The sequence below is a fragment of the Equus asinus genome, chromosome 9 (genome assembly GCF_041296235.1).
Source record: "Equus asinus isolate D_3611 breed Donkey chromosome 9, EquAss-T2T_v2, whole genome shotgun sequence".
NCBI classification, from domain to species: domain Eukaryota; kingdom Metazoa; phylum Chordata; class Mammalia; order Perissodactyla; family Equidae; genus Equus; species Equus asinus.
The window spans coordinates 28,239,361-28,311,449 of record NC_091798.1 but is presented as its reverse complement, the minus strand read 5'-3'; positions in this window follow the sequence as shown (position 1 = coordinate 28,311,449).

Below are 72,089 nucleotides of genomic sequence, written 5' to 3'. Positions count from 1 at the left end.
TCTCCAAAGATGGTTAAGACTGAGCATCTGTGAAGATCATAAAGTGAGCATCAGGTACTTGCGTGCATTTCCTCATCTCCAGGTACACCAGTCATCAGTGACAGGAGCCGTATCTCATTCCTCTTTTCAGTGCTCACTGAATAAAGCACAGGCCTTGGGGATAGTGTGAGCTGATGGCATTTTAGTCAAATTACTTTGATTAGGGGTGCTTGTTTTTGGCAAGATTTCTTAGTTTCTTAAGGACAAATTGGTAGTGATTTATGTTCTAACTTCTTACTTAAAAACTCCTTAAGTACCTCTCCTAGAATCTCAAGAATCAAATTACAATTCTGACAGTTAGAACACTACAAGGATTTGAGAGACATTTTGTCAAGTGCTGTGTTTAACCCAGAGCAAAATGTGGAGAAATGTCACCAACAAAGTAAAAAATAAAGGTCAAGTTTAGACACTTACATTATATCTGTGTTATATTAGGCCGAGGACTTTCATGTAGAGGGCATCCAAATACATGGAGAGAATGAGAAACATCCACAGAACAGAATGGTTCAATTCATTCATCCATCCATTTTGCAAACATTTATTGAGTGCCTACTATGTGTCATGCTCTGCTATAGGCAATAGGGATACAACAGTAAACAGAACAAAGGCATGGTGTTTGGGTATATTACTACAAAATATCTGGATATTTTTCTCTTACTCCTTCTCCCACACCCCTACCTCACAAAGGCTCTTTGTGAATAACACTTAAGGCCCCTATGCAATTAGCTTTTTTGAGAGTAAGAATCATGATTCTTTTTATCTGATTATCCCATCGTGCCTAGCACAGAGTATTTCTTAGTGTGTGTCTGTGTGTATGTGAGTGTGTGAGTAAGGTAGGGCCAGTGGGGAAGAAGTATGGGGCTGTAAAAAGAAAATAGGCTCTGGAGTCAGACTGAAAAGAATACTAGATCCAAACCTTCATTTAATGACGTTCACTTGACAAACTTTTATTGAGTGGCTACTGTGCTAGGTACAGAAGTCACACTGGTGACTTCTACAAGACAGACTTGGCCCTTCTCTCACCCAGCTCGTACTCCATGGAGCAGAGACAGAGAATTAGATGAATATATTAGTTCTGGTCCTCTGAAATAGGCATCAAGAGGTGCATTGGAGAACATACCTGGAAAGCAAGATGGAAAGGGAGCAAAATGGAGGCTGGGAGAGCGTGGTAGAGCCATCAGAACACAATGCATGTCTGACTTCTGTGGAGGAGAGAAGGAAATAAGGAACACCTGTAGGAAAAATCTACTGTGCTACTCTCATAAAGTTTTGGCCAAGCTAATGAGGGTCTCCAGCCAAGTCAGCTATCAGGAGTCACAGGTTCTAAGTGTGGACCTGCCTTAGTATTCCTCTGGGCTCAGTCATGGGCGGGGAGCAGCTGGTGGGTTGTGTGGCTTCAGTGCTGGGATCATCAAATTATGCATCACTCAGTCAGAGTTCTGAGAGGTGCATTTTCATGGCCACCACCACAAAATGTGTTGAGCATCATGATAGGGAAAGTACAGGGAGCTATGGGGATATAAGGCATGAGGGACCACAGGCTTCCCTGAGGAAGTGACATCTTGGGGTAATAAATCAAACTCATCCAGGAAAGAGGAAAGGACAAAGAGGGGAAAGCATTTCAGGCAGAGAGAATGACATGAGAGGGAGAGAACAGGAAATTGCTGAAAGCAATAAAATGAATTCATTCTGACTTGAACACAAGGTACAAAGGCAGTGGAGGTGAGCGAAAGTAGGGAGAGCTTGGGGGAAATGAAGCTGGAAAGGTAGTCAGAGTTCTAATCTTAGCATTGGGAGACATATGAGCAGTTTAAGTTTATATCAAGGGCAAAGGGAAGTTGTCGAAGTGTTTTAAGCATGGAGAGGGGTTAGGGAGGCAGAGGGACAACTGAGTAACATGATCATATTTGCGCTTTCAAAATATCCCTCTAGTGGCTATGTGAAGTAGTGGATCGGTTGAGAGCAATACTGGAAGCCTGAAGATTAGTTAAGAGGCTCCTAGAGTAATCCAGGTGAAACATGACAGTGGCTGAGACTAGGGCACCATTTATAGTCATTTGGGCCGTAATTAGGGATACTAATGGCAGATGGCTAATTTAGTGAATGTGGTAGATAAAGTAGAGAGAGGAAACTAGGACACTCAGATTTCAGTCTTATTAGCCATGGGATAGAGAAGAATTGCTTACACTCTTTGGACTTTGGTTTCCTGGTCTGAAAAATGAAGGCAATAACATGTACTTCATAGGGCTGTTTTGACTTTAATTTAGATCACGTAAATAAAGTATCTAACAGGACTTAGCTTATAAATGGTAATTTCCTCCTGACTTCCCCTTATGCAGCAACTATTTAAGGTACATTCCTACTGGAGAATCAAGTTAACTGTAGAGAAAATTTTCTCTGTCTCTGTGATTCATCTTTTCTGTTTACCTGCTCCCCTCTCTTTCAGATTATTACATTGTGTGCAAATAAACACAAATTTAACTCAAGGATCTTCATTCAGTAAATCAATTCACTAATCCCCCTGATAGGGAATTTCTCCACCCATAGAATGAAAAATTCCAAATGACTTATGACCAGTCTATAACCAATACCTAACTAGGCAAATCATTTTCTCCGGTGTGTGTGTGTGTGTGTGTGTGTGTGTGTGTATCCCTCTCTCTCTTTTTGAGTTTTAAGCCAACTGACCTAAGGAGAGAAGAAAGACTGGGAGTTTATTCACTCTAGGAGAATCTTCCTTCCGGTTCCTTGATACATGGATCTCCTGGAGCTGCCTTTCCATTTCTCTCTTGAGCCTCGTTCTGCAAAGAACCTCCGCAAAGTCCTCCTTTCCCCTGAGGACAACCCATATCTGCTCAGGTAGCCAGAGTCAGTTTCTTTTCTCTGCACTCAGAACCCTGAGGTGCCCCCCTCCTTGGCTTTCTCTTCAATCATCTCAAGATACAGAGCCTTTCCTTAGGGCAGAGAGTCAAACACACTTATCACGGCTGGTGCAGTGTCTTTTATCATCACTGTGGACCCTGTTTAGGATGATGTTCCCAGAGAATTCCAAGCTGATCTCAGAATGTCTGAAACCCAGAGTCCTGGACCTGAGGTTACTAAAATAAGACCAAGTTATATCACGTTTTATTGTGCATAAGAAACACCTTAGAAGCTTGTTAAAATATAGATGCCTGAGCCCAAGCCCAGGTATTTTGATTCAGCATCTCATGGGGTTGGTCTAAGGAGTCTACATTTTAAGAAAAAGAGTCCAATCTAGATTGTTTCTTCTCAAGTATGGTCCTCAGACCAGCAACATCAGCATCTCCTGGAAGCTGTTAAAAATGCAGAATCTTAGGCCTCACCCCAGACCTCCTGAATCAATCTGAATTTTAACAATATCCCCAAATGATTTGTTACACATGAAGAGGTTTAAAAGCACTGTTCTAGGGGCCGGCCTGGTGGTACAGTGGTTAAGTTCGCACGTTCCACTTCTCGGCGGCCTGGGGTTCGCCGGTTCGGATCCCGGGTGCAGACATGGCACTGCTTGGCAATAAGCCATGCTGTGGTAAGCGTCCCACATATAAAGTAGAGGAAGATGGGCACGAATGTTAGCTCAGGGCCGGTCTTCCTCAGGAAAAACGAGGAGGATAGGCAGAGGTTAGCTCAGGGCTAATCTTCCTCGAAAAAAAAAAAAAAACACTGTTCTAGATGAATGGTTTCCAAATGGGGGAGATTTTCCCCACACACACCTAGGGCAATATCTGGAGATGTTTTGAGTTTCATAGCTGGCAAGGTGTTACTGGCATCTAAGTAGGTAGGGATGCTGCTAAATATCCTGCAATGCACAGGAGAGCCCCTCCCCCACAACAAAGAACAATCAGACTCAAGATGTCAATAGTACCAATATTGAGAAACCCTGGGCCTGATGGCTGTAATGAAGGTTGTAGACTAGTCTGGGGAGCCAACCATCTTCAAAGGCTTAGAAGCAGCAGTTACTAGTTTAGGAGTGAATCTCAGGGCTCTGAGCAGGCTCTACATTCTCAAACTAGAGTTCAGACGGTGTGCTCGTAATGCCTAGGTTTGAATCCCACTTCTGCTCCTCAGATGCTGTGTAATCTTAAGCAACTGCGGAAACCAACAAAGACCAACCAAATGAGAACAAGCAAAGACTGTTTATTCTGAACCTGCTATAGTAGGGGGGTGAGCCACCATCACTTGTGTTTTCACAGAGAAAGTCAGGTAGAGGAGGGGGAAAGCTTTGTAGTGGGAAAAGGAAAGACTTCAGGTGTGTCCCGATTGGAGGCTGTTGGCTGATTAGAAGTGGGACATCTATGTGATTGGTTAGGGGAGCATATTTGGCTTTCTCTGGTTGGTCCTAATTTGGAAGTGGAGACTATATTTAGGGAAACTGTCACTCAAGTCCTGGCCATTTGGGATCCATTGTTATAGAAGTTATTGTTTAGCTACCTGGATGGTTACTAAAGATAGCAACTAGGCTTCTTAGAATCTGACTCAAAGAAGGCTGGCTTCCTGGACTGTTTCTCAGAGATAAAAAGGGTGGGTTTCCTGAGAAGGTTGCTGCAGGTTGTGCTTCTGTTTTTACATATGGTCCTGCCCTTGTCCATTTGTATAATCAGTCTCTCACAACTTTTAAATTTCTTTGGACCTTAGTGTTTCCTAATCTACGTAGTGATAATAATATTAGGGTTGTAGTCAAGATGAAATACATTAACTCATGTAGAGCTCTTAGACTCTCCCTAACGAGGAATGAGGGCTGAGTAAATATTTACCACCATCATCCTCCACTGCTGTCTCCAGTAGTGTGATCTCACGCAGCTACACCAAAGGGTCTGCACATCTCTAAGAGCACAGATAAGCACAGAGTTTAGGGGAAGTGGCTGGCAGCATTGGGCGGTCATGACATGTTTCAGTATTGTCAGTGCCTCAGAGGGACATTACTAGGATATGAGAGTTATTGTTAACAGAGATCAAGAACTTGAGTCGGGTCAATAAGAGTCCGCCCTAGTTTTAATTATTTACAGCTGTGTGACCTCAGGCACATAACAGCCAATCTAGGCCTCTTTTATAAAGTGGAGACGATATTAGCAAGTATTGGTGAAGACTAAATAATGCATGTGGAGCACCCCACACAGTACCTGGCAGAGAACAAGTACCCTGTAAAAGTTAACTTTATTATTGCTATTATCATTGACTCAGCCAGGAGCCAAAGCTTCTCTTTCCCTGGGAACAGAACCTTCCAATAAAGTAGAAAGGTCTGTCCTTTGGGGTTGGTTGTCGCTCTAGACCCGCTTCTTTGGTGCTGGCAATTCCTACGCAGTAGGCATACCTGGGGTGTTTATCGTTGAACAGAATCTTTGTGACTGAAGCCTAGAAATATGCATTTTAACTGTTCCTGGGGGATTCTTATACACACTAGGGTTTTGAAAACCAGCCCTACGATCTCCTATTCTTCCCCTCTGGGTACCTGGTGTTTCTCTGAAGCAATCCCCAGTCCTCCCCACACCTGCTGTAAGTTTCCAGGAAACTCACAGCACCTTTCTCTCTTTATAGTCAGGATGTGGCAGCTGGGAGATCCCAACCAATTACTTCTGAGCTGGAGACCTTCCAGTTTGGGGATAAGTAATTGTCCATCCTGTTCTGGGGTCTCTAATACAGAGGTCTTGCGAAGATAGGCCACCCAGCTGTGGGCAGGCGGCTGAAGGAAACATCGAAGGTCTCTGGAAGCAGACTGAATCTTCAGTGAGTGAGCCTTGTTAACAGAATTTCAGAAATTTTTATGTCTACATGTCCTTCAGATTTGGAGAGTGAGTCAGTTCTAGAGTAGATCGACTGCTACCAAGAGGACAGAGGTGACTGCAGCCAGTGGCCTGCCTTGGACTTCACTGGGAGAGTGAGGTATTCAGGGATATGTCTGAGTCTGATCTCCCTGGACTCGGGAGAAATATGTCAGCTTTGCTTCAGGGGCACAGGCAGCATGGTGAATCTGGACCCAAGGGCGCAGGTATCTAGAATATCGCAAAAGCTTGGGCCTGTTTCTCTTGGTTTCTTGCACTCAAGGGTCTTAATAGAGTCTGCTGAGTCTTCCATTCCTGTTTGAATAGCCAGGAGTCTTGGGGGAGTTGGAATTGTCTTGCCTTGTGCTGGCCCATGCTGAAGTTTTGATGATTAGGGACATCTGGTGTCAGTCTGGGGGGAACTTGGGAAGAGAGAGGCAGTCTTGGATGATTGAAGGGCTTAACTTTCTATTTTTGATAGCACCCTCCTTCCCATGACATGGATGTCTGAAAACTTGTTAACTGAGTATTGAAAACCCAGTTGTATCTCTAGGTCATTCAGGCAGAACATGGTATGTTGCCCCCAGGTCCCACTGGCTGGAGGATCATGCCTTCCATGGGAGCTTGGACTCAGGCTAAGGCTTACAGTCTACAGAGGACTGAGGAAGAGGGAGGGATTAACTGGGGGCCTCACAGATGCGGTAAGTTCAGATGGTTGCTTTTCAATTGTGAGTAGCAGCTGATGGGAAACAGAAAACAAGAACAAGACTTGCAGAGTATCCAACACTGACTGTTCAGATTTCTCCCTAATGGAGATGATCCCTACCTAATTCCCCTATGTATTGTGAGCCATTGATTTTATAAGATGCTTGTTTATTTGGACTGTGATAGAGGGAAAGAATTGCCAAGGAGCTTGGTCTGGGATCTCTGGGTGAAAAGGTGTCCTGTGTTCAGAGTCAGAGGAGAAGGACTCATCCAGCTATGGATTATGTGAAGGAAATTAGGTTCTGCTATCTCCATGGGAAATTAGTTTCATTTTTGAACAAATAGTTAAACGAAAGGGCCACTCTTCTGTATTGGCAGCAGGTCTGGCCATCTCTGTGACATGGCCTGAGGGGGTTGGGGACCAAAGCTTCAGAGAATGTTCAAGGGAGGCCTGGGCAAGAGGAACGGAGAGAGGGGTGTAGCCCTGGAGCCAGAAGTTGCTAAATGACAAAGAAGCTGAGGGGGATGAAAAAGAAATAGGCAAGGGAGACAAACAGTGTCTGAGAAGGAAGGACACGACAGGAGTGGGAACGTTCCAAGGACAGATACTCAGGAGGTAACAGTGCATGCACTCACAGAGAAGATTATTCAGAAAACTGTAAGGTGAGGTGACAGAAGGGGAAAGACTGTGACCTGAATGCACGATGAAACGTGAATTGGAAATGTTCTCAGAAGCCGGGATGATCCTTTGAGTATATGAGAGTTGCAGAGACAATACTGTTGTGTCCAAGGACTGTGCTATGGCCAGCCAATGGGCACAAGTGACTGATGGAAAGAAATGTTATCTGTGGCTCACTCTCCAGTCTCTGTTCTTGTGAAGGAAAGGGGAAAAGCAGAAGGTACTTCTCTTTAGTTATAGGAAAGAGAAGAAGGGTCTTGCTCTTTTGCGTGTGTGTGTGAGAAAGCATAACTGCTAATGAATAAATAAAAAGGTGAACTTGTCGTAAACTTCACTACCTGCAAGCCACCCCCCTGAGGAGGTGAACGCATGATGGGCTGTTCAGCAGAAGCTGTTTGCAAAAGGGGCAAAGAGGGACAGGTTAGTGGTTACAGTGCTGGGGGAGAAATTGTAGAAGCAAGTTTACTGGATATTGTCCAGACTGCGTTTCCAAAAAGGCTTTTTTTCTGTGGGGAACGCATCCTTATTAGCACTCGGGCTTCCTCAAGGAAACTTTACTCACATATTCCCGGAGTTCCCTAACCTTGACTTGATGGAGTACATTAAAATACCTGTTCTTTCTAGCTTCTGATGAGTGGGCAAGGGATGGCTTTGCTTGGGGAATTAATCTCTGAAGCCATCGCTGCCCCTGGGGAGTGGGAATCCATAGTGGGGAGGAATTAAGCCGATTTTGTTGTACTTAATGGTACTGTTTGACTTTTAGGCTCTGACCCTGTATTATCAGATAAAATAATATTTTATAAGTGCAAAAAGATAAAGCCCCCTAAGAACCTAGATGCAGGTTTGGGGAAGATAACTGTGGACATGTTTGTCCTGAGCCCTGAAAAAAATTTAACTAAATAAATTCTCCTTCAGTGACAAAGTTAAAGACATGTGAAGAGCTGCCCTTCATTAATAAGTACTAAAGTAAGCCAGGGAAAAGTGAACTGATGGGGAGGTCACCCCTTACTCAAGTTGCTTCCTTTTTTTTCTATTCCTTCAGGAAAAGAGTAACTAGCATAATAAGATAAATATTATTTACTAAGATCGAGATAAGAGAAGCTTTTATTTGCAACTAAACTCGCTTTATAAATGTGCTGGGTAGAGCAAACGAACCATTTAGCTTACTGCTTCACAGGGGAAGATGACAGCAAAGGCTATGACCTTTTCTGTCCTTATGATGTGCTAGAAACAAGCAAGCAGTTTGCCTCTCAGAAACTGGGCCCAGAAATAAATCTAGAGCTGGAGTTTATACAGTATGCAAGACTGCAGCTTCTAGAGTTAAAATTAGGGTGGTTCTATCTAGCCTAGGAAATAAATTTAAGGGTTAAGCGGAGATTGAATGAAGTTGGAAGACTGGTGTGAACTTTGACTTTTTTGTTTTTTGAAATTTGCTGCAAGTAGCAATTTCTGTCATGCTTAAAACCTGTACATGAGAATTTGACTAAAATGTCTTAAAATAACATACACACATTTTAATCAAAATTCTTATAGAAAGCCCCAACTAGGTAACTTTTCAGCTATTTTTCCTGTATCTATGCATGAAGAGGTATACCATGCAGAGGCTGGACATTCATTGACTTATAATGAGAGCTTGTCCAAATTTTAACTGCAGGATCTATGAGGAACAAACCAGCCTGGCAAGGGCATGACTTATAAAATGATCTTTAAGTGAAGACAAAGAGTGGTTATTTATCTTATTTTGGAATTGCTGTCATCTAAGCAGGGTGTAAGACTTACAATCAACATTTAAGGCTACTTTCAGTTTAGTGAAACGTTTCTGTTCTAAGGATTTCATGACATTATAAATAAAGAAAATGGTGGAGACAGTATGGAGAGAAACAGCATAGAAGTTAGAACCTCTGGGTCTGGAATCCAGATTTGCAGTTTACTTACTGTTGTCCATGGGAAAAACAGTTCACTTTTAGTTAGTTCTATAGGGCTTAGGCTTTATGCTTACATCATTGTTTTCATGCTGTTATAGGAGAGGAAGAGAATTCCTCTATCCTCTAGGTCCTTCTGGTTGGTCTGCAAATTAAATGGACATGAAACAGAATATCAGGAGAGAACCAAACAAAGCTTTCTAACATGTATACATGGGAGAAACCCAGGAAAGCTGAGCAACTCACCAGAAAGGCTGAAGCTGTCACCCTAAATATCATCTTTAGCTAAAGACAAAGGAGGCTGTTGGGGGCAGTGGTTTGGGACTTCAAAGGGGAGGAAGGCAATTCACATGGAAATAGAAAAGCAGATATTTGGTAAACATAATTTTGATAAGAGTTGGCTTAGCAAGGACCCTCACAGTCTACCAAAACCCAGAGATATCTGTGGTGATGGCCTGGGGACAGGCCTTGTATCTTAAATTCTTTTAGACAGTTAGGGGGGAGGTCAAACTTTCAGAGTTTTTGTTCTTAAAAGTAATCCAGCCAAAGGGATACATTTTGGGATGACCAATTCTGATCGCCCACACTGTAATAGTCACGCAAAAGATTGCACGTCTCAAATGAGCATACCTTCTCATTCATCTCTTCTCTGCTACCCTAAAATTCTTTGTCACCCATCACTTTGATACTCAAAGTGTGTCTGAGAACAACTACCACCTGCCCTATCTGAGGTGTTTATTAATATACTTACTTCTGGGGCCCACCTCCTCTCTTCTAGAAAACAGAATTTCATGAGGAGGGAAAGGGTGTGTGTAGGAGCCATGGGACTTGCACGTTTAATGAGCCACCCAGGCCATGTCCCAGACAATTATATCAGAATCTCCGGGGTAGAACCACTGGCATCGATACATTGTTTTCAAATTTCCTTGGTGATTCCAAAGTATAACCCAGATTAAGACCTACTGCCCTTAGGAATTAAATAGTAGATTGTCAATATTTGTTAAATGAATGTCCTCTGTGGCTTTCCAGAAATGTCATGAATGTACAATATTATCATTTGAAGCATAATCTCACATTCTCTAAACCTCTCATGTTTAACTGAAAAGAAGAGTGGGAATGACATAATTTTTGTGATTGAAGGATACTGTATAAACTTTGAAAGGAGGGTGGAGAGAGAGTGAAAGAAGTAAATAGTAGAAGGAAAGAAAAGGAAGGGTGACTTTGTGGGTTACATTTCACCTCTCTGTCAACGTGATCAGTGCAGCCGAGGATCTCTGTGTTGAGGGCATGTGGAGAAGAAAGATATCAGAGCTCCATGAAGGATTTTCACCTCCTGTTAGGAAATACCAGATCCCTTGATTCAGGGCTGTGACATTGCCTAGAGCAACTTGCTAATGAGAAATGGCTATTTGACTAAGAGAGTTGACATTTTTGCCCACAGGAACTTGAGTTACCACTTTGTTTTCAAAAAAGTTATGTTACTCAACCGCTTAAGGACATCTATTTTCTTGGCAATAAAGTTCACACTTTGCATGATCTGAAATAAATTATATGTGATAGTGTGTGACCTGAAAATTCTAATTTGCTGAGCCCTTACATCAAAATCCACATGATATTTTTTCCTAGAGAAACACTTTACTTATGTATTCCATACCAGAAAAATGTGTCCCCTGCATATAATTTATAAACTATATGAGAATATGCAAAAAAAGAAACCTTGGTATATAGTCATTGTATTAAGAGTTTGTAGGATGCCTAAAAGGGAGGGAATCTGTGATTTCAAAAAAAAAACCTTTGAAAAATGGTTTCCCTCTCTCATCTCTGCCCCCATCCTTATGGATTTCTTTAGGAGCATGCATTTCTATGCTTGGGAATCATTGCCTTGACAAGTTGGCATTAATGAGTATGATGTGACTGTCAGTTGTGCCAAGACAGAAAAAAGTGTCGATACTTACTGTAATAAGCAGAATAATGGCTCCCCAAAGATGTCAACATCCTAATTCCTAGCACCTGTGAATGTTACCTTACACGGCAAAAGGGATTGTGCAGATGTGATTAAATTAAGGACCTTGAGCTGGGAAGATTGTTCTGGATTACCTAGGGAAACCTACTCTAATCACATCAGTCTTTAAAAATGGAAAACTTGCCCTAGCTGTGGTCAGAGGGAGATATGAGTATGGAAGAGAGAACTGAGAGATGGCAGCATGAAAAGGACTCAGCCCAACTTCATTGGCTTTGAATGAAGATGGAGGTAGGGCCCACAACCCAAGGACTGCAGGCAGCTCCTAGAAGCTGGAAAAAATCAAGAAGATGCTCTCTTCTGGAGCCTTCAGGAAGAAACGTGGCCTTGTGAGACCCATGTCAGACTAATACCTCCAGCACTGTAAGATAATAAACTTGTGTTGTTTTTAAGCCACTACGTCTTTGATAATTTGTTGTGGCTGAAATGGAAATGAATACGCCCACTCTTCTGGACTGAGGGTTGTGGGGCCTGAGCCTTGGTGTTCTTCATCTTGCAGGAAGCTATAGCCTGTGAGCTTTTCCACTACTGAAGTGCTACTGTTCCCTCATCCAACAAATGAAGGAGTTGGTTCAGATGAGTGGTTTTCAAATATTTTAACCCACAGAACTTTTCTTCAAAAGGAGTGTTATAAAGAAGATGGGGCTGCTCTGCTGAAGCAGGGAGGAGGTCTGGAGCCTGGTGCAGTGGGAGCAGGGCAGGCTGCCAGGAGGGGTCATCCAGGGCAGCACTTCCTGCTGAGGGAAGGCATTGGGCCTTGTAAGTCCACGGTCTGTGTTTATAAGCAATAGGCTTCTTGAATAATATGCATGGAAAAATTTTTAAGGAAAATATATCTGGTGCTGTTGATAATCAGTCAGAGCAAGGATTCTGAAAATTGTGTTGTCAGAAAATTGAAAATGTGCATCCCTGTTTTAATTAAGCATTCTTCTTGAGAAAGCACATTCTGTATTTTGTTAGCAAACCAGGATGAAATCAGAGGGTAAAAAAATTTGTCTGAAAGTATGTTAACATAAAACAATTTTGCTGAACCAAGTTTTTAAAAGCTCAGTGAAGCAAAATTCAGTTGTGTTAAATGATGCCAAAATAACTTATTTGACCATATTGTTAGCTTTTCAAATGGATACATGGATATCCACGTGTGATTGTTTTTTTGTTGGCAACCTTAGTTCATTGGTAAGCCTCAGTCTTCTTTGCTGCTTGTGTTTTTCGATGGCTGTTTCCAATATATTAAAATGTTACCTTTGAACTCAGAGCTAGAGATTTGAGAGAAACTGGGGATGGGGGCAATTTGATATTCAGAAGCAACATGATTCTCCCCAGAGAAGATGAGGTGATATTCCAGCCAGCAGTTCTATGGATGTGCTAGCAACAGACACAGCAGAAGTTTTGAAGAGCAGTGAAATGACAGTGACAGAGCAGTAATCATGATATGACATGAATGTGTGTGCATGCACACACGTATATCATGTATACACAAACAAATGCGTACATGCACCTGTACATATGTTTATAATACAACGGCACACTGGGTATTAAAAGTAACATTTAAATTTGTAAGAAAGAAAATTTAAATTATTTGTAATCTCACCACCCAGAGATACAAGAATACTTTTGTGAGTCTTCTGGGCTGGTGTATTTGCACCCATATTCCACACATATTCACTCTTGCTCACTAAAACACAACTTGATATCAATGTCAAGATCATACTTTGTTTTTGTTTTTTATTTTTTGGGAAGATTAGCCCTGAGCTAACATCTGCCACCAGTCCTGCTCTTTTTACTGAGGAAGATTGGCCCTGAACTAACGTCTGTGCCCATCTCTCTCTATTTTATATATGGATGCCTTCTATAGAATCGCTTAATAAGTGGTACATAGTTCCGTGTCTGGGATCCGAACCTGCGAACCCAGGGTTTGCTGCACAGAGCGGGCAAACTTTACTATGCTACCAGGCTGGCCCCAAGATCATAGTTTTTAAAGTTAGACAGCCCTGAGTAGAGTCTGAGCTCTTCTATGTTACAGGAAACAAGTTATTTAACCTTCCTAAGATTTCCCCAACTATGCTAGGAAGATGATACAAATAATACTTATAGTTTTGGCCTCAGGATAAAAGAGAAAATGCTATGATTTTCAGTTTTCACTGTGCGTTAGAATCACCCAAGATCTTTGAAAAATTCTGATGCGTGCGCCCCACCTTCACAGAGAGGCCAACTTAATTAGGCTTCTCTGGCTGGTTCGGTTTATTGTTTTTAATGTGTTCTCTAGGCGATTGTGATGCAGCCAGGACTGAAAAGCTCTACACTAATGTCTTCAAAGGTCTTGATACTTAAAACTCAAATAAGGCATTAGTATTATTATTGCACTGTTTTTTAATAAAATGGATTAATAAAGCACACTGTCTATCACCTGTGTGCTTTTTACTGACTATATGAGGTGTAAATTTCATGGTCAAATATGTGTGGCTACTTCATTTATCACTTTCCATGGCTGCATGGTATTCAGGAGTATCATTATACTCGAATTTACTTGATTTGCTGCACATGAGGAATTTAGGTCATTTTTTTTTAAGTGTTGCACTATTCTAAAGAATATTGTGAGGCTCATGCTTATAAATATCTTTATAGCTGTTCAACTATTTCCTTAGGATAAATTCCTATGAGAGAAACTGCTGGCTCAGAGGGTACATACATTTTTGAGGCTTTTGAACATTGCCAAATTGCCCTGCTTAATGGAATGATCAATATCATTTAGGATGCATTAGGCCTACAAATAAGGAAAAAACTTACTTCAAATTGACTTAAACAATAAAGGAGATTTATTGGCTCAAATAACTGGCAAACCTAGAGATAAAGTGAATTTCAGGGCTTGTTTGATTCAGCATTTCAGTGATACCATCAAAGACCTGTCTACATCATTTCATCTCTCCCCTTAGCTCTATGCCATACTGCTTTTTCTGCGGTCAAAATGGAGCTGCCAATAATTCCTGGGGCAGCAGGCTTCCTCATCCAGGTACAGTGAGAGAAAGTGTCTCTTTAAGAAGCCTTCTCTTCTTAGAAGAAGAGAAGAACAAGGAAGCTTCTTTTCTCAAAGTTCCAGCAAACCATGCCTCATTTCTTATTGGTCTGGTTTTGAAGGGTCAGAGATGAGGATATGCTATTAGTTTATGCCTGAGCCACACATCCTGCCCTTAAAGGAGGGCTCTGGTAGGGTTCTTCCAGAGCTCATGGACTGCAGAGGAAAGGTTTGGATACCTTGAAGGAAGAGGGAGCATGAGAAGGGAGAATGCACCTTGAGAAGATAACCACAATGCCCAAGATGAACAAAATTTGAAAGAATAAGAGCTTGATGCTGCCCACAAAGTTGAAAAGAGTGGAAGAGAGTAAATTCACAAGAAATGAGTTGCACTGAGTGAGCCTACTAGCATCTACCATTGGCAGCTTAAAGTCATTTCCACAGCTGCACAGGAGAACCAGTTAACATGCCCTCTAGGAAGAGAACCCACCCCAGATGTGATGTGGTGTGGTCTATCCACACACATCCGGTGAATTTTCCCGAGTACTAGGTTAACCATCATAGGCTGTTGGGTTAATCTGCAGCATTAGCTAGCAAATTCAATTTCCTTGAAAGTTTTATGGCTCAAGTAAACAAATAATTTCTTATATCAGACAAAAATACCAATCTTAAGTAGTTAAACCACTGCTTTTACAGGTTTTGTTTCTTGTTGACTGTTAATATAGGAAGAAGTTCTTGGAACTAAGGTCATGGCCATGGTTTAATCTACAAAAGCCTTTGCTCCATCTGGCCATTTGTTGACAGTGTTTTATGGATTTCACAAGGCTTCTTTAACATAATTGCAACTTACATTTTATAAATAATATCTATCAGAGAAATAATTCGTTTCTACAGGGAGGCAGCATTTTTTAGGAAAAGAGACACACTTACCTGCAAACAAGAGTGTGGTGATGAGGGGCAGACTAGTTCAGGAAACAAAGATTGACTTGTATTAATATAATTAAAATAGACTGAAGTCAGGTGGAGCATGAGTCAATAGCTTTTATGAGACTTTTTTGATTATTATCGCCCCCAAAGCCCTTTCTTCTTTCAATCCCATGAGCGCCGGCTCTCAAACTTCACTGTGCATCAGCATCCTCTGGAGGGCTTGTTATGCCCCCAGCAAGGCTGTGGTGGGAATAAAGAATTTGCATCTCTAACAAGTTCCCCCCGGGTGAGACTGATGTTGCCTGTCCTGGGATCACCCTTTGAGAATCACTGCCACAGTGCGGGGACCGTGCAGGCAAGCTCTGGAGTTGGAGGGTCCTGTGTTTGAGTCCAACTGCTTATCCGCTCTGAGACCCTGGGAAGAGTCCTTAACTTCTACACCTCAGTTTCTCTACACTGAAATGGGGAATAACAGTAATACTGTTTCATCCTGTTGTTGTGAAGGTTAAATTGGAAGAGAGAATGGACATATTAATCCTTCTTACCTCAGTTCAGATTTCACTCAGGGAAGTTTTCCTGGCGTCCTTTATTAGGTCAGTTTCTTTTCTTACATGCTCAAATACAACCTAATTTTTTTTTTAAGGGGCACTCATCCCAGTTTTTTCTGCATTCATTAGGAGGGTCATTTTGTTTTTGTTCGTTTTGGTTTTTTTGAGGAAGTTTAGCCCTGAGCTAACATCTTCTGCCAATCCTCCTCTTTTTGCTGAGGAAGACTGGCCCTGAGCTAACATCCGTGCCCATCTTCCTCTACTTTATATGTGGGACGCCTACTACAGCATAGCTTGCCAAATGGTGCCATGTCCGCACCCGGGATGTGAACCGGTGAACCCTGGGCAGCCGAAGCAGAACGTGTGCACTTAACTGCTGTGCCACTGGGTCGGCCCCATAGAAGGGTCATTTTGACTAACATCTGTCTTCCTAACCAAGTTTCATGAGAGCAGCAGTTTTTTATTTTTATTTATTTATTTTTCTGCTGAGGAAGATTGGTCCTGAGCTAACATCTGTACCAGTCTTCCTCTATTTTGTATGTGGGATGCTACCACAGCATGGCTTGATGAACGGTGTGTAGGTCCACACCAAGGATTTGAACTGGTGAACTCTGAGCTGCTGAAGCAGAGTACGTGAACTTCACCACCACGCCACTCGGCGGCCCCAGCAGTCTTTTGTTTTTTTAAGCTCATTATTATGTCTTCAGTGCTTCCCAGTGCTGCACAGAAACCTGCTTTACATATATTTTTTAGTCAATAAAATTTGACATGTAAAGCAATCAACACAATTCCTGAAATGCAGTAAACATTTAACCCATGTTGTTAAAAATATAAAATTACAGTGTATATTTTCACTTAGATGTTTTAGGAATATTCATTATCTGTTTGCACTCTCTCACCCACAATCCAAACTGTAAGTTTCTGGTACAGAAGTACACTAATATTTTGTGATGTGTGTGTTAGAGAAACTGGTCGGTAAATAGTAAAGTGGCCTAAAAATTCCCTGTGTGATTGATGATCATAACCTTCTGGTGACTGTTGTAGGGTTAAGTAGGTCATTGGTCACTAATTAACCCCTGTGGATGGACAGACTCACTTATTAAGAGACACATGGCTGAGGAATGCTCTCTTTGTAGCAGCCCCTAGGCTGAAACCCTCCTCACCTTCTGTTGGCGTCTGGATATAGGCATCGGGAAAGGTCGTGGGTTGGTTTGCTTCAAAGCCATTACCTGTGTGGCCAGGTTCTAATTGGATTCCATCCTATCCTGAAATAGAGTTTACAACATTTCCTCAGGTACTGTCTGTCTAGCAATTCCCCCTGATAACATTCTGTCTCGCTACCATTCTTTTACACCCAGACCCAGAGGAGTCTGGGATGTGGAAGTATTAACATTTAGATTAATTTCTCATGGAACTTGGGTTATTGAATTTCTGTCTCTTGCCAACCCATTTTAAACTGGTGTAACTATCACAGTCTCCAGTGGACCTCTTAAATAGAAAGTATTGGTGGAATGATGTCTACTAAAAAGGATTGTAGCAATTCGAAATCTACCCTCGGCATTTGGCACAAAAACCTTGCCATGTCCAACAGCACAGAAATACATTTGTGCAGGTGTCAGTATTTGTATTCCAGGGACCTTTAAAGATCGTTTAGCCCCCCCAGGTCTCTAAGTGGAACAATTGTTGGCCAGGTCAGAAATGTAATTGTCATGACATATGAGACAAACTTTTCTCATTTCTGCTTAAAACCTTTCTGTTGAAATCAAATATGTATTTAGTTGTTCAAATAAAACTCACCTAAAGAGAAGGTTTGGAGAAAGTTGAGAATTTATAGTTTTATTAGATGAATTATTCCCTAATATGTACTTGAAACTCGTTGATGTATAACAAGGATGAATTTTGTTCCACATATCTCAGTATAAAAAATACCACATCAATTCATTTCTCTGTATCAAATTAAATTCAACTCTGAGGCCCAGCTTTCCAGTTGCTGAGTTTTAGGGCATCTCTCCCCTTCCTACTTTTACTCAAGAACCAAGGTGTCCCATGTGTCCCTTCGGCATGGCTAAAGAGCATCCATGAAGTTTAGGTCACCATGGTCACGTAAGGGGCTCATTGTCCAAACTTGATGGCCCATTTGGGAAAGGGTGTCACTGTGGACCTGCTGACCATTTATGACAGCTTCTGTGCAATGATGGAAGAGTCACCTAAATGCTAAGAGAAGAATAGAGTCTGTCCTCAAGCACATCTGATGGTGTTGCTTCTCAATTTTTAAGACAAATAACTGCTCACACATAACTCAAGCGTGCAGTGACAACCAGATGCTAGAGCACGGTTTCGGGTAAAGCACTATAAGAGCGAGATGTGAGAAGGCAGTCAAAGACCGCCACTTTTTAAAAGTTTGTGGCCCTCCACCAAATCAATAGGGTAGGCCTTACCTGCTAAAGCGTCCAACCCCATGGAGGGGGAATTTGATAATATAAGAGAAAACAACATATTAATTTTCTCAGTAATCCCAATTCTAGGATTCTGTTTCCCAAATATGCTGGAACAAATATGAAATACCATGTGCAGGACTTTTCATTGTGTCATATTTATAAAACACAAGAACAGAACCATCCATTAGTAGAGATCTGGTTGAATAAGTGATATAGCTATACCATGGAGTATTACATTGCCATCAAAAAAATGGAGGAAAATATTTATGTACCAATATGGAGTCATCTCCAGGCTGTGTTGTCGAATGGAAAAACAGGAACAGTAGGTAGGTAAATGTGTTAATTGTGTGTGTTACCTGGCTAGGCTGTGGTGCTCAGTTGTTTCATCCAACACTAGTCTAGATGCTGCTGTGAAGGCATTTTGTAGATGTAATTAACATTTACAATCTGATGGCTTTAAGTAAAACTAATTGTTCTCCATAACGCGGGTGAAAGTCATCCAATCAGTTGAAGGCCTTCAGAGCAAAAACAGGTTTTCTGGAGAAGGAATTCTGCCTCCAGACTGAGACACAGAATTCCTGCATGAGTGTCCAGTCTGCTGGCCTGGTCTGCACATTTCAGACTGGTGACCACAACATCAGTTCTTACTGGGATCTCCAGTCTGCCAATTGTGTCTATCCTATGGGCTCTGTTTCTCTGGAGAACTCTGATTGATACAGTAGACAAATAGATCGGTAGCTATTGTATGCGGCCTTTGTGTATAATATGAAATACCAGGTGGATAAACTAGAGACTAACCCCCTGAAAATAAAATAAATAAAATAAAGATCAGTGATAGGAGGTGATGGGAATAGATAAGGGACAAATAAAAAGGAGACATTTAAGTACATCTAATATATTTATTTACTAAACTTGCTTTTCTATTGAAATAAAATTTTTTGTTTACTTTTGATTTGGAATCAGGTAAAGTTTCATCTCTTCATGAATTTAATTTTCTTTTCCTTTTAAAATAGCACTGTGTAATGATGAATAAGTAATAACTAGATTTACAAATTTTTGATTTTTAAAAAATAGACCTATACTTTATTATTTTGCAACTGGCTTTTTTCTCTAAAATGTCTTTTCCTGATATCCATTCATGTTTATATCTATTTATTCCTTTTTCTCTACTGTATAGTATTGCATTGTGTAAACATACCACAAGTTTTCAATTCTCCCATTGACTACACTTCTGTAAAAATTCTTGTGCAGATTTCATTTCATGCAGGCAAGAGTTCATCTAGGGTATTTGCTTAGGATCAGAATTGCTTGGGGATAAGAGGGTATGAGGAGCTTCCACTTATGAGGTGGATGCCAATTTTTCTTTCCAGGTGGTTATAGCAATTTGCCCTCCTGACCAGGAGTATATGAGTTCTCATGCTTTGCATCCTTACCAACAGTTGTTATTGACAGCTTTTCTAGGGTTTGTGTGTGTGTGTGTGTGTGTGTGCGGAAGATTGGCCCTGAGCTTACCAACAGATGTTAAGAGCTACCATCCTCTTTTGCCTGATGAAGATTGTCGCTGAGTTAACATCTCTGCCAATCTTCCTCTATTTTATGTGGGATGCTGCCACAGCATGGCTTGATGAGCAGGGTGTAGGTCTGCACCTGGGATCCAAACCTGCAAACCTTGGGCTGCCAAAGCAGAACACGCGAACTCAACCACTACGCCACTGGGCCCATCCCGACAGCTTTTCTAGTTTTGGTGAACTGGTGTTTGCAAAACTGCTTGCTGAATTTTAAATTTCAATAATTTTATGATTTGTCATTAGGCATCCCTTTAGTTACTTATTAAAAATCTATCTATTCTTAACATCTTGTTCTTTTCTATTCCTTAATTGTTGATGTTTTTAATTATCTTAGAGTGATTTTATATTCTTTTTAGATTTCCTGTCGTCTGAAGTTCTTGAGAGTTTAGCCATCCTATTACGTCTGCTACCTCTCACTAATGGTGAAGAGTTTCCTTGTGTATCTTATAATTTTTCACTGTGTTCTTATGTCAATGGTGGTTTATCTGCTAGAATCTTGGGCAGTTGAGGGTACTACGTTTTTCTCCATGGTGCTTTTGCATTGGCTGCTGGTGAGCGGTCTAAGAATGGACACTCCAGCTGCCTGGAACCACATTTACATTAGTTTCTTGAGTTGGGAGCTTCAGAACCAGTTGTGCAGTACAGGTTTCAACCTCAAATCCAAGGTTTTGATGCCAAAGCTGATTTAAAGCTGTAGAAAAAGAAAGATGTCCATGGAACAGGGACAGTTCACCTAGAACTGTCCCAAGTCCATTCTGCAAGGACGTCCTAAGAGACCTGAGCCCAGTAAAAATATTAGTGGGTCTTGAAATCTGTTCCTTTAAAAAATTATATTGCAAAGCTGGAGTCATATAAAACTTCAAGATAATTAATTTGCACTGAACTTTTTTAATTTCGTGTTCCTTTTTTATGTCCTGAATTTTCTAACATTATAGACATGAAATATACAGTTAAAATGCTTGCCTCTTTACTAATTTTACAGTTTTTGTGATCAAAGCTTATAATGGTCGTATAAATCACATTCTCATTTTCTTTTCAGTGATGGGAGAAATGCTGGACAATTATTTAAAAAATTAGAACCCAGTAATTCATCTAGTGGAAGATATCCGAACTGTAGATAGTATAGTCGTTAAATTGAATTGAATTAAAGCCCAAAACAGTAAAACTGTCTCCAGAGGGACTATTTTTCAAAACCTGTGTATGATGTGCACTTTGTAGTCAATGCAGGCTTTGTCCTGTTCCTATTTATTCCATTTTGCAGTGTTTTCATATTTTTTTGCCCTGTTTGTACTGAAAATATCTATTATAATAGGTCATATAGATGTTTCTCATCTATCCTCTTTAAAAGCAAAATTCCACCTTCAATGATAGAATTCTTATGCTTTTTTTCCCCTTATTTGTATTAATTTAGACATTAACTAAGTTCATAATATTTCCACTGGCATTATTATAGGACATTATCCTAGAGATTTTGTGTAAGGAATGTTTTTTTCAAGAAAAGTAAATATGGCTCTGCAATTTCCATTTTTTACATAAAATCTCCCTTTCAGTAATTGTGTCTAATTGCTTTTCTCAGTCTCTCTTTAAAAAAAAAAAAACAAAAAAAAAAAGGAGTGGAAAAAAAGAACATGTAAATCTTTATCTGGAGATCAATGATCTGAAGTCTAGTAACAATGCAAACATTTTTAAAAAGTAAAACAAAATTTGTCAAATAGCCAGGAAATGCATTCTCCTTAGAACTCTTTTCTTTAAAAAAATATACAATTTTAAGAAAACTAGTCATATGATTTCATTACCCGCAGCAAATTAAATGCAGCAAGTTGTGACCAGAGTCAGACATACTCACACTCATAACAGATGGCCAGCAAGTGAAAAATCAGGGAAAGATGTGGGCAGAGCACACATAAGAGCAGTAATCTCGGGTCCTCTAAAGAAGGGGCACACGGTGGTCCACATAGTGGTTATCTCTGGATTTTGAGAGTAACTCCTGTCTATCAGTCAGTTCTCAGTTTAGATATTATTTCTGCCAGGAGGCCAACCCTGAGCTCTTCCATCCTCCCCTCCCACCAGCACCTTGAAGTTCCCTTGTTATAGAATTTATCACACTGTGTCATAACTCTGTGGTTAAAAGTATCTTCACTGATGTTCATCTTGCCCATACTGCCTCTCAATCAATAAGAAAAGATTCAACTGAACTAAGAACTTTAGAACTGATAGATAACTCTTAAAAATATCGGTCTATCCATTCACACATATGGATGAGGATATTGAAGTCCACAGAAGGAAAGTGACTCACCCAAACAAGTGGTTAATGGTATTCCTAAGTGAGAGCAAGCATCTCCTGAATCTTATTTCAGGCTCTTTCCATGACCCCATGTAGTTGCTGAAGATGACAATGAGTTGAGTCCTTACTGTAAACCAGGCATTGTACAAAGTTATGAACCTTTGTTTTCTCGTTTAGTCCTCAAAACAGCCTGACAACATTGGTGCAGGTATTATCCACACCGTAGAGACTAAAGAAAGAGGCTCATAGAAGCAGGGTTTCCATCGCGAAGTCCAGAGCCCTGACTCTTCATCTGCCTCCCACTCTCCACCCCAAACTCAGGGCCCCTCCCTTAGATTCAGTTCCCTGTTTATAAAATCAGGAGCCTATGAGAACCCTCTGGGCTGGCTGTTTAAATGATTATTGGTTCATAAATCTACAAGCTGGCATTTCCAAATCACTGGGAACTTAATTCAAAGTTGGAAGGAAAAAAAACTGAGATAAAGAAAGTATTACCTCAATGGTAGTAATAACCTGAAAAAAATAGTGAATTTGACAAGACATTAAGTACCTAACTGAGTATAATAGATATATCCTATTCTATGAATATGACAAAATATACAATATCTACATTGGACCATTGAACACCATCAAGGAAAATCATGCCATGTACATAAACATATTTCTGAATAGTATCTGGGACATACTTAAAAGTATTAATGTTGTGCTGATGAAACTTTAAATATGTCTGCCTTGTTTAAATTTTTGTTAGCAGTTTGCACAAAGAAGGAGCAACTCCTCAGGTAATCAGGCGTGTGGAGTATAAGGAATTGGGGTGATTATAGTAGGATCTGGTGGCTGTCTGGCTTGTGCCTGGTTAGTGAGTGGCAGGTAGTTGAAGAAAAGAGCAGGTGACCTTAGCGTCTACAGTCATGAAACTTATCCTTAGACGTCTGAAGGGAACATGGCAATGATAGTCCTTAATTTCCTAAGCATACTCCACAGATGGTGCTGACCCTACTGAGGGTGGCAATTCCCTTCCAAAACTTCTTCTGAGGTATGTTTGAAACAATATGTTTGTTTAGAAATTATGGCAGTGCAGGGGAGGAAGGAAGAAGATGAAACATAGAATTGTTTACAACCCTGTTTCCTTTAGGAATTCTACTAGTTGGATATTCCAGGAGTTCCTCAAGAAGGAAGGAAGAGCATTCCAAGAGAAGCTATTAATATAATAATACTTAAATGATAATAAGAGCTAGTTCTTTTTGAGACTTATTTTGTGTGCATGACTTCATTTAATCCTCAGACTCGTTTACGAGGTAGAGAAAATAATTATCTCCATTTTACCAATAAAAAGACTCAAAGTTTTAGGAATATGCTTAAGATTACGTAGCTGGTAATTTTCTCTGTAGAATCAGAGTTTCAGCTGTAACTCTTTTTTATGGCCTGTTAAAAATATTTCCCTTTTGCATCAAGGGAAAGCAAGGATCTTCAGCTGAGAGGAAAAACAGTGATCCAGGAGAAATCATTTGGAGAGAAAACGTGGATTCACTACGTGAAGATTAAGCCTAGGGAGACCAGCAGGAGGGGAGTGTAGGAGAGGGCTGCAATATGACAATTCTAGACTCTGAAAGACAACGTTTGTGGGTGTGGGTGTGTATTGCCTTTAAAATGACATCCAGGTGAATGAGGCAATATACTATGGTGTTTAAGAGCTCTGTCATTTACTCTATTCACAAGAGAATATATATATTCTTTTGGTGATCTCCCCAAAGATTTAAGTTCTTACGATGTTTGCCTATAATATTCCTCAGTAGATAGAACTATAGAGCAGCTTGTAGCAATAATTCTTTGTACTGTGGTGTTAGGAAGTAAGCACACAGAGATAATGGGAGAAGGAAATGTTTATGATAACTAAGGCTTTCATGCAAAGCACAGGTCTATTTGTTCCTGAGAAGATGCTTAAGAATGATGATGATGCCATTAAAAGCAATGGGAATTTGACACGTTCATTTTTGTGTTATTTATGTGATTACAGTATTGAGGAGCACGGTTGAAGAAATGGAGCCACCACATACAGCCCTTTGTGCATGATCTGATTATACTCAGGCTGTGCAAAGGCCAGCACGCTGATGCCACTTATGGATGAAAAACATTTTCTTCAGCTAGTGTCTCTACAGAGTGGGTTCTTAGAAGTGAAATTGCTGAGTAAAAGGGATTTTCAGTGCCATTTTGTTTAATATTGCAAATTGCCTCCCCACAAATGTCGTTTCAATTATCCCACCAATGGTGAAAGAAATGCTCTTTTAAAAACAACTAAAATGTCTAGTTTTCACTAAAAAAATGGTGGTTCTTTTATTTACTCCAAAACTACGTTTTTTTCTTTTTCAAACATTTGTCGTCGTTTACGTAACGCGAGAATAACAGTGGCATCTAATTGAGTCCTAACTGCTAGTATTTCCTACCAAGAACGGAGGTCTGTATGGGTGAAGGGTGAGAATATGGGGCAACAATGCCCCGTATAACTCAGCAAGATAGCTGAGGCTGGATGCACTCAGTGACACATATCACATAATTCCACATACTGCTTTTTAAACCCATTCCCATTCTTATAAGAATCCCTTCTCTTCGAGTGTGCGCAATTCCTGGTCTTCCTTAGAAGGGCAACTCTTTTTTTTTTTTTTTGGTTGCTTTGCTGATATCCTAGCATACTAATAAGGCTTTTGTGAAATGTCAGCAGTCACAGACCATCTCTTTTGTCTCATCCTGCAATTAGTGAATTTGCTGGCAGCCTTCATTGTTCTGTTTTAAGAAAAATTGAATGTTACAGAAATTGTAGTGGAATTTATAGCTATAGACCAGGAATTAGGGTTATTGATTACTATACTGAATTTAGGAACTTTTATGTGAATATATGCCTATTTCTTAGTGTGTTTCTTTGCTATGGCATAAAAGAGTTCCTAAATCCCATATCTATTCATTTCTTTTGTCGGAAAAAAATGACAAAAAGGATTATGCTTATAGAGTAAATTTTTTTTACCCCAGTCAATTAGAGCAATTTCAACTAAGAGGTTTTAAAAATCTCCTATGAGTCAATTACTAGGGAAATACCAAGATGAGCCCCTGTCCCTGCCATCAAGGAGATTAGTCTAGTAGGAAAGACAAATGTTTAAACCAATATCATAACTCAGCATATAGATTAAATATGTGTAGCAAAGACAGGAAAATAACTACTTCTAAATTAGTTTGCAGAATGCAAAGACATCTTTTCAAGCATACATAGAGATTTTGAGACATAAAAGGCTTGTCACACCATTGTAGAGAGAAAGGCACAGGTGGTTTTTGGTAGGTGCATTAATTTTCTAATGCTGGTGAAAAATTACCACAGATTTGGTGGTTTACAACACCACCTGCTAATTATCTCAGTCTCTATAGGTTAGAAGTCTGGGCATGGCTTATCTGGGTTCTGCGCTCAGGTTCTCACAAGGCTGCATTCAGGGTCATCCAGTCTGCATCCTCATTTGGAGCTTGGATCCTCTTCCAAGCTTACATGGTTGCTGGCAGAATTTGGTTGCTTGAGATCCTAAGATTGAGTTCTCACTTTCCTGCTGACTATTGGCCAATGGCTCTCCTCAGCAACTAGAGGCCTCCAAAGTTCTTTGCCCTGTGGCCGTCTCTATAGGCAGTTCACATCGTCACTGTCACTGTTGGATTCTTCAAGAGTCTCTCCACTTGGAGTTCCTGAGCGTTTTGAAAGGGCTCCCTCACCTGGTTGATTTAAGCCTACCCAGGATAATCTCCCCTTTGAGGAACTCACAGCCAACTGTTTTTGGATCTTAATCACATCTGTAAAATCCCTTCACTTTTACCATATAACGAAACATGATCACAGGAGTGGTGTCTCATTACCTTTGCAATATTTTCTGTTTAGAAGGAAGTTACAGATCCTGCCCACACTCAAGGGGAGAAGATTATACAAAGGTCTGAGCCACTGTGGCTCATCTTAGAATTCTACCTATCAAGGTAGGTGGACTTAAGCAGTAACAGGGTTGAATCATAAGAGATTTTGTTCAAAATTCTAAGAGGCATGGATCCTATCCTGTAGCTAATATTGAGTTATTGTTAGATTTTAAGCCAAGGACTTATGAAATTTAATAGAATAAAAGATAATTCCTTTGGCTGTGTGAAGAATGGTTTGACAGTGAAGCTGGATGAGAGGTAATTAAGAGTTGATTAAATAATTCAGTCAGGATGACCTCAAGAGTACAGCATTGACAATAGCCAGGAAAACTGGCAGGAGGGAAAAATACTAGAAGTATTTAGAAGGGAGGATGAGGGTAATTCACGAGTGACTAATTCACGGTGATGGATACCATAACTGCATTTAGCTGCTCTTTCTAAAACCAAGACAATATTTATTCTAAGGAGACAAAAGGGATATGAAATATGGTCTACAAAGGATATTGGTATATCTTACAAAGTAATATTATTAGATTTTAATATTTTCCATTTAATTAAGGCTGTATTTATGTAATATGTCTTCTATAGTCCCACAGCAATCTTTGACATGGGTAAGTAAAATATACATTGTTAAGCTGTGATAGTAAATAGATTTTTTGGTAACTTTTTACATCAATAAAATTTTAAATTATGTAAGAGTTGCACAAAAAGTACAAGAAACTCCTGTACTCCCCTTATCCAGAATCATCAATTTGCATTTTGCCCCATTTGCTTCATTATTTTCTGATTATCTACATGGAGAGAGAGATAAGTGCATATATTTTTTAAACATTTGAGAGCAATTTTCAAACATCATGCCTGTTCACACTTAAATACTTTAGTGTCCATTTCCTAAAAACAAGATTTCAATTTGCTAATATTTTGTGAAGGATATTTTCATCTATGCTGATAAGAGATATTAGTTTGTAACACTTTAATGTCTTTGTTAGATTTTTGTATCAAGGTACACTGGCTTCATAACGTGACTTGAGAAGGATTTTATCATCCTCTCTATATGAAACAAATTTATGTAAGGTTGGTGTCATTTTTTCCTTAAACATTTGATAGTATTCATCAGTTGTACTATTTTGGCCTGGAATTTACTTTTGGAGAAAGTTTTTAATAATGAATTTGATTTCTTTACTAGACAAAGGGCTCTTTAGAATTTCAGTTTCTTCTGTGTATTTTTCCAGTTGTGATTTTTTAAGGGATTTGTCCATTGCATTTTTGTCATTAAATTTATTGGCCTAATTTTTCTCATTTTCCTTTATTATCCTTTTATAACTTTTTATTTTGAAGTAATTTCAGATTTAAATAAAAGTCACCAAAATAATACAAATAATATCCACATCCTCTTCAATCAGATTCCCCAAATGTTAATATTTTAACACATTTGCCTTTTCTCTTTCCCTCTCTTTTATACATGTACATTTATAAAATGTAATATAAATATTATATAACATAAATATAAATATTTTTCTGAGCTTAGTATTGTGTACTGAGTAAGTTACAGATATAATAACCTTTACCCCTGAACACTCCAATGTGTATTTCTTAAAAACAAGGATATTCTTTCATAACCACAACACAATTTTCAGAATCAGGAAATGAATACTTGTACAATGCTGTTATCCAACAAACAGACCATATTCAAATTTCACCAGTTGTTTCACTAAATATTCTTCATAGCAAAAGGAAAAAACAAGAAAAACCTCCCTGCTCCAAGTTGCAACGCAAGATCACACACTTCATTTAGTTGTCAAGTCTTTTTAGTCTCCTTTAATCTGGAACGTTCTTTAATCTTTATTGTCTTTCATGACTTTGACATTTTTGTAGAATGTCCTTCAATTTGTGTCTTTTAAAAAATATTTCTCTTGTTGCTAGATTTTGCTTACTCTTTTGGTCAGGAATATCTCAGAAATGATGTCGTGTCCTTTTCAGTAAATCAAATCAATAGACACATGGTATCTACTGGAATTGTTCATGCTGTTATCAACTTTGATCGCTTGCTTTTGTTGGTATCTGCAACTTTTCTCTACCATACAGTTACTACTTTTCCCTTTGTAACTAGTAAGTATTAATAATACTTTGAGATTATGAAAATATCCTGTTTCTCATTAAAAATTTACCTGGTAGTTTTAGCGTCAATTTTTCTACCCTGAAACAGTTATTACTATGGTGATTACCAAATGGTGATTTTTAATCTATCATTCCCTCTACATTTTGGTTGGCATTCTACTATAAGAAGAGTTTTTGCATCTCCCCCACTAATTTTCTCATTTATTTATGAGAGAGTCTCTTAGATGCTTATTTATTGGATAAAAATCTATTAATTTATTATTTTTGCTTAAATTTTCATTGATTTGGCCACGGGCAGTCTCTTTCAACTAGTTTCAATGTCCTTTGACTTATACTAATCATTCTTTGAGTACTTCCTTACCTCTAGAATGTTCCACGTTCATATTTTACTTTGCCTGCCCCAGCCCTGGAGTCAGCCCTTTCTCCAAAGAACCCTGGGTCCTTGAGTTGAGAACGATATTTAGAAACCGTAATCTGGGCATGACATGCTACCGGGTGTCATTGCTTGTAAGTCCCCTAAGTAGACTGAAGTAGGAAAAATATGTATATGTGTATGTCTGTACATACACAGACATACACGTCTATGTCTAGAACTACAAGTTCATTCTGATACTTCCAATTCCACATGATTTACTCTAGCCTTCTTCCTTTCCACATTTGTAATTTGCTTCTCTGCCACTGAGAAATTCATTAGCCAAAATATGTTTATTTCCTCAATCCTAGACTATATAGAGAGTAATTTTAGTCTGCAAACTAGTATTAATATTAGTATTTAGTGATGCTAAAGTTAATATTGCTAAAACTGTAAAACACATTGATTGACTAGCGTTTAACATTCGTTTACTGTTCGTGTTTTTAGCTTGGGGGTATAGAGTAAAAGGAATGTATTCAAAAGTTCCTTGAAATGGTTCATTGCTCGTCTTCAGCATGACTATGTTATTCATTTGAATTACAGTTATATTCGTTTGTCTCTGTTTCTATTCTATTTTGTTGTTCTTCTCCCCTCCTTGTTAATTTTCCATTGTAAATCAACAAATAGCATGGTTCTAAAAGTCAGGAATATACAAAAGCTTATACTCAGAAGTATCACTCCTCGAACTTCTGTCATCCCTTCTATCCAGTTCCCGTTCTCCCATCTCTTCCACCGGTCCCTACACTGTAGGTAACCAATATCTTTCCCAGTTTATCCTTTCTATGTTTCTTTTTGTGCAAATGAGAAGATTTCTATGTTTTATTTCCCTTTCTTTCTTACACAAAGGTAGCCTACTGTAGCTTCTCTTTTGCACTTTGATTTTTTTTTTCGTGTAACACTGTTTTCTTACTATCCTTGCTAATAGCTATAGGGTTTGTAGTGATGTTCCTTCTTTCATTCCTCTTGTTGGTAATTATGATTTCTCTCTCTTTTCATGATCATTCTCGTGAGGAGTAATAAGTTGTATCAATATTTTCAAAGAACCTGCTTTGGGCTTTAATTTTTTTCTACTATTTTTTTTATCTCATTTATTTCACCTCATCTGTAGCATCTCCTTTCTTCTACTTGTGTTGGATTTTTAATTTGCCTAGTTTCTTAGGATGGAAACATATTGATTATAAACATATCTCCCTTTCTAATATAAGCATGGGAGTTTATACTTTCTCCATAGCCACTGTTTTAGCTACATTCAACAAATTTCAATATGTCATGTTTTCACTAACACTCAGTTTGAAATATTTTTAATTTCCCTGTAACTTCTTTGATCCATGGGTTATGTCTATGTACTGTTTAATCTTCAGATATATAGGGCTTTTATAGATATCTTAGTTTTACTGATTTATATTTTCATTCAATTGTGGACTGAAAACACATCTCTAAGATAGCAATCTTTTGAAACATTTTGAGAATTATTTTTTATGGTTCAGCATCTAGTCTGTCTTTTTCAAAGATTACATGAGAATTTGAGAAGAATGTGTATTCTGCAGTTGCTGAGTATAGTGCTCTATAAATGTTATGTAGGTCAAGGTGGTTAATAATGCTCAGATTTTCTATGTTCTTGCTGATTTTTTTTTTTTTTTTTGATTTGGTTGCTCTGTAAGTTACACAGAGAAGTATGTTAAAGTTGCTAATGATTATTGTGAATTTGTCTATTTCTCCCTTTAGGTCTTTCAATTTTGCTTGATGTTTTCAAAGATCTCTTAATGGGCTCATAAATTTATAATTGTTTCCTTCTTGAAAAACTAACAGTTTTATTATTATGAAATATTCTTCTGTGATTTCTTGTAGTACTCCTTGCCTTAAATTCTGTTTTGTCCAGGATTAATGTGGTCACTCCAGCTTTATTATGCTTATTATTTGCATGGTAAATCATATTTCATTCTATTGCTTTTAGATGATTTTTATCTTTAATTTAAATGGCATCATTTATAGACAGAATGTAGTTCTTGCTTTTTATATCCAGTCCAATCATCTTTCATTCTTAATTGGAGTATTTAATCCATTTTTGTTTAATGTAGTTATCAATATGGTAGATTTAAGTCGATCGTTTTGCTGTTTGTTTTCATTTGTTCTGACTGACTGGCTTGTTTATTTGTTTAATATTCCTTCTTTTCTGCCGCCTTTAGGTTAATCAAATATTTTTAGTCTATTCTCTTGGCTTTTTAGCTATGCTGCTTTATGTTTTTGGTGGTTGTCCTAAAGATTACAATATGCATTTTAACCTATCACAATCTACTTAGTTATTATTTTACCAATCCATGTAAAATACTGGAAACTTGCGACATCATGGTTCCATTTAACCATCCTTCCTTGGGGCTGTTGACGTATATATTACACCTACAATATGACTGTGATACACACCTATGATACAGCACTATATATAGTGTTAAAGCGTTAAATTTTTTTCTTTAAGCAGTCAAATGCCTTTTGAATAAATAGAAAAATAGATTTTTAATATTTACTTATATATTTATGATTTACAGTGCTGTGCTTTCATTTATGGAATCCCAAGTTTTAATCTATCATCATTTTCCTTAAGTTTGAACAACATGCTTTAGTATTTCTTGAGATGCAGACCTGTTGGCATTAATTTTTAGTGGTTCCTATTTCTCTGGAAATACTGTTATTTTGCCCTCAATTTGAAGATTATTTTCTCTGTACATAGTATTCTGGGTAGAGTGTCTCTTTTAACAATTTAAGCATTGTTTTCTTGTATTCTAGCCTCTGTTGTTTTTGATGAGGTATCACCATTGTTCTTACTGACAGGGAACTATAATGTACTTTGTGTGTAGTTTGTGTTTTTTCTCTGGCTGCTTTCAGGATGCTGTGCTTATCTTTGGTTTTCAGAAGTTGGACTATAATATACCTAGATATGGTTTTCTGTGTAATTATAATGATTAGGATTTGATGAGCTTCTTGGATCTGCAAGTTTGTTTTTTTCCCCCAAATTTGGGGAATATTTGACTACTCTCCACCATACACACACTTTTTTCCTGTCTTGTTTTATTTCTTCCCTGCTCTGGGACTGACTCTTTCTCATATTCATATATATATACATGAATAGTGAACTGAAGATTTTATTGTCTTCATAATGAAACCAAAAATGCTTAGAATGGGCCACTTGACCCATTCTTATCTCCTCCCGGCTCAAAATGCTTACATCTCTTAACAGCCAGCATTCTCTTAGATCTGCAGTTGGGCTCAATGTGTTCAAGCCTCAGCACAATCTTTGTGGTTTTAGACTTTTTGGAGAAAATATGCTTAGTCTGCCTCCTATAGCCACTCTGCTTTCTGTCATGTCACTTTCCCTGGGCATATGGAGGGTCCTTGCCCTCTTATACTGTGTCATTTTGTGAGGTTGGTGTTTTCTCTACTTCTTTCAGAAAGTCAAGCAGGTTTTAGGAAAGTTCACATATGTTTGCAGGCATGTTATCCATATGGATGTCACTGCATGTATTTTATATGACTTAATATTGTGCCATGTGACCTAAGGGTCTGTTGATTTCTTTTTGATCCTTATTTGCTCAATTCTTCACATTGGATAATTTATATTGACATTCTATCTCTCTTCAGATAACTTGAGAAGAAAATCTGTCTTTAATTTCGCTAATTTATCTGTAATTTCACTCATCCATCCTTTCTGCTGTCTCCAATCTGCTTTTAAAGATTTTTCAAGGATATTTTCATTGCAGATATTTTACCTTTCAGTTTTAGAATTTTCCTTTTATTCTTTCATTCAGTTTACATTTTTCTGCCTAATTTTCCTATCTCTTTATTCATTATGATGTATCGTCCTTTACAGTCTGAAACATCGATTTAACAGATCCTTTCGAGTCCTTGTTCACTAATTCCAACATCTTGAACATTTCAGGCTCAGTAACTATTCACTGCTTTTTCTCTTGACTGTGGATCACATTTTCCTGTTTCTTTGTGAGTCTACTAATTTATTATTTTATACCACATATTCTGAATGAACCGTTGTGGAGACTCTCTTTCCTCTAAAGAGTGTTTGTTTTTGTTCTAGCAGGCAGTTCACTTAAGCATGAAATCGTCTCCCCTGCAGTGGGTGGAAGCTGAAATCTCTACTTGGTTCCATGTTACAGCTATTGTTTTATGCTGTGAATCTTGGTATTGTCCAAGCAGTTGTTCACAGGTGAGCCAAGGAGTTGAGTGATATTCATATGCAGATTTAGAGACTTCCTCCTTTCCTATATTTCCTAGCTGCTCTGGCAGCCCTAAACTCTATACTGTATTTCTCGATTCCATATGACTACGACTTTCTGCTTAAATTCTCTCCATTGAATTCCCTGCAGATTAGAGAATGCCCACAGGTGCAAAACTTAATAAAGTGAATCTTATCCAGTGCAGTTCCCTTCTTTCAAGGGCCAACTTCCCTCTGATTCCTTCCGGCTTTTGGTTGCTCACCAGACCTTCAAAAAAGGGGGATTTTCCCCCCTCGTTTTGCCAGTGTTTACAAATGTTATCTGTGGGAGGGCTAGTCAAATATAAGCTTCACCACCTTACAGGAAGTAGAACTTAGTAAGTAGATATTTCTGGATTGCAAGATCAGTGTTGTTCAATAGAAATATAATATGAACCACAAACATAGTTAAAAATTTTCCAGTAGCCATATTAAAAAAATGAAAAGAGGGGCTGGCCCCGTGGCCGAATGGTTAAGTTCGCGCGCTCCGCTGCAGGCAGCCCAGTGTTTCGTTGGTTCGAATCCTGGGCGCAGACATGGCACTGCTCATCAAACCACGCTGAGGCAGCATCCCACATGCCACAACTAGAAGGACCCACAACGAAGAATATACAACTATGTACCGGGGGGCTTTGGGGAGAAAAAGGAAAAAAATAAAATCTTTAAAAAAAAAAAAAGAAATAGAGGAACATAATTTTAACAATACCTTTTATTTAAGCCAATATATCCAAAACATTACCATTTCAACAAATAACCAACATAAAATTATTAGTAAGATATTTTCCATTATTTTTGTCTACTAAATCTTTGAAACCTGGTGTGTGTATTATACTTTCAATTCAGCTCCATCAGGAAGCTAAACTTTCAACAGTTAAAGAGGAATGCAGTATTATTGAAATCATAAAGTTATGTATAATGGGAAAAATATTATACATTGGTTCATTTTGTAAATTTAAATCAATATAAATGCAATAAAACTAAAAATTCAATTCCTCAGTGTCACTAGCCCCTGTCAAGTGTCTAGTGGCTACATGTGGTTCAATGGCTACCATATTGAGCAGCATATATAGGCCTAGATAATCAGAAAGGAGATTTTCACTCAGAGAAGTGGCCTTGATGTAAGCCATCAGTATAAGTACAGTTTTATCAGAGTTAAAAATAATTTATATACAATTACCTCTACTTTGGAAAAATAAAGGAGATAGACTTTGTCTTTCAACATTTCCAGAGATATGAAAAAAATAATCCTAAACATTTTGCAAAAAGATTGTGGTGACAGGAAAGCCAAATTAGTTTGCATGATGTACATTACTTTTGTGCAGAATTTGTCAACAAATTAGTACATTTTAATAGAACACATTGTTCATTCTTCCAGAACTAATCCTTTGGGATTCATATTTAATAAGGTCCCGGCTATAAAAGCCTGCTACTTCGATAGTGTCCCTTTTTGTTGGCTAAATAATTATAATGGTGATGTTGATTACTTAAAAAGTGGTCTTTTGGTATTACGGTTATAATTGCCTTGATTCCCAAGGCAGAAGCATATCGAGATTGGCTTATGTAAAATTCCATAAAATGTAAAACAGCTCTGTAAAATAGCATAAAGATCTCAGAAATGGAAATAGACTGGGTAAAAAATATATCCACAAACTGAGTTTTCTTAGCCCCCTATTTTGGGTGGTAGTACAGTGAGAGCCTACTTTACAATTCTAATTATTTATTGGATTCTAATGACTTATTCTTACTCATTCTAATGACTCATCAAATTACTTATAGGTATTACTACCTGTGCTGAATTCTGTCAGTATCCAAACAAAATGAGGAATCTACTAAACCTAAAAAAATCAAAATCTAAAAATTTCAGGATCATAAGGCAGGAAACTTGGAATATGACCAAAGGCAGTGATATCAATGTACACTGTCTAGATTAGAGCCTATGCATATGCAGTGAATATGGTTAAACTACTCAAAAGCAGATGTAAAAGAAAAGGGGCCTGGTAAGAATAGTGACTGTGTCTCTTTTCTTGATCTGCTGGTCAAATGAGGGGTTGGGTAATTAGAGAGGAGGGTCAGAAGTTTTTGTAATTCTGGGAAGCTCAGTAGACCTCTGGGCATGTGGCATCGTTTATTTGAAATTTTCCTGAGCACTTACTATGTGCCATGTAAGGACTAACTTCTAGCAATACGATTAAATAAGATAATCATAGTCCCTACCCTCAAATAGATAAGAATCCAGTGGGTAAGCAAAGTGCTAAGAATTTTATAGTCATTACCTCATTTAATTTTCATTTAGAACAAAAACAGTGAGGTGGCCCCTTTCAAGAAAAGAATGTGAGGCCCGGAAAATAACTTCTTCAAGGTCATCAAAAATGCATGTGGCAGGGCTTGTATTTAAACTCAGGTTTGACTCACTCTAGATGCCGTAGTCTTAACCACCATCCATAGTACCCAATACTGATCATTTCTGCACTGACATCTGTTGGTTCTATGTGAACAACCCTCTTCCCTCACCCTGGGATACAACTATTTTGAAATTGGAAGGTTATGACATCCTTACTCATGGCTCTATTACTCTGCAAAGGGATTTTTTTTCTATCTGTTCACAAAACTTCGTTAGCTATGTCAAATGACAACGTTATCTATTCAGGATTCCCCATGATATTGGATCCTTTACCGTGGGCTTCGGTAGCTTTTGAACTTGAAGGAGTGATCAGGCTTCCAAGGAGTGGGTCATTTTACCTTGAATTAAAAATAATAGAATTCTGAACCTGGAAGGACCCTAGTCCCTCGCAATGCCCTTGTATGTTAGACTTGGATACCAATTCTGAAGAGGTGGAAACTTGTTCAAGATCTGAAAGTCAGTCAGCGTCAGTCACTAGTCCAGAACTCGCCTCTCTTGACTCCCAGGTGTTAGTAATTTCCTCTGTATCACAGATACCTCTTCCCTATTAGAACCCCTGCCTCTCTCGAAAGTTGGGGCCAAAAAGGAGTCTGAATAGGGAAACCATCTTGGCAGAACTTCTGGGTGTCCCAGAGTTATGATTCTTCCATCCAACAAAGACGATGAAGTGTTTTGAGATTTCTATGGATGTGGGAAGGGGCGCTGGGAGTGAATGAGGACCCCTCAATTTAATTATACCTGAAACCTCTGCTACTCACAGCAGGAGGGATGATTTGCTTACTTTGTTAGCCAAGCTTTTTCATTAAGCACTATGTTTATACATTGCTGAAAGGCAGATAAATATTTCAGAACCACAGAATCACAGGACCATTTATCATGACGATCCTTCTCTCTTTGCCTATCTAAAGTTTAAATCTTACTTTAGAATCCCTACCAAATAGGATCATCTAGCATCTCCACTGGAAAGTCCTTCACATTTATTTTCTCTTTTATTATTCACAACTCAAATAGATAAATATTAAAATTAACCATGTTTTACAAATGAAGACTTGGCTCATAAATAGTAAGAAACAACAATTGGTAATTGGCAGAGCAAGAATTAGGACCTAGTTCTGTCAGAATCCTGAACTTGTACTCTACATTCTCTCACATCAAATTTTGCTTGCATACTTCCAGTTACAGGGCACTCACTAGTACCCAGGGAATTCCTGCATATCTTTGAGTTATGATTATGAAAAAGCTCATCCTTTAAGGAGGCTGAAACTTTCCAGTTGGACTTCTGCACATTAAACTTACTTTATTTCCTTGTTATATATGGACACAAGTGTAATTATTTTCTCACATGATGATCCTTGAAAAATATGAAGAGAAGTCCCCCAGGTACCTCTTTTTCTTTTTTTCCTGAATTTGTGTATTCCCATTTGTTTGAAATGGTCCCTTCTGGGACATGATTTCTAGTTACCTTCTTGTCCACTTCCTCTTCTCTGAACTCATTTCACTTTAAATGAGGCTTTAAGTGAGGCTCTAAGGGCTAAAATTTGAGGCTGGGTGGAATTTATTACTTTGGGAAAAAGGAGATCACCTAATATAGTGGCTTGGATAATACAGAAATTTCTTCCCGTTGCACATAAAAGTTCTGAGGTGAGTGGTGTGAGGCTAGCAGCATTGCTCTATGATCCTCAACACTGGCTTCCAGGGTTTCTGTACTCCTCATATCCCAGCCAGCAGTGTGGGGGACAAACAGCGTGCAGGGAGAGCAGCTCCATGTTTAAGGACATGATTGGAGGTTTTGCATATGGCTTCCAAACTTGTTTAGGTGGCTACACCTAGCTGTAAGGAAGATGGGAAATATCATCTCAGCCTGGGGAGCCATATTCCTGGTGAAGATTCAAGAGGTTCTATTACTAAAGTGAACACTGAAGGACAATTGCAGATTCTGCCACCTAGAGTAAGGTGTAAATAAAAAGGAAAGGTCAAGGGAATGTGTCTTGTTGGCCAGAGCATGGAAATAGGCACCAGAAAGTTTGGTTCTCTGCTTTATCTGACCTCTAGCAAGTCACTTAATAACTTTTTCTTTAGTTCTAAACTTTTTCTTTAGTTCTTTCTTTTGTTCAGCAGAAATGTGATGTGATTATTCTGTTGAGGTTTTTAGAAGGTGCAAACTGGTTGGGATAATTCTTCCACAGAAAGTTCATTGATATGATAATTGCTTGTCTTGTGGATGAGCATTTAGAAGTTGCTCAGTAAATAAACCACAAGCTTTTCAGAGCCCTGGGCATTTTTAAGCCTGATACTGAGACCTCTACTCACAGACTAAAGCATATGACCAGAGGGGGAGAAAATTGTGGTTCCCACAGGAAGGGTTCAGGATCAAAAACTGCCCACCCCCACTCCATCCCCCAGAGTCTTCTGAACATGTGGATATGTGAACGCAAGAATAAGTCCCAGACTGCCCCCGAACCAGGCCGGCTTCCACATATTATTACAACTTCATTTCTGCCAGGTCTATCCACTCCTCTCCCCATAGTTCTTGACCAATTTTGACCGATGAGGTGGTCTATGAGGAACCACTGTTTTAGAATGTTTGGATCCCCTTTTCAAGCCCCATTGTTCTAGTCAGAGACTGTAGCAGAGATTGCTAGAATCTGTTCTTTCTTCTTCCTTTCTAGCAGACGTTGTTATTGAGAGCACCAGGGTGCCCAGCTGAAACTCACCATTTCCCAGTGTCTCTTACAGATGTGTGTGTGTAGCAGGGGGACTAGATGTGAACACAGACGTTGGACACTGCCTCCATGAATGCTTTTAAGGCAGGCCTAAGCCTGGTGAGCTGTGTGCTTATGCTAGTGTCCCTTCCTCTTTTCCTCTGCCCATAATGTGGATGTGATGGCAACCTCGATGACAGCAGCCATTAGCTAAGGATGGAAAGAAAGACAGAAGGAGCCTGGGTCTCTGATGACTTGCAGCTACCGTACCAGCCTGGGACGTTCTATTCCCTGACTTCTATATGAGAGCTAAAAAGACATACGCCTTGTTTATGCTACTGTCTTAGAATGAGTTTTGTAGAAACAGTGCCTTAGACAGGGAGTCAGGGGCAAACTTACAAGGGAAGCAGGTTAGGGAAAGGGGAAGCGGGACAGCAAGAATGTGGTCTCAGGCAACATCTAATCTCCGTCTGATCTACCGGGATGTGAGGGATCTCTGGAGTGTAAACTGCCCTGCAGTTGTCTCACTTTGAGGCAAAGGAGTCAGCCTTTTGTACCACGTATAAGGCAGCCATTGGCTGTGGGCTACCCCCCAAAGGGGAGTGCATGCATAATTTCTTGGGTGAGGCATCTCCTGTCAGCTGAGGACAGTTCTCCAGAGAAGGAGACAGAGTCGGCAGTCAGCCACTGCCTCCTAGAGTCCGGGGTCTGGGTGTGCCAGCCCAATAAAGTGATGTAGGCAGGGCATTGCAATATCTTTTACAGTCCATGTCTTGCATTGCTCACAACCACCTGCTTCTCACATGAAGTTCATTCCATCCAGCCACAGCTGCTCCGGAATTCTGGGCTCAAGATTCCCAGGCTAATTTTCGAGAGAAGGGTTAGTGGGATGAATTCCAGCGTTGCTATAGTTAGTCCTGAGGCCGTGACTGGTAGCCATCATCTCCTTTCTCTACTGCTCATTCTGGAAAATTCTCACTATCAGCCAGGACTTCTCAGGTATAGGCTGATCCAGACCCTCATCCCGAAGAGGTCTGAGCCCCCTGGTTATTAGGCCCTTATCAGGCTGTGATTGCTCTGCTTTCCCATTTAGAGCTAAAATTGGGCCTGGGAGTATCAAGAGATGACCCAGCGGGTTATCTGAGTGTCAGGTGTATTCCTTCCTGCCTCCCTTAAGTAACAGCAGTCCTATTTCCTCCTGACCACCAGTGTTAGTTCTCCTTGACAGTATGAAAACACCTTTCTGTGGCTGCTGGTCTATCGAGACAGGGCGTTAAAGTAACCGAGTGGCAGCTGAGCTTTAAACTTAATGGCTCTCTTACTGTGTCTGCTGCCAGAAGTGTCCCCCTTCCGGGAACAGCACCTCTGGAAGTACAGAGCCTAAAGTTGAGGATATAGGAAGCACGAATTCTCTAATTGATCTCTGAGAATGATAGTGAGAAGGTCCCTCCTACTTTTACTCCTTGGTTACTAGAACATTCATTGCATTCCTCTACTTTTTTTTTTCCTATTTCACAGAAGTACTATGATTCAGAATGATGATGTAGCTATGAAAGCGCTTTTTTACCTGTTTGGCAGAATGGTGTTTTAGTGTAAATTTAGCCAATGTTGTTATCCCTTAAGAGATCTGTTAGGAATAAGTCTGCATAAAATAACTGTTGGTTTGAGTGCCTCCTGCATGATGACACCGCATCCTCACAGGGTGTCATTTCTAAGCGTCATTAGCTGCATCTTTAATAAGCCATTTCATCATTCTATTAGGATGGCAGCTTCTGGAAGTGTGTGGTAGGATTCGTGGAATTCAGGGCTATGAGCTGCATGCACAGTCATCATAACGAATATGGGGAAAAACTCATTCATCACATACCACAGACCAAGGCTGTGCTTATCTGTTTTAGAAAAGATACCACATTTAGCACAGAAGCCCCAGGTGGGGCTTCCACTTGGTTAAATTTGCTTCTTAACCCATTGTTGTTTTTCCATAGTCCATCCATTCTTTTTCAGGGTCTAGACTTATAACTTATATGAGAATATAATAAAGACTATTATTCCTGCATCTTATGTCTTTGAGGGTGGCCCTTGTCTATGCCATTTCGCTGAGGTGTGATACTGCTTTTCATTGACCATCTTAGTTAGGCATGAGGAGTAGATTTTGTGGCTGCTACTTGGTCTTTCCTACTATGACAGTTCTTACCCTATAGGTAAAGGAATCAATGTGAAGGTTTTGCCAACTGCTCGTTATATCCATTTTAGTAATACATTTTGGATCTGGGGAAATGACCACTAGTTGGTCTGTAGACCCAGGGTAGGCACTGTGAAAGAGACCTGGGCTAGAACTCCATAGGACCATAATGGCGCTTTGGTTCTCTGGATACAGCCATCAGCTAACTTGGACCCTGTATCCAACAGCTGTTGAAAGGACTGGATAGTCTTTTTTCTCCAGTGTAATGTTACCCCCAAAATGGCTGCAGGCCTTTCTGGGGAAGCAATGGTTGAAATCACTGCTGTATACACTGGCCATGGGGCTTCAGGGTCTCCTGAGGACCTGGCTTCTTCTTCAGTCAATGGGTTCTGGGCCTGAGAAGGTGCAAGTCTGGAAACTGGGCAGGGAGCATAACTTCCCATTGGTTTGCCCAATTTTATTCCCCCTAGGAACACCATCATCTTCATAGAACCCTGCGGGTCAGACCATGCCCTTGCCCTGTGACTGCCAGTCTAAACTTGCTGCTGATTACTGTAATTATGCCCACTCTGTGTTTTTTATTTTATTGAGATCACCTTGGTTTATAACATTGTGTAAATTTCAGTTGTACGTCATTATATTTCAGCTTCAATATAGACTGCATTGTGTTCACCACCAAAAGCCTAGTTTCCATCCGTCACTTCTTTACCCGTATGTGCCCCTTGACCACTTTTGCCCTCCCCCACCCCTCTTCCCCTCTGATAATCACCAATCTGTTCTCCTTGTCTATGATTTTATCTTTGTTTATCTTCCACATATGAGTGAAATCATACAGTATTTGTCTTTTTATGACTTATTTCACTTAGCATAATACCTTCAAGGTCCATCCATGCTGTTGCAAATGGCATAGTTTCATCTTTTTTATGACTGAGTAGTATTCCATTGTGTGTGTGTGTGTGTGTGTGTATATACACACACACACACACACACACACACACACACACACACCACATGTTCCTTATCCATTCATCTGTTGATGGGCACTTGGGTTGCTTCCTAGTCTTGGCTATTGTGAATAATGCTGCAATGAACATATGGGTGCATATATCTTTTTGAATTAGTGTTTTCCTGTTCTTTGGATAAATACCCAGAACTGGAATAGATGGATCATATGGTATTTCTATTTTTAATTTTTTGAGAAATCTCCATACTGTTTTCCACAGTGGCTGCACCAGTTTGCACACCCACTAGAAGTGTATGAGTGTTCCCTTTTCTCCACGTCCTCTTTAATACTTATCACGTGTCTTTTTAAGAGTAGCCATTCTGATGGGTATGTGGTGATATCTCATTGTAGTTTTGATTTGTGTTTCCCTAATAATTAGTAATGTTGAGTATCTTTTCATGTGCCTGTTGGCTATCTGTAAATCTTCTTTGGAAAAATGTCTGATCAGACCCTCTGCCCATTTTTTGACCAGGTTTTTCATTTTTTGCTGTTGAGTTGTATGAGTTCTTTATATATTTTAGAAATTAACTCCTTATCAGATAGATGATTTGAAAACATTTTCTCTCAGTTGATGTGTTGTCTTTTCATTTTGTTGATGGTTTCCTTTGCTGTAAAGAAACTTTTTAGTTTGATATAGTCCCATTTTTAAATTTTTTTCTCTTGTTTCCCTTGCCTGGCTAGACACAGTATTCAAAAAGATACGGTTAAGACCCATGTTAAAGGCCATGCTGCCTATGTTTTCTTTTAGGAGTTTTATGGTTTCAGGTCTTACATTCAAGTCTTTAATCCATTTTGAGTTAATTATTTTATACGGTGAAAGACAATGGTCTACTTTCATTCTTTTGCATGTGGCTGTCCAGTTTACCCAGCACCACTTATTGAAGAGACTTTCCTTTCTCCATTTTATGTTCTTGGCTCCTTTGTTGAAGATTAGCTGTCCGTAGATGTGTGTTTTTATTTATGGGCTCTCAATTCTGTTCTGTTAATCTATGTGTCTGTTTTTGTGCCAGTACCATGCTGTTCTGATTACTATAGCTTTGTAGAATCTTTTGAATTCATGGACTTTGATACCTCCAGTTTTGTTCTTTTTTCTCAGGAATCCTTTGGCTATTTGGGGTCTTTTGTTGTTCCATATGAATTTTAGGATTCTTTCTTCTATTTTTGTGAAAAATGTCACTGGGATGCTGATTGGCATTGCATTGAATTTGTAGATTCCTTTAGGTAATATGGACATTTTAACTATGTTAATTCTTCCAGTCCATGAGGGTGGAGTATCTTTCAATTTCTTTATGTCTTCTTCTGTTTCTTTCAATAATGTCTTATAGTTTTTAGTGTATAGATCTTTCACCTCCTTGGTTACATTTATTCCTAGATATTTTATTCTTTTTGTTGCTCTTGTAAATGGGATTGTATTCTTGATTTCTCTTTCTGCTAGTTTGTTAGTGTTTAGAAATATCACTGATTTTTTGCAGGTTGAATTTGCACCCTGAAACTTTACTGTAGTTGTTAATTATTTCTAATAGCTTTTTTGGTGGATTCTTTAGGGTTTTCTGTATACAGAATTATGTTATCTGCAAATAGTGGCAGTTTCACTTCTTCCTTTACGATTTGGATCCCTTTTATTTCTTTTTCTTGCCTAATTGCCCTGGCTAGGACATCCAATACTATGTTAAATAAGAGTGACATGAATGGGCATCATTGTCTTCTTCCTGTTCTGAGAGGAACAGCTTTTGGTTTTTCACTGTCTGTGAATATATGATATGATGTTGGCTGTGGGTTTGTCATATATGGCCTTTATTATGTTGAGGTACTTTCCTTCTATATTCATTTTATTGAGAGGTTTTTTTTCAATCATTAATGGATATTGAATCTTTTCAAGTGCTTTCTCTGTCTAATGAGACCATCATGTGATTTTTATTCTTCATTTTGTTAACGAGGTGGATCACATTGATTTTGTAGATGTTGAACCATCCCTGCATCCCTGTAGTATATCCCACTTGATTCATGGTGTATGATCCTTTTAATGTATTGTTGTATTCAATTTGCTCATATTTTCTTGAGGAGTTTTACATCTGTATTCATCAGCAATATTGACCTGTAATTTTCCTTTTTTGTGTCATCTGTGTCTAGTTTTGGTATCAGAGTAGTGTTGGCCTCTTAAGATGAGTTAGGAAGAATCCCCTCCTCTTCAATTTTTGGAAGAGTTTGAGAAGGATAAGTATTAAGTCTTCTTTAAATGTTTGGTAGAATTCACCAGGGAAGATATCTTGTCCAGGACTTTGTTTTATGGGAGGTTTTTGATTACTGTTGCGATCTCTTGTGATTGGTCTATTCAGATTCTCTATTTCTTATTGATTCACTTCTGGGAGGTTGTATGCTTCTAAGAATTTATCCATTTCTTCCAGTTTATCCAATTTGTTGGAATATAACTTTTTGTATTATTCTCTTATAATCCTTTGTATTTCTGTGGTATCCATTGTAATTTCTCCTCTTTCATTTCTGATTTTATTTATTTGAGCCTTCTTTCTTTTTTCTTAGTAAGTCTGGCTAAGGGCTTATAAATTTTGTTTATCTCTTCAAAGAACCAGCTCTTAGTTTCATTGATCCTTTCTATGGTTTTTCAGTTGGTATTTCATTTTATTCTGCTCTTATTTTTTTTTTAACTTTTTATTAGGATTATGATAGTTTACAACCTTGTGGAATTTCAGTTGTACATTATTGTCAGTCATGTTGCAGGTGCACTACTTTACCACCTGTGCTCTCCCCTAACCCCCCTTTCCCCTGGTAACCACTAATCAGTTGTCTTTGTCTATATATTTAACTTCTACCTATGAGTGGAGTCATGCAGAGTTCATCTTTCTCTATCTGGCTTATTTCACTTAACATAATACCCTCAAGGTCCATCCATGTTGTTGTGAATGGGACAATTCTATCCTTTTTTATGGCTGAGTAGTATTCCATTGTATATATATACCATATCTTCTTTTCCAGTCATCAGTTGATGGGCACTTAGGTTGCTTCCATGTCTTGGCTATTGTAAATAATGTTGCAATGAACATAGGGGTGCATGGGATTTTTGGAATTGCTGATTTCGATTTCTTTGGATAGATAACGAGTGGTGGAATGGCTGGGTCATATGGTATTTCTATTTTTAATTTTTTGAGAAATCTCCATACTATTTTCCACAGTGGCTGCACCAGTTTGCATTCCCACTAACAGTGTATGAGGGTTCCTTTTTCTCCCCAAGCTCTCCAACATTTGTCACTTTGTTTTGGTTATTTTTGCCATTCTAACAGGTGTAAGGTGATATCTTAGTGTAGTTTTGATTTGCATTTCCCTGATGATTAGTGATGATGAGCATCTTTTCATGCGTCTATTGGCCATCCATATATCTTCTTTGGAGAAATGTCTGTTCATGTGCCCTCCCCATTTTTTGATTGGGTTGTTTGATTTTTTTTTGTTGTTGAGTTGTGTGGGTTCTTTACATATTATGGAGATTAACCCTTTGTCAGATATATAACTTGTAAATACTTTTTCCCAACTGGTGGGTTTTTTTTTTTGTTTCAATCCTGTTTTCCCTTGCCTTGAAGAAGCTCTTTAGTCTGATGAAGTCCCATTTGTTTATTCTTTCTACTGTTTCCCTCGTCTGAGGTGATATGATGTCTGAAAAGGTCCTTTTGATACTGCTCTTATTTTTTTTTTAATCATTTTCTTCCTTATATTGCCTTTGGGCATTGTTCTTTTTTTCTAGTTCTTTTAGATATAGTGGTAGCTTGTTTGCCTGAGATTTTTTTGGTTTCTTGAGGTAGGCCTATATTGCTATAAACTTCTCTCTTAGTACCTCTTTTGCTGCATACCATAAGTTTTGGTATGTTGTATTTTCATTTTGATTTGTCTGCAGTTAATTTTTGATTTCTTCTTAGATTTTGTCACTGATTCAATAGTTGTTCAGAAGCATATTGTTTAGTTTCCACATAATTGTGACTTTTTAGCTTTCTTCTTGTAGTTGATTTCTAGTTTCACAGCATTGTGGTCAGAAAAGATGCCTGATATGATTTCAATCTTCTTAAATTTATTGAGATTGTTTCATTTCCCAATATGTAGTCCATCTTTGAAAATATAACATGTGCACTTGAGAAGAGTGTGTATTCTGCTGCTTTTGGATGGAATATACTATATTTGTCTAATAAGTCCATCTGGTTTAGTGTTTCATTTAAGGCAACTGTTTCCTTGTTGGCTTTATGTCTGGATGATTTATCCATTGATGTAAGTGCAATGTTAAAGTCCCCTACTGTTATTGTGTTGTTGTCAATTTCTCTCTTTAGTTCTGTTAATAGTTACTTTATATATTTTGGTACACCTATGTTAGGTGCATATATATTAATAAGTGTTATGTCTTCTTGGTGGAATGCCCTTTTATCTTTATATAATGCTTATCTTTGTCTTTTGTTGTCTTTTTTGGCTGGAGTCTATTTTGTCTGATATAAGTATAGCTATACCCAGTCTCTTTTGGTTGCCATTTTCTTAGAGTATTATCTTCCATCCCTTCCCTCTGAGCCTATGTTTGTCTTCAGAGCTGAGATGGGTCTCCTGGAGGCATCATATTGTTGTCTTGTTTTTCAATCCATCCAGCCACTCTGTGTCTTTTGATTGGTAATTTAAATCCATTTATATTTAGAGTGCTTATTGATATATGAAGGCTTAATACTGCCATTTTATCTTTTGTTTTCTGGTTATTTTATATTTCCATAGTTTCTTTTTCCTTGTATTTCTGTCAGCCATTTCAGTTTGGTGGTTTTATGTGATATTTTTCTCAGTTTTCTCTTTTGTTTTATGAGTTGTGACTCTCCTCTGATTTTTTGTTTTGCAGTTACCATGAGGTTTGTATAAAAGATTTCATAGATGAGATAATCCTTTTTTTTTTTTTTTTTTTTGCTGATAGCTTCTTATCTCCATTAGCCTATGCAGATTCCGTCCTTTTCCTCTTCCTTGCCTATGTTTCTGTTGTCAAAATTATCCTGTTTATGTTGTGAATTTTTGGCCAATTTGAAGTGATTAAAGTTAGTTTTGATGCTTTCTTTCTCTTTAGCCTTTATGTTGTAAATTTACTAACGTCTTCTGAAATAGAGTTGGAATTTTCTGATTCTGTCTATTTATCACCTTGCTCAAAGCTTTGTAAACTCTTTCTTTTTTGTTTCAGGTAAGAGGGCTCATTTCATCATATCTTTTTTTGTCTTGAGATTGGCACCTGACCTAACATCTGTTCCAAGTCTCATTTTTTTTTGCTTTCTTCTTCTCCCCAAATGCCCCAAGTACATAGTAGTATATTCAAGTTGTGAGTGGCTCTCGTTGTGCTCAATATGGCCTGATGAGCAGTGCCATGTCCAAGCCCAGGATCTAAACTGGTGAAACCCTGCACCAGTGAAGCAGAGCATGCAAATTTAACCACTCGGCCAAGGGGCCAGCCCCCCCCCCCCACCCCGTTTCATCATTTCTTGTCAGACAGTTCTAGTGATAATGAACTCCCTCAGCTTTTGTTTGTCTGAGAAAGATTATATTTCTCCATATCTGAAGGATAATTTTGCTGGATAGAGTATTCTTGGCTGATAGTTTTTGTCTTTCAATATTTTGAATATATCTTTCCACTCTCTCCAAGCCTGAAGAGTTTCTGCTGAGAAATCCACTGAGAGCCAGATAGGGGTTCCTTTGTAAGCTATTTTCTTCTCTCTGGCTGCCCTTAATATTCTTTCTGTGTCACTGACTTTTGACAGTTTTAATATAATATGCCTTGGAGAAGGTCTTTTTGATTGAGATAATTAGGAGTTCTGTTAACTTCATGTACTTGTATATCCAGTTCTTTCCCTGTGTTTGAGACGTTCTCAGCTATTATTTCTTTGATTAAGCTCTCTGCTCCTTTCTCCCTCTCTTCTTCTTCTGGGATACCTATTATCCTTATGTTGTTTTCCTAATTGAGTCAGACATTTCTTGTAGAATTTCTTCTTTTAAAAAAATCTTTGTTCTCTCTCCTCTTCAACCTGAATAATTTCTAGATTTTATCTTTGAGCTCATTGGTCCTCTCTTCCATGTGGTCTGCTCTATTTTCAATTCTTTCTACTTTACTTTTCAGCTCATTAATTGTGTTCTTCAACTCCAGAATTTTTAGAGTTTCAATCTCTTTGGTGAAGTACTCCTCTGTTCAGTAATTTTATTCCTGAGCTCATTGAATGGTCTTTCTGAGTTTTCTTGTAACTAACTGAGTTTTTTCATGACAGTTATTTTGAATTCTATGTCAGTTAGATTGTAATGCTCTGTGACTTCAACTCTGGTTTCTGAAGAGTTGTTATTTTCTTTGTATTCTGCTGTGTTATTGTAGTTCTTCATGGTACTTAATAAGGTGACCCTCTGCCAGCACATTTGTGGTAGTAATATCTTTCTTATTTGGGTAAGGCTTTGGTTACTTTGATTCTGAGTTGCTTCTAGTTGTATTTGAGAGCCTGCACTTTCCACCCTCCACAGCCTTTGTCAGAGGTGTTGTCAATGCCTGACTTGTACTGCTGTTGCCTCTGAGGTTGCTGGTACCTTGCTGCTTGCAATGTTGCTGTAGTCTCAGGTGACTGAGGTCACCAGGCTGTGAGCACTTCTGTGCTTCCAGGGTTACCTGAGTCTCATGTTTCCCCACTGGCTCTCCGTGGTCTCTGGTGCTGCTGCTCCTGGGTTATCTGGGGGTGCTGGCAGCACTGCTGCCAGGACGCTGGGTTCACAGGCATTGCTGTCACTGCTGGGGGCCTGGGGTCTTGTATGCAGCACCTGTTGCTGGTAGAGCTGGTGTTGTCGGTTTACCACTGGGGGCTGGGTCATAGGTTCTGCTATGGTTCCTGAAGCCTCAGATTTCAGGAGCCACCTGTCACTGCTGGAAGAGGGGCAGGGTCTAAGCCATGAGTGTCATTGCTGGTCCTGCAGTCTCTGGCTGCTGGTGCACACCAGTGCAGCTTTTCAAACCTTAGGTCAGGGCACCCCACTCCTGCCAGTGAAATCCATTTTGGATGCTGTCCCCCCTGCTGGAAAGACTAATGCCACACCTGAGGGCCAGGGATGGGGCTGGATCACCAGCTCCCCTTAGTGTCCCGAATCCTCAGGACATGTGCACCACCTGCCACTGCTGGGGGGCATAGGAGCTAAGCCATGAGTGATTGTCTTTGCTGCTCATCCAACCTCTGGTCACTGATATGTACCAGTATGCTTTGAAACCTCAGGTCATGCCACCCTGTCCCCATTGGGGAAATCCATCTTTTGGATGCTTCCCACTGCTGGGAAGACTGGAACCACTGCTGGGGGAGAGAGTGGGGCTAGCTCACTAGCTCCACTCTGTGTCCTGAATCCTCAGGACATGTGCACCACCTGCCACTGTTGGGGAGATGCTGGGGCTAAGCCCTGAGGGCCGCGTCTGCCCCTGTAGCCTCTGGTCACTGGCATGAACAATGGTGTGAGGATCCAAATTTTGGATTGCTGTTCACTGGGGAGTTGGGGCAGGCTTATCCCCTGGTCCCACTGCCCCTTGGAGGTCTAGTCCACCCATCTTCAGATGTATAGATGCATGCATCTCTCAGGCATTCTGATGTGCTGTGCAGGGAGTCCTTTGTTGGCCAATAGATGTCCAACTGTCTGTAACTTAGAGGGGAGAGACAAAGGGAACAACTCACTCAACCATGATGCTGAAGTCATTCCTCATGCCCACTCTGCTTTTGATGTTTAAGTGCTGCCACCTGGCCTTGAAACTCCGGTACTCTATCCTCTCTCATTGCTACTAGAAATCCCAGTTCTGCAATAGTATTTCCTGTCAGTGTCAGCCTACAGAAGTCAATCATTGATGGGCAGTGAGTAACGCTGGTGCCCCCTTCACCAGCACATTTCTGACTTCCTTTTTCGACAGAATGTCCTCTGAGCCCTTCTTTGGGACATAATCACATAGTACATTTTCTGATATATAGGAGAAACATTCTAGCATACCCACTTCTCTGAGCCTTTTGATTCCATTCTCCACAATTTGCCAAGGCAATTCTGGTATCCCTGTTTAATTCAATACTGGCCATTTCTTTTTTCAATTTTCTGAGAGTCACCTGGCAACATATTAGAACCTTCTCCCAGGGTACTTTTCAGGCTATTAAGTCTTGTTAGAGAATACTGCCCCATATCAACAAATCCCCCCTTACTTAACTTTATATTCACCTAATCCAGCACTAGGATTCACTTCCAACCATGGTTTCCAGATACCTGCAGGACATGCAGGCCAGGTTTGCAGCTTCAATGGTGTAGAGTCCTCTTCTGTTATGGCACGTCCATCACTTTCCCAGCTGGATCATGATAAGATGTGATGCTAGAGATGGAGCTGGTGCCCAGAAAGAGAGTGAGAACAGATCCTGACAAAGACCAGCATTGTCCTATAAGTCACCTGACTCATTTAGAGTTTCTTCAAAGATATCCAGCAAGAGGATACTTGCCATTTTGCAAGCCCAGAGAGTTCAGAGTTGTCTGAGGGTTCAAGGTGTTCAAGAACATCTATGCAGATATCCCTATCCCAAGTGGGGAGATCTTTCCTTGTCAGGGACCTAACTTTGGCATAAGAGACCTAAGATAGCAATTCAGTCTTCTCTGAAGTTCTGCTGCTTTTATAATTAATCCCTGTGCCTAGTCTTCAGCTTTGTCTGTACTCCAGCTATAGGAGAAGGAGCTCTTTTTTAAACATATAATGTTATTAAGGCGTAGTTTACATATCATATAATTCACCCATTTTAGTTCACAACATTCACACAGTTCAATGATTTTTTTAAAGCACATTTACCAAGTTGTAAATTTACATCACCCTAAATCAGTTTTAGAGCATTTCCATCACTCCAGTAAGATCCCAGATGTCCATTAAATGTTAATAAGAAGGGAGGGTCTTTTTAAAATTTCCTGGGCCTGTTGTCACCTACTGTCCAGCCCTTTGGAGACCAAATGTCCTTCTACTCGAATGTGGTACAGAACCAGATTGGGGTGGATGGAGCAGTAAAGGGGTCTAAGAATAGAAAGTATTAGCATGTGGGTGATGTGAGAATAATCGAGGTTGGTGCTCTCATTGGATCAGCACTCTTAGCAATGATTCATAAACACAGAGCCGCTTGGCTAGTAGTTCCTAAACTTGGAGGAATATCAGAATCACAGCGAAATGTATCAGAAACGCATATTCTCGGGCCCTGTTGCCAGAGATTCTAATTCACCAAGTCAAGGGGTACAGATTCGCAGTCTTAGCAGAATACCTTGATGGTTCTCATGACCCACCATATTTGAGAACTGTTCTTCTGGGAGCCGGCCCAGTGGTGCAGCAGTTAGGTGCGCACATTCCACTTTGGCGGCCCGGGATTTGCCGGTTTGGATCCCGGGTGTGGACATGGCACTGCTTGGCAAGCCATGCTGTGGCAGGTGTTCCACATAGAAAGCAGAGGAAGATGGGCATGGATGTTACCTCAGGGCCAGTCTTCCTCAGCAAAAAGAGGAGGATTGGCAGTAGATGTTAGCTCAGGGCTAATCTTCCTCAAAAAAAAACAAAAAACAAAAAACAAAAAACTGTTATTCTGGGTGCCGTGTAAGTTTGCTTTTTTTCTAGTATTCATCTATTTTTTTCTAGGAAACATAGTTGAGGTATTGGGTCAGAAAGGGTTGAATTTATATATTTTTGTACATGGTAAAGGATAAACAACAATACCCAGCATATCAGTGATTTCATACTCTTGTGTGCAGAGTAGAGATGTGTATCTATTTTCTGAAAATGGAAAAGTATTGCCTTTGCCCTCAAGGGTCTAGGCCTGTAACACTTCAGTTTGTGGAGTTAATGATCATAAATATAAGGCAGGCAAGAATGACTTGGAACATAATATGACCCAGAGGTAAAGAAGCTGAAGTTCAGAGCACATTGAAAGCTTAGAGCAAAAGTCACTGAGATTTCCAGGAAACTCGTCACTTCCATAGAATTTCTATAAATGAGCCAATCATCTTGTATGGCTCTTTCCAGCTTTGGAATCTCATAACTGTGAATAAGTAATGTGATTACTTAGAATAGAAGGGAATATTTGATCATAAAATGTCAAGTATTAACATCTCTACCCTAGTGTTTTGGAAATGAGTGAGCAGTCACTGAAGATAAACCTCTCTGACTCTTTTTACCCCACATCAGAATTCTCAGCAAATCCTGATGTCTCTACATTTAAATGATACCAGACTTGGACCAATTTCCATCTTTTTTTTCCTGCAACCACCTTAGACAATATCTCCATCATCTCCTTTTTGAATTATCACAATAACCTCTAACAGGACTTTCTCCAGCACTTGCCTCCCACTGCACCCACGCACCCTCACACACACTTGCATCATGACAAATTGATTTCGTGAACATAGTCTTTACCAGAAATCTTCCAATAGCTGTGCATCTCACCCAGAGTAAAAGCCAATTTCTTTATCAGGACTGCAAGGCCCCTTATCACCTCCTCTAATTCATCTCCTACAACTCTTTCCCTTGCTCGTTCTGCCTTAGCCACAGCTGTGAGCTCTCTGTTCATTGAACACACCAGGCAAGTTCCTGTCTCAAGGCCTTTATACTTGCTGTTTCCTCTTTCTAGAGTGTTCTTCCCCGAGATGTCTGCATGACTCCCTCCCTCAGTCCTTTCAGATCTTTACTCAATCATCACCATCTCAGTGAAGTCTTCCTTGGCCACGCTATTTAAAATTTTAATCCTGCCCAGAACACTTTTAATTCCCTCTTTATGCTTTGTTTTATATCCTTAGCACCTAACATTATCTATTTATTATGGATTTTACTTATGTATCTTATTTATTGTCTGTCTCATCAACTAGAGTAATGAAAGCTCATCAGGACAGAAGAGTGCCTGGTTCTAGGTGCTCAGTAATTATTGGAATTAAAGAAAAAAGATCTATCATGTAATTGTTGGTTACTTCTCTATTTTAATGTAGGTATTTCTTGGCTATTTCACATTTTTGTTGTAAATGTGATGAAATTGGAATTTTCTGAGAGCGCAATAAAGTAGAATGGATCACTAAGGCTAGAGAAGATTGAATATTGTAATCAGCCTATTCATGTCGTAAGTCTCTGACTTCAGCAATCAGGATGTGAAGGCTTAAATGGATCTTAAATATCATTTAGTCCCATCTTGCATTTTACAAATTAAGAAAATTGAGGTTCAGAGCAAAGAAACAACTCGCCTGATGTCACGCAAAGTGAGTGGCATCTGCTGATGTAAAACTCGGACTTCTCAATTGGAGTACACTGCTCTGTTAACCATTCCTTTCCTGATCTTTTGTTTACAAGCTAACATTTGCTGATAACTTTTGACCTGAACCATTCTTAAAATAATCAACAATTTTTATTCTTGAGAAGAAAAATATTTTGGATTTTAACCAAACCTTACTTAGCCTTTCATACATGATTATTTCACACTAAGTACATGATTGTTAAAATATTCTTGCACATTAGTATACATATTTTTTACTACATATAAACATAGTAAGTTATGTTCAATTTTGGCAGGGTGCCCATGTTCTAAGAACTCTAAAGTGCAGAGAATTGTCATTGTACTCATTCATTTATTCATTCATTTACTTTACAAGTCTTTGTTGAATACCTGCTATGTGCCAGAAATTATCCTGGGTACTGAGGTTTCAGTGATAAATAACACAGTCGAGGCCCTTGTAGAGGAGACAGATGATAAACAATTAACAAAGATAATTTTAGACAATATCATGTGCTTTGAAGAAAATAAAATAGAAACATGCAATAGAGATTGGTGCAGGAAAACATTCTAAGAAGGTGACATCAGAACAGAGACCTGAAGGAAAAGAACCAGTCAGTCACTTGATGATATTGGGAGAAAGTGATATAGATAGCTACCAACAAGGGAGGAGGTCCTTAAGCTAGAATAGGCTTAACATGTTCAAGGAAGAAAAGAAAGGACGAGTTGGTTGTGGCATTGCAAACCGAAGGAAATTTGGTAGAAGATGATGAGGTCAGAAAGGAAGCAGGAATTTGATCATCAAACCTCATAATGCTGGTGAAGATCTTGAGAAGCCATAGTGAGAAGTGGTTGAAAGGGGAGTAACCTGCTCTGATTTACATTTTAAAAATCCCATGATGATTAAGAAGTAGAGCACATGTCTCAGAGGAACCAAAGTAGAAGCAGAAAAACCAGTTCTATTACAGGGAGGAAAACATCAGTCATAAGAAGATGGTGTCTTGGAGAAAGGAGGTTACAGTGGAGATGGAGAGATCACATCATATATCTGTAGGTACCACATCAACCACTGCCTCAGCACCAGGATCTCATGAAGTGTTTGGGTGCATGCAAATTCTTCCTGGTATGACAAGGTCAAAATGACTGGTAGATTTGGTTGTGTTTCATCAAAAGGGGACATGTGTTGTATATCTAGTTCAAAAGCATGGTTCATGGATTATTGATTCAAGACGATGTTACTTTAAAAACAAAAGAGATGCAGGAAGGACTGTTCTGTAGCCAAATAAGTGTGGGGAACAGACCCAAAAGATTCCCATTTAGAGATTCACTGTGCACGATAGCATATTGAAAACTCTGAGATGTCTAGCAGTAAAGAGAGATATTCAACTTTGTCTTTCCTACACTTTCTAAAATCCTTTGATCAAGAAACTGTTTTCTTTTTTTGCCTTCCTCAGGGAACACTAGCAAACTGATGCACTGGAAAGAGAACCAGAATAAGAAACCATCATGCTCTACTGCCATCACTGTCTTTATTTTGTGTGCTACTGTCCATGTCACCTTCCCTATTGGAATCTCAGTTTCCTCATCAGTAAAGTATGAAGTCAGAATAATTGGCCACGAATTTCAATTTTTTTATCAAGTTTTTTTTTTTTTTTACATAAATCCTCAAAGAGTAGTTGCTTTGGATGAAGTCACCAATTCAGTTTAAATAATAGTTTGGTGGTACTGCTTCAATCCACCCTTTATCTCCCTGAGCTGAGTGTGACTTGCTCTCTTTATACCATGTGTGGATTTTTATCATCTTCACTTACAAAGACAGTAATTAGGAGCTGGATCAGAATTGCTGCTGGCCCAAGGTCTGAATCTCCTAGGAGAAGAGTTACAATACCGTGGAGATGGGTCAGAGATGGATTGGATTGAGAGTACAGCTGCCATACTCACTTAAATGTTACTAGGCAACTGTGCAAGACAGGATGGAACAAATATCGAGACTCCAACTCTGTCTTCTAAGCCCATTTACTTCAAATCTCAGGGGATACGTTTCTTAGCAAAAAGGGTTGAGTGTTGAGAAAACATCTTCTTGTTGTTCAAAACATTTTCTGTACTCTGGAAACAAAGAGAGTACAAGCCATGTTTCTACACGTTGAAGGCTGCATTAGCTCTATTTACCAAAGATCCTTCCTTCCTCCTTTTTTTCTTTCTCTGGTTCTCATTTTGATGATGGGTCATCAGTTTCTCTTCTTCTCAGGGTCTTGAAGGTTCCTTAGCTGTGCCTTTGGGAACTACCAGCAAGCCTGTGAAACAGACAGAGCAAAGGAAGCATATCAGGAGGCTGGTAGGGGGAATGGGGTTAAAATGCCTTAGAAGGTTGGAGGTAGGAGTGGGGCTGAGAATGAGAAAGGATAGGAGAAAGATTGATGGAGAACTACTCCATCTGGAGATGGAAAGATGGAAAGAGGAAGAATTTTCAAACTGATGTTAATTCTTTTGGTTTGGAGAGACACAAGGGCTGCTAAGCCAAGTGCATTGGGGTTTCTATCCCTATTCCTAACACGGTGGGAGTAGAAGAAACTAAATTAAACAGTCTATCCTCCTACAGGAGAATTTGGTCTTTGATGGCCCAGTGTCTGAGCTTGTCCTCAGATCACAGTAATCAGTTTTGGGAAAGGATGTGGACATGGCATGGGAAGCAGAAAAGAGTAAAGAGTGAACTGGAGAGGGAAAACCCCGCCACGGATAGCAGAAGCTATGTTGGGAATGCAAGGACCGGGACAAAAGAATAGAGAGTCATGAGGGAGCTTCGATTTGGCAAGAGTTTTAGTGAGGTTGAGGGTGAACTGGAGCAGAAAAGAGGCTTTGCAGCGGGTATGGGTTATAAGAAGAATGGTGTGTGAAAAGAGGGGGAAGAAGATTTTAAGAAGTGTTTCTATGGACTGTGAATTGGAGTTCCCATATGATGTTATTGAGGATCACCAGGAAAGATTGTGATCACTTGTAATTGCTGCTGATGGCTCTTTACTGAGTATGACATACAGCAAAGACTAGATGACATGTGGCCACAGTTTGTATTAAGATTACACAGGGATAGAAAGGAGTGGAAAAGTTGAGAGGGGTTCCTGGGAAGAATACATCTACAGAAGTAAATGCAGAGTAAAGCGACTGTGAAATATTTCCATTTCCACCAGTGACTTAAATTTCAATGCAAGAAAATTTAGTTTAGAGCTAAGTGCATGTCTTCATTATAGATGTATACTTGAAAATTTTTTGGTATTTGTATAACTTGATAAATCCAATTCCCAGCATTTTTAAGAAAATGTTGACTATGGCATCTTTCTGGCTTATTATGAGGAACGTCTTCTGTGAGAGAAGAATAAATTGAGCCGATTTCTGGTCTTAGCATCTGCGATTTAATGATTCAATACATTTTGAAACAAATTTTAAAATAGTCAATACCAATTCTCCACCCTTATCGCAGCACACTATTTTTACCGGCTTTGCCCTCCCGAGATTTATTTTCCATCGATGTTCTTCACTTTGCTTTCTGTCTTCCTTCCTAGGCTGCATTCAAAGAGGCTGGACATAATGAAATCACCATCCTATTTCTATTTATGTAAATGTCAGCCAGGGCTTTGCAGTGCCAGGAATCATCACCCGGAACTCTGTGGTGGTCTATGGACCGGTTACATTGACGCATGTTCGGTATTGCTTTAAGAAAAGTATCAGCGTGAAGAATTGTTTCACAAGCGTGTCCTATAGGACACTGACCATGAAAGATGCTGTTTGGCAAAAGGGTTCCATAGGCAAATTGGTTTGCACACTTCAAGCAATGATTGTGTAAGATGAAAGACATCAGGTTAAGAGTCAAGGGACTTGATTTCTAGTACTAGGCATATACTGTCAACATTCTGTGTTACCTTGGCAAGCCGCTGCATCTCTGTAGGACTGCAAAACAGAGGTCACACTATGTCTTCCCTGCATGATAGGGTTGCAGCCTGTCATTTTGTTGTAATCTATGGGTTAAAGTCCTGGGTCTATGGTCAGAGATCTTATACTGAATTCCGGCTCTGCCTCCTAAAGCTGGGTGACTATGGTGGGGCCCAGGGCAGGCCACCCCAATATATCCCACAATGGCATATTGGTTATTTTGAATTAAAGTTACTTGAGAAGCAAAAAGGGCATTGTGACCCTCCTGTCTCTGGTCCCCTGAAAGCAGGAAATGAATCTCCCCCATGACAGGTGCTCTCCCTGCATCCTTATCGCCAGAGCTGGGACTCGGGGCTGAGAAGCTGCAGAGACGAACCTTGTTAATCTACTACCTCCAGCCTCAAAGCTGCTGAAATCCCTCACTGTTGACATACCCCAAACCTACGTTTCTTTGTCCTGTCAATTCTCACAAATGTATAGTTTCTTTGTGTAAAACTTCCCTTCTGAGCATCATTTTCATGATTCTCCTGTGTGCCTGTGATTAAACCTGGTTTTTCTCCTGTTAACCTGCTCTTGTGTCTATTTTCCAGCCATAAGAACACAAGGAGGGGAGAAGGGGGATTTTCCCCTCCCTGACAACTAGGTCAACTTACTAATATTATCTGAGCTTGAGTTTATCCTTAGCTGTGAATAATCATATATTTATCTCATAGGGTTGTTAGGCTTAGATGAGACAGCTGATGTCAAAGAATTACTATAGTATTACTTAAACAGTTATTAGGCCAATCCTAATTAATAGCATTACTAGCATTAGCAGCAAAAAATGATTATAATTATTAAACTTTTTTTTTTTTAAAAAAACCCTGGGAATAGTAGCAGTACCAACAGCAGTAGCTACTATTTATTGAGCACTTATTTTTTTTTCCAGACACTGTTCTAAGAGCTTTACTTATGCTGTCTTATTTAATTTTCAGAAACCCCCTCTAAGATAGGGACCTAATTATCCCCATTTCCAGAGAAAGAGGCTGCGGTTCACAGAGGTGAGAGTTGCTCAAGGTCTCGTACTCACTCAGCAGCAGGGCTAGCATGTGCTGCTCTGTCCAGCGCCAGAGGCTTTTAACCTAACCTCTCTCCCCAAGTTCAATGTCGTTTCACCTGCCCTGGATGTTGTTAACCTCTATGTCCTCCAGCTATGGAGACCTCTTGTGGTTCTCTTCAGAGTTCACCACCAAGTCTTTAGGAATGGAAATTCAAGACGCACACACAGGATAAGAAGCACTAGAAGCACTTAGATTTCTCCACTGAATTTTTTTCTTGCTCAATGACCATTTTTACTTAAATGTTTAATGGTCATTGAAAGGATAGTGCCATATCATGAATATAAAGAGGGAATTTGTATAAGTACTGGTAATTGATTTTGGAAAAAAATAAAGTGGATGGTACTGAGTTCTCAGAGAGCTTATTGCATTGCAAAGTTCATGAAGGCAGGAAATGAGCCCTCTGAGTTTGACACATAGTACATATTCTGAAAATGTTGGAAATAGCGGTTGAAGCCTTATAGGTTTTGGAAGAAAAATGGGCAAGATTGCCATCTAGTGGACTCTGAGTCAACTGCAGCTCAAAAATTAGTGTTAGTGAAATCTAATACGAGGGTACACTAATGTGTAATTTAAATATACAATGGAGAAATATAAACTGAGTCAGACCAATACTCAAGATGAATTCTGAGTTGGCCAATATCAGAAGACTAAGGGGCATCTTAGAAGTTTAGATGCATAGGATGCTAGCACTAAAGAGAATCTGAGATTAACATCTTCAGCATCCTCCTTTTACAGCCCAGGGAAGGATGGCAACGTGTTTAGGGTCACACAAGTGTGATGATTTGCACCCAGGCTTCCAAAGTCCATCCCCAGTGCTTGGACTTTTCTATCACATATAGAGCAGGGTGTTGTCCTTCATAGCACTCACAAGCAAGACAAGGAATCCATCCCAAATTGTAAATTCTCCCAATTAGCTACAATAGACTCATAGTTACAGAAGAAGACGGATGTCATAAGTGGTAAAGTTTTCCAACTCTTTTGGAATCTCTGTGCACACCATGAAAGCCCTACTACATCATGGTGTTGGAACGCACAGTATCTTACTGAGGGTCAAAAGCCCCTCTCTGTATCTGCTGTTTAGGGATTTTCTAAGCACACACATCTGAAGAGTATATTATGGGACTCTGCTGTGATTTCCTTGACTTCTATTCTACCCCTATTCATCTACGAACTCTGGGCTTTTGTGCCCATGTTTTCCACAAAGAGAAATTAGAGAGGAGAGCTGGACCATATGTAAATGTCAGTTTCGATATTGAAGACGTGGAGGAGCAGTGTAACCTCTACTCTGAGACATGGCTGGGCTCCTTCCAGGCTGTGTTATCTGGAGTTGGTTTCCTTGTTTCTCCATCTCTGGAGTAGAGGTGGCCGTAATGTGCCCTTCAGCTAAGAGTCCTTGTGAGGTATAAGACAGATGCAGCATAATGCAGTACTCTGTAGAGATTCCCGGTCAGTTTCTCTTTCTCTCTTGCCCCTACTCTCCCCTCCTTGTGGAAACAGTTTTTATTTTTTAAATTGTTTTCCTTACCTTTTCTCCTTAAATTCCAAGCCTGAAGAAAAGTTGAAAGAATACTTCACTCTCTACCCACTGCCCTTCTTCTAGGGTCACAGGTTGTTAATATTTGAAAGATGTATGCATTTTCTCCTCTACTCCTAAATTCTTTCGCATACACCAGCTAAAGATGACATTTTCCAGTATAACCCCAGTACCATTAACACAACTAAGAAAGTTATTAATAATTTTGTAATGTTGAGGAATATTATTTATGTTCAAATTTATTCAATTGTTCCATGAATGTTTTTACATCATTATTTTCAATCCAACCAAGGTTAGTTTTCAACCAAGGTTAATGTGTTGCATTTGGTTGCTATGTGTCTTTGGGTCTTGTGATCTAGAACGGTACCCTAGAGCTAAATGTTTTGTTTTTTGTGATGTTGGCTTTTCAAAGATGTCAAGAGGCAGATTATAACTCTTGGTGCTACTGAGTTTGATCACTTGATTAAGTTGGTGACTGCTAGGTATCCCTGCTATAAAGGTATATTTTTCTGGTTATATTAAGTACGTATTTGTGGGGTGATACTTTGAGACTGTGTGAACAGTCTGTCCCCAAATATATTTTGACCCAAAAGTTTCATGTGCCCATTGATGAACTTTAGCTGAATTATTACAACGGAGGTTGAAAAATGGTAATTTTCCTCTCCTTTTTTTCCACATTGGTTATCTGGTAGTCTTTTAAAAAGAAGAACTTTATCTTTTTTCCCCTTCTTTCTCTTGGGTACTACTGTGGACATAAGATTGTTTTGGTTTTTTTTTTTAATCCAAAGTGTTTTAATCCATGGCCATCATTTTTCTATTTTTAAAGCTCAAGTTGTTGTAAATTTGGTCAATGAGTGCTCCTTCAAGCTGGCTCCTCTGTTCTTTAATGTACTTGAGACTGCTTTCTTACTTTCTGACACAAGCTGTTCCAGGCTCATCTTATACTTTTTGTAACCCAACCAGGAATTAGCACTAAAAGGAAAGGAGAATGATATTTAGAAGCTGAGATCTGAATGCTAGATGAAGCACAATGCAAATGTTTTAAAAACCCTGGTATTAATGTAAAATAAGATGTAGAGAAAATACTTCTGATTTTGGGTACTTTGCCAAATGACCGTCCTCTCTGGTTAAATGATCCTTCAATTTATTTTGACTATTGTTTTCTCAGAAAATACCAGAATAGTCCCAGGACCCTCAGGATTAGGATCATTTGCCTGTAACATACATGCTCTTGGAGCCCTAAATTTCTTCTCAATACTCATCACAGGCCTAAATATTCAAAGCCCATCTCATCTGAAGGCTGTACTGGGGAGGAATCTGCTTCTAAGCCCATGTGGTTGTTGGCTGCGTTCATTTCCTTGCAGGCTGCCAGACTGAGGGCCGTAGTTTCTTGCTGGCTATTGGCCAGAGGCCACTCTCAGTTCTTGGCCATGGGGCACCCTCCAAAGAGCATCTTATAACATGGCAGCTTGCTTCTTCAAAGCCAGCAAGGGAGAGAGAGTTCTAGCAAGAGGTGCATTACAATCTTATGTTATGTAATCAAGAACAAGTGATGTCTCATCACCTTTATTGTTTCCAACAGGAACAGGTCCAACCCACATTCAAGGGGAGGAGACTACACAAGGGTGTGACTATTACAGAAGGTGGGGGTTAGGACAGCCCCTTCAGAGTCTGTCCACCACACTCATGGATTTGACCTTCTACTGGGGGGAATCAGATGACATATATATGATGTACAATATTAGATGGCTGTAAATCTATAAAGAAAATGAACAGAGAGGTAAGATGGAGAATCACTGGAGGAAACACCTTAGCTAGAGTGGTAAGATGAGAGGCCTGTGGGGAGGTACAATTGGCTGAGACTTGAATCATGAGACTGGATTTGTCATGTGAATGTGTAATAGGCAGAAGAACGAACATGTGCAAAGACCCCGAGGCAGAAATAAGTTAGTCATAGCAGAGGGCCAACAAGCCTAGAAGAGACCTCAAGAATGGGTTTAGAGAGGTAGGCAGTGACCACACTATTTGAGACTTGTAAGCCATGTGGTAAAGATTTTGGATCGTATTTGTTTACAGTTTGAAGCCTGTGGAGGTGGGCCAATATGAAGAGTCATATGATCTATTTTCTTAGAGGATTCGTTTCGACTCTTGTTTTGTGAATGGGCTGAAGAGAGAGAGTGGAAGCAAGGGGGCCATTTGGGAAGCTATTACAGCAGTCCAGTAGAGATGATGATGGCTTAGACAAGGGTGGAGGCAGTGGATTTGATGAGTGGTCAGATTCAGAGTATATTTTGAAGGCAGGGTCTATGGGATTTCCTAATGAGTGAAATACGTTACTGAGAGATGTCAAGAGGTGATATATCTGTTGTGCCTGACCATTTGGGTGGATGGCACTGGAAGTGGTGCAATGAATCAATATCTTGGAGGATTTTCTTCTTTTTTTAAAACTTTTTAAATTATTTTTATTTTTTGAGGAAGATTAGCCCTGAGCTAACATCCACCACCAATCGTCCCCTTTTTGCTGAGGAAGATTGACCCTGAGCTAACATCTGTGCCCATCTTTCTCTATTTTATGTGGGATACCTGTCACAGCATGGCTTGATAAGCAGTGTGTAGGTCCACACCCAGGATCCAAACCAGCGAACCCCGGGCTGTTGAAGAGCGCACAAACTTAACCACTATGCCACCAGGCCAGCCCCAGCATCTTCTTTTTAATAGACTTTAGTTTTTAGAGAAATTTTAGGTTCACAGCAAAATTGAGCAGAAAGTACAGAGAGATCCCATATTTCCCTTCCTCCACACATGCACAGCCTTTCCTATTATCAACATCTCCCACCACGGTGGTACATTCGTTACAATCTCTGACATGTTATTATCCTTGATACATTATCATCAACCAAAGTCCATAGTTTACATTAGGGTTCTCTCATGGTGTTAAACATTCTGCGAGTTTTGATAAGTGTATAATCTTGTATCCAATGTTATAGTATCATGCAGAATAGTTTCACTGCCCTAAAAATTTTCTGTGCCCCGCCTATTCATGCTTCTCTCTCCCCTAACTCATGGCAACCACCAACATTTTTACTATCTCTACAGTTTTGCCTTTTCCAGAATGTCATATATTTGGAATCATACATATATGACCTTTCCAGATTGGCTTCTCTCTCTTAAAAATATGCATGTAAGTTTCCTCCATGTCTTTTCATCGCTTGATGGCTTATTTTTTTTAGTGCCGAATAATATTTCGTTACCTGCAGTTTATTTTTACATCAGCTACTGAAGAACATCTTGGTAGCTTCCAAGATTTGGCTATTATAAATAAAGCTGCTACAACATCTGTTTGCAGATTTTTATGTGGACATAAATTTTCAGCTTATTTGGGTAAAAATCAAGGAGCATGACTGATGGATTGTGTGGTAAAAGTATGTTTAATTTTATAAGAAACTTGGAGCATTTTTGATTGTATTAAATTACATACACATGTCATCCTAATTACCTCGTCTGTGTCATATATATGTAACCACAGCTAATATCTTGGGGGCTACTGCCACTTCTCTCTCAATGCCTTCTTTTCATCACCTTACAAATTTTTCCACTTGTTTCTCCATCATCAGTATAGTGATGTGGGGGCCATTTAATGGATGTAAAGAAGATGTGTTTTCATAGACCAACAACCACCACAAAACAATTTACTAAAAATAAATAAATCAGGACTGGCCCAGTGGTGTAGTGGTTAAGTTTGTGTGCTTCACATTGGCTGCCTGCAGTTTGTAGGTTCAGATCCCAGGCACAGACCTACACACCACTCATCAAGCCATGCTGTGGTGGTGACTCACATACAAAATAGAGGAAGATTGGCACAGATTTTAGCTCAGGGACAATCTTCCTCAAGCAAAAAGAGGAAGATTGGCAACAGATGTTAGCTCAGGGCTAATCTTCCTCACCAAAAATAAATAAATAAATCAAAACCCGATTCTATTGTGTTAAGTCAGAAAAAAATTTCAATGTTTTGGACATTGAACAAATGTTTGGACTAGAATGGAATCCAAAAGTTGGAAAACCATGGTAAGAAATTAGCAAAATTAGGCAGCAAGTTATATTCTGAGTCTCTGAATTTATTCACCAAAATGATTTGCGACCTTCAAACTTATACAGAGCTTTTAGAGACAGAGGCAGACAGAGAATGTGTGTATGTGTGGGGGCCAGGGATGGAGAGGAAGAGAGGGAATTAAAGGATGAAACACGGCCCTTGTCTCTAGGTTTTATAATCTTGTTGTAGGACAAAACAAATTATGGAAAACTGCAAGAATACAGGGTATGATGACTCAATATTGAACTGTAAATTGTAGATGAGAGGAGAGGGAAAGCCAGAGAGTGGAGTGTTCAGGGTAGATGTCACTGAGACACTATGAACTGACGTGAGTTCTTGAAATATGAAGAAGATAAGGATAGGTAACGAGAAGGAAATCATAAAAAGAGGACAAATTCAGGGCAATAGGAAAAAAGTTTGAGTTACAGAGATCCATCCAGAATATCTATCTATATATCTACCTATTTGTTCTAATTCATTGGGACATAAAGAGGAGGTGGGAGGGGGGAAGTGAAACAACTGAACTATCTCTATAGGAGACTGAAATGAAGAGTAATTGAAATAATAAAGATAATACTAGTATTAAAAATGAGGATAGTAAGAGCTAACACTTACTGATATCTTCTATGTGTAGTCACTGTCCTAATTATTTTTACATGTATTATCTCATTTAAACTTCCTAACAATCCTATGATGTAGATATCATAATCTTCCTCATTTTAATTTGAGGAAACTGAGACACCAAATTTCTCACAACTTTCACTCAATCACAAAGCTACTGAGTGGAGGAGGCTGGGTTCAAGGGGGAACCAGAAGTCAGAATTCAGAGCCTATGATCTCCTGAATTCTGCTAGATAGAGTGAAGCACTGAGGTGAACATATTTAGGATCCTGCTCTATTCTCTCATTTGCACACTTGGGAAAATGCTATTCTGTTCCTGGGCATCAGTTTATTCATCCATTTAGTGAGAATGTTAAACCACATTACCTCTAAGATATTCCTTATCTCTAAAATACGTTGATTATATTTAACTAGGATGTTCAGTGTTTTGTTCTGATAGTTGAATAATACTAAAATATCTGAAGTTATAGAATCTCATTATCCTAGAATTATTGTTCAAATATAGGGGTAAAATAATGTACTCTAATTGACCTCACCTCTTTCCTGGTTTAAATTGCCTAGCCTGTAAGGTAGGTGTTAAGGTTGTCCAGTGTAGACAACTCTACTGCTGTTGAGGTGAGGATGATAAAAACCTGCTCTGGGTTGAACCACTGTAGGAGGGTCGGCTCAGTGAAAGGGGCAGCAATGGAAGGCTCAGCATCCTCGACCCACTTCTCCCTCACTACTTGTGTCTATTGGGTCCTATTGATACAACTCACAGGAGTCTCTTGAATCCATCTGAAGCTCTATTGAATCTATACTATGTTCTTTTAAATCTTTTCAGAGCACTCGTTCTCACCACCTTTATCCTAAGTCAGAACACCACTACTGTTCTTGAGAGCTACTACAATGGCTTTCTAACAGGTCTTCCTGCCTCCAGTATGGCCTCCTTCCAATCCATTTTTCATATTGTGGGCCAAGGCATCCTTATGTGATTCTTTTGCTGACACCTATCCAGTGGCTTCTAAGTGCACTTGGGATGCATTCCCAGGATTCTCATTTCTTTAACATGGTTTAGGGAGTATTTCCTGTTCAGGACATTGCTTACCTTCCAACCCCAGGCCACACCACTCCCTACCTTGAATTTTACCTTTCAGCCATTTCTTATCACACATTCTCTCACCTCCAGCCTTCTATACAGGCTCTTTTGGAATAGGACCCTCTACAAAGCCCCTCCTCCAACAACACCCCCACCCATTGCATCTGGCACTAGGTTTCAGCTTAGACTTCACTATCATTGAAAAGCACCCATCCTTTACTTTCGTCCTTGCAGTAGGTGACCCTTCTCTATGTTGCCACGGCGTCCTGTGGTACACTAGTCATAGCACCTGCTGCTATATGATGCAGTTACGTTTACTGCCCACTGGACTGTGAGAACTGCAGAGGCAAGAGCGGTGTCTGCCTGATCACACTTGTGTTTCCCTTTTGAGAACAGTGCTTATTACAAAGCAAATGTCTAATGAATGAGTGAATAAACACATGGATGAACCAACAAACTGAAAAGCCAAGCTTTAAATACCTAGAGGATTTACAGAAGGCCGGGGTCAAATGGGGACTAAAGATCACATAGCCTAACTCTCTTGGAGAGCCTGCTTGCCTTGCATAGCCTACAAAACTGTACCCAACATCTGCTGGTCATAGGTAAGCAAACGCCAGAGCTAGAGAAGACCCTGAGGCTCTGCTGCTCTTTAGAGCTCTCTGCAGAGACTCCCCACTGTGCTGCCCAGCAATCTCACCTAGGCACAAGAGCCCAGCTGATCTGTCCCCCTGGGGATTTCTTTGTCCTCTTGCCCTCTGGTTGGTGCCCCCCCCCCCCCCCATATGGTAGCCTCTGGAAGGTCTCATGCTTTGAGGGACTTCCCTCCCCAACTCAACCCACGCCCCCGCCCCATCCCCCGGCCCCATCCCCCCATGCAAACTTGTCAAGTATTATCCAAACAAAGCTGCTTGTGTGCTGCTGCCGCCTTGTGGTCATCTTTTTCCTTGAACAGCTGCAAAATTCCTTGAACGCATTACGGTTATTATAATGAGGTTGGGTTTTATCTTAGGATCAATGGGAAGTAATTGAGGGGTTGTAATCGGAGGGGTGAAATGACCTTACATTCTAAAAGGCCCGGCAGGGGGCCAGCCTGGTGGCGCAGTGGTTAAGTTCCCACGTTCCCCTGGTGGGTGGCCTGGGGTTCGCGGGTTCGGATCCCAGATGCGGACATGGCACCGCTTGGCATGCCATCCTGTGGTAGGCGTACCACATATAAAATAGGGGAAGATGGGCACGGATGTTAGCTCAGGGCCAGTCTTCCTTAGCAAAAAGAGGAGGATTGGCAGCAGATGTTAGCTCAGGGCTAATCTTCCTCAAAAGAAAAATAATAAAAATAAATAAAAAATAAAAGGTCCTAAAGTTGGAGAGGACTAAGAGGGGAAGAAGACCAATCAAGAGGTTGCTGTTGTAATCTGGATGAGGGGAGATGGCCCCAAGATTAGGGTAGCAGTAGTGGAGAAGGAGAGAAAGGAATGAAAGCAAGATAAATTTTGGAGGTAGAATGAATAGGACTTCTCAATGGACTAGAAGTGGGAAAACAGAGAATCAAGGATAAATATTTGAGAACTAGGTGGACGTCAAGGTCATTTATAAGGATGCACAAGACGGAGAGGAACAGATCTGTGGATTGAGCAGGGAGTGAATTAAGGCACAACTTTTGATGTATTAGGCTGAAACCTAATAATGATTCCCCTCACCCCTTGCAGGGTCTTAAAATGTCATTATGTGAGGACGCCTTAGAATGAGTCTGGTTTCCTCTTTTGTTCTGGGAATTTGGTGGGTGCCCTTGATCTATTACTACATACCCTTTTAGTCTAAGTTTTTTGGCTTTTTGCTTTTTTAAAATAATTTTACTGGTTTATTTCTCTAAATTTACTTTGTTCGTTCTTTCTAGAATTCCTATTATTTGGATGTTGGAATACCTGGACTGCTTCTCTAATTTTTAAAAAATCTCTCTTCTATTTTCTACTTCTGTCTTTTTGCTCTTCTTTCTAGTTTTGCTAAACTTTATTTTCTAAGCCTTTTGTGAAACTTACATTTCTGCTAATCTTTTTAGTACATAAGAGCTCTGTTATTTTTCAGAAACATATCCCTTTTTGCATCCTCTACATGTTCTATCGATAATCTGCTGTCACTGTTCTGAAGGTATTTGGGCATATCATTAGGATTTTATTTAAGCTTCTCACTTCTTGGCTGTCAGCTGCATTTTATATTTGGGACTTGATCTTTTCTGAAAATGATTATCCCAGATGTTGGGATCCTTAGTTATTTCTTCTCATTTAAGAGAGGGCACTCGAAATCTAGTGGAAATGTTTAGTGTGAGGTTGGTGCTAGTCACAATGTTTTACTGAGGGTAATCTGGAGGGACCATTTTCTGGGGGTGATCCCAAAAATGTGAATATCTTTAGGTCTTTCCTCTTGTTCTCAACTGATTCTCCAGACAAGATTCTTCTAACGTCCTGCCTGAAGGGATAGGCCTGGCTGCTAGTTTTCTGAGAGGCAAGAAAGGGCAAAGGACTCCAGGACTCAACATTCAATCGCAGCTATTGGCAATCTGGAAAAGAAAAAACATCCGAAAAGGAAAGAGACAAAAAACCTAGTACCCCTCATTCACAGCCAAAAGCCAGTCAGCCTACAACTGGATCGAGCCTGGGGAGGGGCAAAGAAAACCCAATTTGCCATACAGACTAAAGTGTTTATAAGTATATTTGAATGAAAACTGCTTACTACTGAAGTGAGGCTAAGTTATGTCTTAAAGATTGTTTGACTTTTTATTACCTAAATGCGACTAGAAAAGTCTTGGAGACTACAAGAATTTTCCTTTAAGAACAAAGATCACCCATTGAGCAGGATAAAAGAGGAAATTGCACATCTTATGATAAACCCTCATGGTTCCAACTGATTTTAATGAATCAGTTATGCATAATTGAAAATTTAAAGTTAATCAGCATATTAACCTTCTCTACTAAAATTGTGAGGACCTTAAAGTATTTTGTTTCTGACTGCTTCTCTCCCAATTTACATGTAATTTTTATATAGTATTTATCGCTTTTTGAAGCCTACACATTAGTATATTATTTTCATGCAACATTTATATTATTTTCACATTTACCAACTTCTTTGTTCCCTTTTTTTAAATCTCAGAACTTCTTTCCAGATCATGTTTCAATTTTTCATAATCAATATATCCTTTAAGAATTTCTTTACGAAGGTTTTACAGGTGGCAAGTTCTTAAAAATTATTTGTCTGAAATCATTATTTTTAAGTAGTTTTATTGGGCACATATTTCTCGATTGACATTTGCTCTCACTTCCGTTTTTGTTGTTAAGAAGCCTACTGTCAGTCAAATGGTTATTCATTGCAGAAATCCATCTCTTCTCTCTGACTGATTTTAAGTCCTTTTTTTGATTTACTGTCTTGCAGCTATGCTACAGTCTGCCTGGGTGTGCCATTTCTTGCCATCTTTTCTACTTGATATGCATGGTGCTTAATCCTCCTGTTTGTATTGTGGTCACGTTGCTTTTAACTGTGCCTGGTGTTTAGGAAACTTCTGTTTACCCTGCCAGAGAATAAACCTCTAATCCTCTGCCTGTATGAGCCAAGCCGAGGCAATGAACACTTGCCTGAATTTGTGGAATAAGAAAGAGAATGTAACTGGTGGAGGAAACAGGCAGTGGCGCTTGAGTGGTGCCTGAGAAAGAGACAGTGGTTAGGTCTAACTGCAGTCTGCTCTGACAGGCCACAACGGGCGTGAATCCTTGGGTCTAAATACAAAACCCGTGGTAGACATGGAAGCACAGAGTAGAATCATTTTTAAAAAAGATGCTACCCAAGAGGATAGCCTGGCAGGACAAAGGAAGCCTGGCATTAAGAGCCTGTGGGGTCTACGTCTGGGAGCAGAAGCTGCAAGTGGGTCTGGAACAGCCAGATGGAGGAGCAGCACTCCCACCTGAGAGGAGGTGCGATGGAGGGGCCAGCATGGAGACTCTAGAGAACTCCAGGGAGCATCTCCCCACAGCCTCAGCTACATTCTTGTTGTCACCTCTCCTATTCTCTTGGTTTTTGTGGCTTGGTTCATACCTTTAAAAATATTTTAAATATCACTTTACTGAAGCTTTAGGAGAAAACAAAATTAAATGTCTATGTTTCCAAAGGTTCTTAAATGTTTTTAAAAGTATTTAAATTGTATTTTTAGGTAATATTTGAAACAAAAGTTACTCATAACATTTAGTGTGTGTTATGGTGCCTAATAATAACCAAATACCTGTGACCCTACCCCCAACCTAAGAAATGGAACAATACCAATTGTGTCAAGATGTCTGTGGGGCTCCCTTGGCATCCCCTTCTCATTCTATTCAGAGAATTTTCCTTCTAAATTTGAATTTTCTTGCTCATTTTTGTTTCATCTCTCAGCTTTGAAAAATTAGTATCTTAAGGTATATCTTTTCTCTCCAATATTTGAAGAGATAATTGATAATTATTATCCAAGATTGATGTTGGATAATTCCAATATTTGAAGTTCCCTGAAGTCTAAATCTGTTGACTCTCCTTTGTGGTTTCTTGCTTCCTCGTGTTTCTTTCTCTCTGGTTTTTGTTTTGTTGTTGTTTGGTTTTTTTTTAATGAACACCTTCAAGGTTGAAGATCAAGGAACACTCAGGAACTAAGTCAGGGATGTGTTGCTCCTTGTGTCCTTGTATTTGCTTCTGCTGGACCCCAGGAGGTGCTGCAAAGCTGGAACTCCTATACCATCTTGGCTTGAGTTTTCTCTGACCAGACAGGTTATCCATTTCAACTTGAGCGAGACTCATGGGAGAGTAGGCTCAGAGCTATAATTTTCAAGGGATACTCTATGTGGAGACATCTGAGCCAGGACTCTTGGAAGGTTCCCTTTGCTGGTAGATAGACTTTTCCAGCGTGTAGCCCCCCTTTGAATTTCCTGGCTTAATGTGGTAGTCCAAGTTCAGCTCCAGAACTTTCCAAGGGCCTAAGTGTTCCAACCCCAATTGCCTCTCAGCATTTTCCTTAAGGGCAGCCCTGGTTTTTACATTCACTCAGTGCTCTGGTTTCAACACCCTGTTGCTGTTTACATGCCCTTATTTTCTTGAATGCTTAGCAGTGAATTAAAAAATGTGTTTGTTATAATTTGTCCAGGTCTTGTTAAAGAATCTAGCCCACCATATTGCTAGAAGCAAATCCATACTTGAAGTTCTGATTTCCTTTGTGGTATCAGAGCTGTTAGCAGAGAGATTTACATTTCTCTGTTGTTCAGTTGCATTTTGTGAGTTTCCAGGATGATTACTGCTGCTGGTTTTCCTGTTTGGCTTTTGCTCTGTATTTCTAGTTTTATCATGGAGATTAGAAAATAAAGTTTCCATTTTTCCTCTTTCATAGTTTTGTCTTTTTGAAAAAGTTTTCCTTTGTGCCATATTAGGCAGTCAATTTTTTAAAAGTGTAATACTGGTGAATGAAAGGAGTATATTCTCTCTTTGCAGTGTATTTACTATATTAAGGTCCACTTAATAATAATTTATTTTGACTCACTTGAAATGTCAAGTGTAATAAGAGATAAGATATTTTCCCACTGCTTTTTTGTGAATCTCTCCTTCTGCAGATGTTATTTTATACATGTCAGTACCATAGCTTTCAGTGCTAATAGATTGATTGATGGCAACTTATCTTTTTTGTAGATTATAATCTTTATCATTATAAAAGAGATCCTCTTTCATCAACACTTCTACAATGTGAATAGCGTGTTGAGCACTTTAATATCAAAACTTTGTTATATTTTGGTTTATTCTTTTTATTTCAAACTTTCCTATTTTATCTAAATATTATAGCTTGTAATAATTATCACTGTATTTTTATCCATATTTCCATCATGTATGTTTATAGCTTTAAGCAATATATTTAGTTTTATAAATGTTGGGATTGTATAGAAATGGAATGATATTCATTCATTCATTCAACAAATATGAATTAAGCACTTACTCTATGCCAGGTACTTGAGAGACTACATACTAATGAACAATGTCTAGACCATATGTAAAGTAGAACTCTGACCCACAGCCTACAGCAACCGGCCCAGGAATCAATCCCCTAATCTACATTAAGCAGCCAGGAAGCCAGCCTGCCCCAAGTCAGACTTCTAGCTCCAGTAACAACCCAGGAAGCCAAACAATAACTTGTGTAACAATTGGCCCCAAATGGCCGGGGCTTGATTAATAACTGACAGTTTCCCTAATATTTGTCCTCTTTTCCAGCTTGGGACCAACCAGAGAAAGACAAATATGTTCCCCTAACCAATCACGTAGACGGCCTGTCTTCTAGTCGCCCACCTTTCACTACCCCATGCCAGCAGCCTCCAATCAGGGCACACCTGAAGTCTTCCTTCTTTTCCACTATAAAGCTTTTCCACTGCTCTACCTGCCTTTTAATTGCTGTGAACACAAAAGTGGTGGTGGCTGGCTCCCTAGTTATAGCAAGCTCAGAATAAATAGGCTTTGCTTGTTCTCTATTGGTTGGTCTTCATTTATTTCCATTTGCTGTCATATCATGAGTACCAGATCAGAGAAAAAGAGCCACAAAAATGCCGCTTTCATGGAGTTTACATTCCAGTGGGGCAGTGATGGGAGGAGACAGACAGTAAAACATGATAAATAAGTAAGTTTTATAGCATACGTGAAGGTTATAAGTGCTATAAAAAAGAACAAGGAAGGGACACTGGGGGCTGGTGTAGGAGGTTGTAATTTATGTGGGGTTGTTGGGAAAGGTTCCACTGAAAAGGTGACATTGAGCAAAGACTGGAAGAAATTGAAAGAGTAAATCATATAGATGAAATGCAGGAGGAGAAGCCTTCCAGGCAGAAGGAAGCTCAAGGAGAAGGCTCTGATGTAGGAGTATGCCTGGCACTTTCCAGAAAAAGCAGGAACTTGAGACTGGAGTAAAGGGAAAGAGAAGGAGATGTGGTCAGAGGCCTCAGGGAGCCAGATCATGGAAAGCTTTGCCAGGCATTGGAAGGATCTTAGCTTCTGCCCCAAGTGAGCTGGGAAGCTTCTGAGCAGAGCAGTATTGGGTCCGACATGTTCTAAAAAGAATTCTTGGCTGCTGTGTTGAGATTAAATAGAGTGATTATATGACTTGGCTTGTGCAGACAGTCTTAGTTTATGCCCGCTGTCCTGGCCCCTTTCACTTTCAAAATGTCCTCAGTTCGATGATGAAATGTAGGATCACCCTAAGCATAGACAACTAGGGTCAGGGATAAAAGCAGAGAGTAGGAAGCTGTTTTAACAATTCTAGTAAGAAATGATAGTGACATGGAAATGGTGATAGCAGTGGAGGTAGTAAGAGATGTTCAATTTAGGTTGTATTTTCAAAACAGAGCCAATGGAATTTCTAAAGAGACAGAGGGGTGTGTGTATGCCTGGGGAAGTCAAAGATAACTGCACTGTTTCTGTCTGAGTAACTAGAAAATGTACTTTTCATTAACTTAAAAAGAGAAACTGGGACTTTGTTTTCAGGGGAAGATTG